Source organism: Euleptes europaea, chromosome 5 (genome assembly GCF_029931775.1).
Source record: "Euleptes europaea isolate rEulEur1 chromosome 5, rEulEur1.hap1, whole genome shotgun sequence".
Classification (NCBI taxonomy): Eukaryota; Metazoa; Chordata; class Lepidosauria; order Squamata; family Sphaerodactylidae; genus Euleptes; species Euleptes europaea.
In genome coordinates, this window is record NC_079316.1 from 112,877,541 (window position 1) to 112,948,465 (window position 70,925).

The following is a 70,925-nucleotide window of genomic DNA, read 5'->3' on the forward strand; positions in this document are numbered from 1 at the left end:
GCCTGGAGGTTGTCAACCCTAAGCTGGCCCTTTATGTGAACCCCAGCCTCTGTGCTGGAACTGAAGGCATTCTACAGTCACGCACAGAGCAGGTGCTCTTTCACCATTATGAATTCCGTATTTCACTTTGAAACTCACACATTTTGTTTCTGTGTTTATGTAGTGCTTGAAATAGAGAGCCGGCGTAAAGGGTGGAGTCGACTGGGTCCCTGGATTTTTAAAAGGGCTGGAAAAGGAAGAAGGCAAACGAGCAAATTCAGGGACAAACTCGCCTATAATAAACGCATGATAAGTGGGTGGACACACTTCTGGGGTCAAGATAAACCTTTCAGCGTCCATCTCTTTCTTTGGTTCCCAGACCAGTCCGTCCCACTGGAGAGGGTCTCGGTCTGACATTAATTCCAAAAGTTTAATTTCCCCAAAGGCTGTGATCTGTTGCTTTAATTACTCCCCTTTGTTCCCTAGGAAGGAAGTGTCCGGTAATTAGCCATATACTACCATACGTGGGTTCACCGACTCTTTCTGCTATGGGAACGGTGAGATCAGAGGTCTCCAATTTCACATACAACTTGTTATAAATGGGCAGGTGACAAATGCTGCCTGCTTGCTTCCTCACTGATGGAGGAAGGGCCAAGCGTGCCCAAGTCAGATGCCAGGAGAGTGGTCTCTGTGAAGGGTTTACACTCGGGAACTGGTTGTATAAATCTGGTGAGGGGCTGTGGCTCAGTGGTAGAGCACCTGCTTCGCATGCAAAATGTCCCAGGTTCAATCCCCGGCAATTCCAGTTACAGGGATTAGGCAAGTAGGTGATGTGAAAGACCCCTGACTGAGACCCTGGAGAGCCGCTGCCGGTCTGAGTAGACAATACTGACTTTATGGACCAAGGGGGGTCTGATTCAGTAGAAGGTAGCTTCATGGGTTCATGGGTTCAACCTCCAGGTGGTGGCTGGAAATCTCCCATTATTACATTTGATCTCCAGGCAACAGAGATCAGTTCACCTGGAGAAAATGGTCCCCTTGGAAGGTGGACTCTATGACTTCATAACCCATCGAAGTCCTTCCCCTCCCCAAACCCCGCCCTTCTCAGGTATTTCCCAACCCGGCACTAGTGACCCTATGTGTGTGCATATGTGCATGAGGTAGGGTTGCCATCTCTGGGTTGGGATACTCCTTGAGATTTGGGAAGGGTAGATCCTGTAAGGGGCAAGGTTTGGGGAGGGGAGAGACTTCAGCATGGTGCAATGCTATAGAGTCCACTCTCCAAAGCAGCCATATTCTCCAGGGGAACTGATCTCTGTGGTCTGGAGTTCAACTGTAATAGTGGGAGATCTCAGGCCCCCCACCCACTACGCCATGCTGGCAGAATCCTAGGGGTTTCCCACTGTCTCAGCGCCTCCTATGCCACCCAAAGGCATGGCGCCTCCTATGCCACCCGTCTCCTTGTTTTTCTTGGCTGGGCTCCTGCAGACACTTTCTCCAGACTGTTGCACCTTTAGCCTTCCTCCCTCGGTTAAACCCTGGACCGCTTCTTGTGCAGAGCAGAGCTGCTTATTCTGGGTGACGACGCACAGGTGCCCGGTTCCCCCTTCCCCTCCTAAATCATTTTTATCTCCTGCCTCTCCAGAATTATAGGTGGTGATTCCAGTGACTCTTGTGACGCTCTCGCAAGTCGAGTCCTGCAGCCCCCGCCCCCCCTTGCAAGATCCGATTTCACAGAAGGAGGGGAGCTGTCAATTAGCAAAATCCTGGAGGAGATTCTCCGATTCCTGCTTTTGAAAAGGGCAAAGCAGAACGACCCATAGTGTGAACTCCACTTTTCGTTTTTCATTCATGATGAATGTTTGGTGCGGTCTCTGTGTTATGGAGTCTAAAGGAAATTAAAATTAGAAATGTGGTTTCTCTGGGCGGCAGCCCCCTGGAAAATGCCATGGGGCCGTGTTACACAGGCCTTTTCTCTGTGCTCAGCCCTGGATTGACAACCTCCAGTTGGGGTCTGGAGATCTCCTGGAATTACAAACTGAGCTCCAGATGACAGAGATCCATTCCCCTGTGGAAAACAGATGTTTTGAAGGGGAGACTCTATGGTACAGTACCCAGGGTTGCCAGCTCTGGGTTGGGAAATACCTGGAGATTTGGGGGTGGAGCCTAGGGAGGGTGGCTTTGGGGAGGGAGGGACTTCAGTGGGGTGTGATGCCACCTTCCAAAGCAGCCATTTTCTTCAGGGGAACTGAACTCTGTCGCCTGGAGATCAGATGTAATAGCGAGGGATAGGGTTGCCAGTTCCAGGTTGGGTAATACCTGGAGATTTTTGGAGCAGAGCCTGAGGAGGGCAGGGTTTGGGGAGAGGAGGGACTTCAATGCCATAAGGACTTCAGTGCTTTCATTCGCCATCACCCCTCTGACAACTTCGGGTCTTTGTGTTGATCATGCATATTATTTCTGACTGTCAGTGGTCGCCTCGCTCTCCCCCTGCCTTTCCCCACGTTTTGCCTGCATTTTCAGTGACCAGTTTTATCTTGAACCTTCTATGAAGAAAAGCTAAGGATATGTGGTTTGTTTCTTTGTTTGCTTTTGTTTACACAAAATAGACCAAAGGTGGAAATGTTTATAAAATTATGCACGGGGTAGAGAGAGTGGACAGAGGTCGTTTATGCATGGGAGTTTTACCTGAGGTCTGTTGCCCACTGGCAACATTCCTGTTGGGAATCTATGCACCAGCAGAATTCAAGCTCAAATCAAGTCCCCACCCCTTTAAATGCTGCTTTGTAATTGGCTTACTTTGTAGCGCTTACTGTGAGAGAAACCCCCCCCCAAAAAAAACCCAACTGCTGCATAAAAAAGCATTTCAAGAACAAACATAAAAAAAGAGAAATCTGAAGGGGGGGGGGGAGAAATCCAACCCTGGGTTTTAAAAAGCCTTTCTTCTGCTCAGAAAGAGCTCTGAGGAAGCAGGAAGCATTTGAATCCCCGCCTCTTTACACGCGGCTTTGTAATTGGCTGTGAGAGAAACCAAGCTCGCATGTCCCACGCTTTGCCTTGTGCACAGGCATTTCACCCAGGCTGAGCTCAGGGGAAAGGGAAGAATCAGGTCAACAGAAGAACTGGAAGTCCTGGGATTTTCAAGGGCTGACCGTGAGGTCATCTCTAATGGACCAAAAACTTATGCATAACTCCAAGGAACAACAGAAACAGACCGGGGGCAATTGTGAGTGAAAGTACCCATGCATAAATGACCATAGAGAACTTTTTCCTCCTTCTTCCATAATACTAGAACTAGAGTTGGTTTTTATACCCCAATTTTCTCTACCTTTAAGGAGTCTCAAACTGGTTTACAATTGCCTTCCCTTCCCCTCCCCACAACAGACACTCTGTGAGGTAGGTGGGTCTGAGAGAGTTCAGAAAGAACTGTGACTATCCCAAGGTCACCCAGCAGGCTTCATGTGTAGGAGTGGGGAAACCAACCCAGTTCTCCAGATCAGATTCCGCCGCTCATGTGAAGGTGTGGGGAGTCAAACCTGGTTCTCCAGATTAGAATCTGCTGCTCATGTGGAGGAGTGGGGAATTGAACCCGGTTCTCCAGATTAGAGTCTGCCGCTCTTAACCACTATATCACGTTGAGGAAAAGACAAATTCATGGAGAATAGGTCTAACAGTGACTGACCATAATCAATCACGACATTGAGCCTCCATGTTCAGAGGTAGAAATTGTCTGAATACCAGAGATGGGGACCCCAGAGGTCAGATCCAACACAACTCCTTTCACATGGACCCGAGGAAGTATTGAAAGGACAGGGAGGACAACATATAATTGTGCACCGTGGAAAAAATGCTGATCAGGAAAAATTGGAAGGGGGATAGCAAAAGGGAGATTTTAAAGGATGTGACTGGCTGGTTTTGTTTTTTTAATTTAAAAAGACCTTTATTGAGGGATTAAAACAAATCAGTTCCTAGTTAGCTAGAAAAACTAGCTCAGATACTTTAAAAAAATCCAACCAGGGGATGTACTACATTCTTTGATACCACATGAACACATGGAGCTGCCTTATACTGAACCAGACCCCCATCGGTCCATCAAAGTCAGTATTGTCTGCTCAGACTGGCAGTGGCTCTCCAGGGTCTCAGGCAGGGGTCTTTCACATCACCTTTAACTGGAGATGCCGGGGATTGAACCTGGGGCCTTCTGCATGACAAGCAGATGCTCTCCCACTGAGCCACGGCCCAACAATTTCTATCTACGTAAGCAATAAACATCATTTCTAACAGAATAGAATAGAATAGAATAGAATAGAATAGAATAGAATCATAGAGTTGGAAGGGACCACCAGGGCCATCAAGTCCAACCCCCTGCACAATGCAGGAAATTCACAACTACCTCCCCCACACACACACCCAGTGACCAGAAGATGGCCAAAATGCCCTCCCTCTCATCATCTGCCTAAGGTCACAGAATCAGCATTGCTGACAGATGGCCATCTAACCTCTTCTTAAAAACCTCCAGGGAAGGAGTGCTTACCACCTCCCGAGGAAGTCTTGAAACTTGTGACATTTTTCTGACTTTGCCTGCAAAAACGATGTCTTAGGAAAGGTTCTAAACAAAAGCTCATTAAATTCTTTGGGTTCCTGCATGTTTGTCAGCTAAGCTGAGGCTCCCGAAAACCTTCCACAGCCCACGCTGGTCTAACCATAGGTGGTTTAACTAATGCAGGTGAGCCACTAGTTATTATCAAGTGATTCTCTGATTTCTGACCATTGTGAAATGAACGAGTGTGGGTTCCCCCCCTTCACAAACGCAATTTCCCCCTCTTTGCTTTTTTACTTAATTGCAGAGCCGTAGGATCTGATGAACACGCCGTGTCTGCTGAAGACATTTCATAGACATACTTTCCATTTGTCATTAAAGATGGGCCAAAAGGAAGCCCAAAATAGACACAAGGAGACCGATGTGGGGCCCTGCGGAGCGTCTGCTAACAGAGCAGGTAAGAAGAATGTCTAGGAGGCTGCTTTACTAGTCTTTTTAAAGTGCCTGACTGGAATGATGGAGCAGGAAGAACCTTGTAGGTATTCAGCTGATAGGAGTAGGACTTCCTGCCTCTAAACAGATTTGACGGGTACTCATAAAAGTGGCCTGTTAAGCAAATGGAGATCCCACAAACATTTTGAGTCATTCTGAATCTGTCTGAGTCAACTGGCCAGCCCAAATAAATTACATTCTGCATGCTTACCAAGTGAGCCAGCATGGTGTAGTGGTTAAGAACATAAGAAAGGGCATGTTGGGTCAGACCAAGGCCCATCGAGTCCAGCAGTCCGTTCACGCAGTGGCCAACCAGGTGCCTCTAGGAAGCCCACAAGCAAGACAATTGCAGCAGCATTATCCTGCCTTTGTTCCTCAGCACCTAATATAATAGGCATGCTCCTCTGACACTAGACAGAATAGATATGCATCATGACTAGCATCTATTTTGACTACTAGCCATGAATACCCCTCTCCTCCATGAACCTGTCCACTCCCTTCTTCAAGCCTTCCATGTTGGCAGCCATCACCACATTCTGGGGCAGGGATTTCCACAATTCAACTATCCCAATCCATTTGCCAACATGGAAGGCTTTAAGAGGAGAGTGGATGTGTTCATGGAGGAGAGGGCTATCCAAGGCTACTAGTCAAAATGAATACTCGTCATGATGCGTACCTATTCTTTCCAGTGTCAGAGGAGCATGCCTATTACATTAGGTGCCGTGGAACACAGGCAGGATGCTGCTGCCGTGGCCGTCTTGCTTGTGGGCTTCCTGGAGGCACCTGGTGGGCCACTGTGTGAACAGACTGCTGGACTTGATGGGCCTGGGTCTGATCCAGCTGGGCCTTTCTCATGTTCTTATGTTCTCATGGAGTATAATGCCATAGAGTCCCCCTTCCAAAGCGGCCATTTTCTCCAGGGGAACTGATCTTGGTCGCCTGGAATCAGTTCTAATAGCGGGAGATCTCCAGCCACCACCTGGAGGTTGGCAATCCTGTTAAGCCACGATGCCACACACCAGCTCACAAACCGCCAGAATAATCTGTGGAAGGAACCCTACGAGAGCCGAGCTTTGGGTTTGAGGGGGCCCAGGAGGATACATGCAGCAATCTCCAGTATCTGGTAGCCCAGAGTTGTTGGGAGTCATGCTTTCCGATCTCCTGGGTTTTCGAGGAAAAAATGCATTCTTGAGATTTAGGAAGAAGAGAGAGGCTTGTTCAGTGCATGGAGTTACCCCTCCCCTCCCCCCACGTTCTCATCACATCCCCTCTTGGTGCTGCCAGGAGGACGTTCGCCTGCTGGATCCCGTTGCCTGACCATGACCTCGCGTCCTCTGTGCTCTCCTGCCGTCTGCTGGCAGTGATGAGCATCAGCAGCCAGAACTGCCAGTTCCTTGAACGAGCCCCATCTGCCCAGAGCTCATGGGGAACACGCAAAGGCTGAGTTGGTTCGCTGAATAGTAAAACGGTCTTACGGGGAATTATAGGGACCCCAAAATGTGTAGCTGGAGTAAGTTTAAGGTTGGAATTAGGCCAAGGTTCTATGGAAGCTAAAGTGTGGTTTCAAGCATTCAAACATTGAGGAAAGGTCATATTTTCAACTGAGAAGGGTGGCCTGATATACAAACTAAACAAGGTCCAATTTTGCTCCTATTGGATGCAAGAAATAGACAAGAAATTATTAATCCTAGGCCTATCTAAGGATACCTTATTAGGTATGGGGAAGAGTCAAACTATACTAACCATCAAGAACTATATTAAAAAAATTAGATCACCCCAGCTCTATAATGCATGTTAGGAGAGTATGTTCTACCCAGTTTTTGGGAATGCTTCCATCTTTGCAAACTCCAGCTTATTTTAGCAATTTAATAGTCCCTTGTTACCGCAGAGCATTCATGCTTGCTCACTTGAACGGTGCCTCTTCAGCGGTGTTAAATGAAAGATATGGCAACTTACCTTATTCAGATACTCTTTGTCCCTGTGATCTGAAGAGAGTGGATTCATTATCCCATATTATGTTGGAATGCCCCCAGTTCCTATCGCAATCAATGGATTGCCCCTATCTTAATCAAATTACCTGCCACCATAACAAAAGATAAAACACTGCCCTTTTTGCTGACAGATAGAGAGTCAAGAACAACATTGGCGGTACCCAAGTATTTCTCCACCATATTTTCCCGAAAGAAATAAAGGCTCCCCTTTTACTGCTCAATACCTTTTGGTCAAGGGAGCTAGAAAGAAAGAAGAAGTAAGAAGTAAAATGGTCTATCTGTGGCAATGCTGGAAGCGGCAGTTGTTGCCGCTTCATTTGATGGTTCTCCCAAAGTGGGTGACAATAGTCAGAGCACAGAAGAGGAAATACTTCAGAATCTAGTGCCACACCAAGTAATCTCCAGGGCTGATTTTTGCACTGGGAACAACAAGCTGGAGATCTCCCAGAATTACAACTGATCTCCAGATGACAGAGCTCAGTTCCCCTGGAGAAAATGGTTGCGTTGGAGGGCGAATACGAATAACGTATTTTGTATATGAACCGCTAGATTCCAGTCCACTAGTACCTTAAACACAAACAAGATTTTGGGAGGATAAGCTTTTAAGAGTCAAAGGTCCCTTCATCAGATATGAAGAGAGCTTTGACTCTCAAAAGCTTACACCCCAAAAATCTTGTCAGTCTCAAAGGTGCTCCTGGACTCAAATCTTTCTCTTCTCCTGCTGACCAACACGGCTACCCTCTGAAATTATTTTATATGTGATTATTTTGCAGGGCAGACGCCCCGTCTTGTGTTTGCATGTGATAAATGGATGTAAAACAGCCTGCTCTGGAGGAAACGTTCACCTAGAGACACTGAAAATGACCGAGAATCTGTAGCCCAGAGAATTGTCTCCCTATTTAACACGTGGAATCACCATTTTGAACCTTTTACTCATGACTCGCATGAACAATGCAAGGGAATAAGAAGCACACCGACGGACAAAGCGACTCCTCCAGTATTGGAAGCCTCTTGGACGAGACAGACCGAGAGGTCTGCAGCCTCACGGACCGGGCCTTCAAAAGTCTCTGCCTGGACGAGCTGGAAACATCTTACCCTGAGGCAGATCCAGCTGTTTCGCCCCGCATTCAGCATCCATTCTCCAACAAACACTTCCAAGGCCCCCGGAACCATGCCATCAAGAAAAACGCCGTCTCTAACAAGCTGCTGCCCAAAACCGAGGAGCATCCGACATTCCAGCAGTTACCAAAGGACACTCAAGAAGAGAAAAAGGCAGTTACAAACACCATCCCGAACATCAGGAGGAAGTTGGGCTTGCCGGTGCCCAATTTGCACCATTATAAACATACCTCAAAAGTGTCCTCTTTGATAAAGACCTTCAATAAGGCTGAAAACCAAGAGGCACCAGCCATAGCGGCCCAGCCAGTTAAAAACAATTTGTCGAAATTTCCATTGATCTGTGGAGCCAACATGGCCCTTTGGGGAAGCAAAACAATCCTGCACGTCCCAAAAGAACTTTCCCAATTTTCAGGGGTGGGAGATGCACAGGGCAGGCCCGAGATGCACAAAAGACTCCACAAACCAATGGATCTGCTCTGTCAAGGCCCGCCTCGTTTTTATTCTGTCCCGGCAGCCGCTTCCAACAAACCGCAGTCCGGCATCTCCACACTCTCTAATAAGATATTGAAAAACAGAATAGGGAAGGCAAAAGAGCTGGCTGGGAAGGGCAGTTTTCTGCACAGCGAGAACAGTGCTTTTGAATCCTGGAATGCGCATCATAAAAAGCTGACCAGAGTGGGGGGATCTACTGAATGTACACCTACAGAAGAGAATCTTGCATACTTGGAAGAAACGCCTTACTTTGAAGAGTCCTATATGTCTGATCGTAAGCCGTCTCCCCTAGAGACTGCCGATTCCGTAGTTCTAGAGCAGGATTTCTCGTCAGATGTGTTTCCACAGAACCCTCTGTCCCAAATCTCTCTCTCGCCGGTCTCTCTGGGCCAGAGCCCTTGTCTCCTGCTCTCTAAAGCCAGAGACCCTCTCATACCACCTTCCTCTGGTCTAGCAATGTCTGCGGATAGGATCCCCACACCACCGCCCCTCCCATCCAAACTCCCTTTCTCACGAGCGCTGGGCCCCCAGGTGGTTGCTTCCCCAGTACCAATTTCCAGGGTTCCTGTTCCACTCCCCTACCTGCCTCAGACCCCTCTTCCATGTGAAGCTGATTCCCCCAATGCCGACACACACGTGCCACTTGTCACTTCGCACCCAGAGAAGACAAAAGGTTTGGAACGTGATCCGGAACTGGGAAAGGTTTGCCCACCCTGGAGGAGACAGAAGATGGTCCTCAGGGGAATGGAGTTGGCAGTGGATGTGGCAAGAGAAGGGGGTGAAATGAAAGATTCCATACGAGGGTACCCTTCAGACGTCATTTCTTTAGCTGACGTGGCTGCTACGGATTCCCACATCACCTCATCCGATGCCTCCAGTCCGTCCTTCAACATCACGCAACTCCTAACACCCCTCATACCACCCAGGCAAGAGAAAGAGCCTTCCAACAGTCCATTGTTGACACCTCCCCTCTCTGAGGCTGAAGCAGCTACAGAACCTGAGGAGAGAACATTTCATCGTTCTCAAAACGATTATAAGTCTAAAGCATCAAGTTTGTTGTTCAACCTGAAGGATATCCGAAAACGTGTCAAAAGCACTTACAGCCCCGCTCCTCTCCTAAGGGCCTTTGAAGAGAAAAAGAAGATCAAAGAACCAGATGGCCTAAAAGGAAGTGGAAGGAACCTTTTGGAAGGAAACAGCTCGAAATCAGGAGAAAAGGACGAAACGAGCGAGAAACCTTTGGGCAACATGGGCAGCACCCGGGAAAAGGCAAGGACTGCCCAATTGAAGGAGCGTCTCCTGGGTGATTACCGGACTTTGAGTCCACCTTCACCAAAGGCAGACCGTTTGGGTTATCAACAGAGAAATAGTTTACCGCAGGAAAATTCAGTGGATTTTGAGGATGCTGAGATGGTCTCTGACACTGAGCTCCACCCAAAGGATAACAGCCGAACTCAATGTCCTCCTTCATCCCAAATGGAGCAGGACATGTACCGGCAAAATGTTGCCTTATGGGATCCTAAAACCAAAAGAGGGTCTCAAAGTCATCCTGTTGATGTGGGACCCCGTGAGTCCCCTACCCTATTTTTCACAGTGGAAGAAAATGTAAACGATAGTGCGAGTCAGGCTTGCCCGGAAAGTGGGAACGAGCAGAAGGACAAAAGAAGCACCAGCTCTTCTGAGCAATCATTTGTCTCCATCGTAGACCTGCCATCTCATGAGGAGTCCTTCTCTCTGATGCAGCTCTTTCAGAAAGCGTGTCTTCAAGAGAGCAAGAGGAATCAGGGCAAAGGGAGTGCAGAGGAGAAACCCAGCAACCAAGAAGGGGAAACGTCAGGCAGGCCGGAGGAGGCCTCGCATGACCACGGCATCAGCAACTACAACTCGAAGGTAGATGGAAAGAGCAACGGGAAAGTGGAGCAGAACAAAGAGGAGAATACGCCGCGAGAACGACTAGAGAGAGAGAAGAGAGAAGGCAGAGAGCACAGTCTGGATTTGGTCACAGAAGGCAAGTCGGAAGAGCCACCGACACCCACTTTGTCTATTTCCTTCAAGCCCAATTTGTTCAAGATAAAAGATAACACGTTCAAGTCGCCCCCTGTGATAAAAACAGTCAAGCTGCCTTTGTTCAGATCCTTATCCTGTGATGGTGCCATTGCGGGTGGTTACAGGGAGAGCGAGAGGCAGGCCTGCGGGCCATTTCGAACCACTCCAGTGATTCAAGAGACAGACTGGCCTTTATCGAGGAACCGAAGGCAACATAGGACATGGAAGGCGGCAGCTGCAAAAGGCAGGGAAGCAGATGAGTCAAGATACAGCCCAGCAAGGACAGAAGAAGACAACCTGGCAGCAGAATCTACCTTTCAAGAAGAGCTAGGGAGCTTTTATGAACAGCAGCCAGTGGAAGATGATGAAGGAATGGCTTTTATCCCAGGGATAGTACAAAACAAGGATAAAGACCACGAGGAACAACTGACCCGGGGCAAAGGAAATGTCAGGACCAGGAAACTGAGGCCAAGTTCCACCAGCCAGCTACATCTGGAAGTTGACCTAGTGCAAAACGAGATCCGGTCCCCTACGAGAGAAAAGACAAATTATTATAAGAATAATCCCTTGTCCAAACGCAGAAGTGGTTCTTGCATGAAAAAAGTGATAACTCGAGAGGCAAGATCTCCTGCAACATCAGAGACCCAGGCCTATTCTCCTGCTTTCAGCGACGCTTTTGGAGATACTCTGTGCACGGCTATCCTAACAAGTTCCAATGTCCCTAGTCCAAGGTCAGACTGCACAATGCACTCTGCCTTCACAAGTCTGTTGTCAGACACAACGGCAACCTGCAGCACAGCAGAGGCTGAGAAAACAGCAACTTCCTCTTCACTGCACAGGGGGTCACAAGGCAACGATAACCCTTCTACGGCAGAAACATCCGAGCCAATGCAGATGAGTCAGCTCTCTGGACACATGGATAGCTCTCCTGGGGCAAACGAGAGACCTCAGCTGATGAGACAAATGGTAAAGACGGCGGCCAAACCCCCGGCTGTACCACCCAAAACAGAAAAGGCATTACGGCGGGCAAAGAAACTGGCAAATAGAAGGAAAAAGATAGAGGCACAGCAGAAAAAGCCCCTGGTGGAATCACTACTGCCACGTGAAGATATCACACCCTTGCCATCCGCTCAGTCTCCACTCTTGCCAGCACACCTTAGCTCACCTGTGATGTCTTCCGAACCTAACCAGGTGACATTACCACCCATCCCCTCAAGTCCCACACCCTCTTCTCCTGCGACTCAGCGTAAACTCCTCCAGGATCCAGATTCTGGAGAGTATTTCATGGTAGATCTGCCCACCCAATTCAAGACTTTGTATGATCCAGAAAGTGGCAAATACATTCAAGTCTCACTTCCCTCTTCAAAAAGGAACTCGTCCCAAATGCCCTCTTCGGAGATTCTCGCTCCACCTTATGTCCTATACCCCAGTGCTCTCCCCCTCAGAGTTTCGTCTGTCCAGGGTCGAGCATCTCCTTCTCAGCTTTCTGAACCCGCTTCGCTCGTGCAAGGAGCCCTCTCAGAATCAGCTCCCGATTGGCAGCAAGATGGCCGCTATCTAGAATCACTGAACAGCCAACCCTACCTTGAGTCTGCTGTATCTGAGGATCATACCCGAGAAGCTGACGGGCCACTGTTTAACTTTGAAAGGGACATGGGCCTCTCTGACAAGACAGACATTATTTCACTCGGTGCCATCGAAGATTTTGCCGTCGAAGGGATATCGTGAGGGCGACTGCTGTTATTTTAGAAAGGTAGATATACCCATCAACACAACACACCCTCATTAATGTCAGAACATACTTAAGAGGCTGGATCCGAGTGTGATTTATGTTAGAAGGAAAACCCGAGCTGCTGTTTTTAGTGACATTTGCTGATGGGGCAAATGAAAAATCAAGGGAGAATATGGACAATATGAAATTCCCTTTGCTGATGCTTACCTGACTTTGTGATGTGTGATAGAGAGGCAAATCCCCTTTTGGGGGAAGAAACCATCATGTGGAGACTTTAGCATGGCACAGCATTTACAGGTGGAAGATGAGTGGCAAAGAGAATCAAGAATGTGAATCTCAAAACCCAGATTTGTTAGTAACCACAGATGGTGCCCTAGCCCAGGGGGGTCGAACTAAATTGTTACGAGGGCCGGATATGACATAAATGTCACTTGGTCGTGCCGGGCCAGGCCTCGCCAGCCCAGATCGAGAGTGTGGGGGGGTGGCTGCCTCGGTTGGCTTGCGGGCTGGATAAGAGCTCCCAAGGGGGGGTGGATCCAGCCCACGGCCCTTATGTTTCACACCCCTACCCTAGACGGTTCAATCCAGAAACACTCTGGCTTGGATATGCGAGAGCCCTTGTCTGTTTGCACGGTGTTTGGTGAAGGTGCTGCTGAGAAGTTTGGTTATGATGGATTTTTCAGTTCTGCAAGTCACACTTCCTGGCAGGACTCGTCATCCTCAGACTTATCACTTTGGGTGGTTTCAATTTTGTAACTGAAAGATTGAATAGAGTCTGATTGCTGTGTTTTCATTGCAGAATGGAAACATTTCACTATGCTGTTTGTTTGTTTTTCCCACCGCTGTTGTGGTGGCAGCACTCCGGTGAGGCAGAGAACTAGCCTTGGCTGCTTTCTTTTGGTAAAGTAAGAGTTCTGTGCCCATAAAACACAAGCAATAGACTGGTGTTAAGAAAGAGCAACTGGAAAGGTGTCCTTGGAAGCAAGAGACTCCGGACTTCATTCAACACTATTCAGAAACGGATGTCTTCTGTCTGGCCACCAAGCTATGAGGATACAGAGACTCAGTGAGTGTGGCAAAGTGGACAGATAGACTCCAGGAACTGTATACAAGTTTTTTTGGAGCCAATAGGCACTCCTGCGAAGACAGAGGGTGGGGTTTCCAAAGGGGTGTGGTTCTTTGGAAATGCTCCTCCACTGAGGGTCTGTCCCAAATTACTATCAGTCCACCACATTACTATCCCAACATCCCTCCAAGGTAGGATTGCCAGCCTCCAGGTACCAGCTGGAGATCTCCTGCTATTACAACTCATCTCCAGTCGATAGAGATCAGTTCCCCTGGAGACAATGGCCGCTTTGGCAATTGGACTCTATAGCATTGAAGTCCCTCCCTTCTCCAAACCTGCCCTCCTCAGGCTCCACCCCAAAAATCTCAAGGTATTTCCCAACCTGGAGCTGGCAACCCTACTCCAAGGAGCTCTTGGGGGGAGCATACAAGGTTCTTTCTTCTTCCGTTTTAGATCCACAACAACCCTTTGAGGTAGGCTAGGCTGAGAGAGAGTCACTGATCCTGCATGGCCCGGTGAAATTTATGGTGGTGGTGTGGTGAAGGTGTGTGTGTGGGGGGAATAGGTCTTCTCAGTCACAGGGCACTTCACACGGAAGTTCTGTTTGGCTGGGTACAAATATAATCTTGATACTTAAATCTCTTAGGGGAATACAACTGTTTTAGAAAAGAGTTCTAGAAGTATCCTTTCATGATACCTCAGATGCCTGTTTGCTTTCCACACACATACATCTGTCAAGGATTTCATACAGAATGTAGAATCTGTGACCAATTACCAAGACGTCTTCTCCTGTCACAAAAGCTGTCCTGCTCTTTTGAACTCTGTTCCTTACTCATTGTAGCACCTCTGTGGAAACCATCACTGTAATATCTTGGTAATTGCTTCGGCCAGCCCCAGTTTTCATTTTTAAATAAAGCAAATTTCTATCTGTCAAGGTAGCAGAGATACATTGGAGAACACAAAAGAAGCACCTGGGCAAAGGTCCAGAGTCACCACATTTCCCCGTGTGCATGCTCCAAGCATACTCGTCTCCCGCTGTCCACATTAATCCTAGTGTCCATTTACGGTTTGTAGCTTCCCTCCTGCCAATACTGTCAAAAAGGCTGAAACACGTCAACATTCCTCTGCAGCTTGAGATGTAAGTTTGGATTAAAGCATCAAAAAATTAGTGCCTTCTAAAGCACATAATCAGGATGGGGAAGACACACAAAAAAACCCAAAACACAGAATCCTCGCTATAGTTTCTCAATTCGAGTCCCGTAGTTCCTTAGACACCAACATGATTTTTTGGCTATAAACTTCAGAGGGCAAAAGCTTCCTTCGTCAGATACTCAAAGCGAAGCTTCGGCTCTCGAAAGCTCATACCCTGAAAATCTTGTTGGACTCAAATCTAGCTGTTCTACTAGAGGCCAATGTGGCAGCCCTCTGAAACTTATTATTGTTATAGTTATTGTTGTTGTTATTATCCAGTTTGTAATATTGTTGGCATTCTGCTTCACTGCCTGCCTCTCATCCTCAACACAGCAGTTTCTTCTCAGACGGCAGAGTAGTACACAGTTCATTCCAAGGTTGCCAGGATGTGCCTGGCACAATGTTGTGTGTGCTGCTATGCCACTTTCAGGGGAAACTTGGAAGTGACGTAGGGTAGCTCTAGGAATCACCAGAAACTCTATGGCAGGGGTCATGAAGATGTGTCACAGGATCGTGCCTGGCAACTGGCAGGAGGTTCGGGGCTAGGGACAGGAGGGGCACAATGTTGTGTGTGCTGCTATGTCATTTTCAGGGGAAACCTGGAAGTGACATAGGGTAGCTCTAGGAATTGCCGGAAACTCTATGGCAGGGGCCAGGAAGATGTGACACAGGATCATGCCTGGCAACAGGCAGAAAGTTTGGGGCTAGAGGCAGGAGGGGCACAGTGTTGTGTGTGCCACTGTGTCACTTTAGGGAAAAACCTGGAAGTGACGTAGGGTAGCTCTAGGAATCGCCAGAAACTCTATGGCAGGGGTCATGAAGATGTGACAGAGGATCGGGGACAGAATGGGGCAGAAAAACAGGACAGGAACTGCAGGGGTGCAGCATCACTGACCCCCGCCTCCAACAAGCAGGGAAACGGAGTGATCCGAGTGACTTTCGTCTCACCTTGTAAATGTCCTCAGGGCAAACTGTTGGTCTAGGTGACCAAACTGTTCCAACCTCACAACTGGAACAGAAGCCAGACTGCAACATATTTCCCATGATGGGGGTCATCTGGGAAGGGATGGGCTGCACCACAGCCAACTTTCGAGGAGCCTTGGATCCTATTGGATTGGACCAATCTAAACAGGCAGGTGGCCCTGTATAGGGAGAGGTGCCCCCTCCCCAAATATGCGGGTGAAGGACCTGTGAAGGAATTCTGAGGTCCATGAATAGTGGGACGTTCTGTCAAGTCACGACTGACTTATGGTAGGGCAGGGGTGTCAAACTCATTTGTTACGCGGGCCAGATATGACATAAATTTCTCTTGGTTGGGCTGGGCCATGCCTTGCCAGCCCAGATCAGGAGCAGGGGGAGGGTGGCTGCCTCGGCTGGCTCACGGGCCACATAAGAGCTGTCAAGGGGCCAGATACGGCCTGCGGGCCTTTTGTTCGACAGCCCTGTTGTAGGGTTTTCAAGACAAGAGAAGCACAGTTGGTTTGCCATTGCCTACCTCTGCATAGCAACCCTGGACTTTCTTGGTGGTCTCCCATCCAACCCTGCTTAGCTTCTGAGACCAGACAAGATTGGGCTAGCCTGGGCCATCCAAGTCAGGGCCCAAGAATGGTGCCCAGGAACAAATAGTGCCAATACTTTTCTTACTTTGATTGAAGATCTACCAATCTGTTCTCAAAAGCACCCTCAGAGGATTAAGCAATTATAATAAATTTATTTAATACAGTCCAAGACCAACAAAATAAAATCCATATAATAATTCAGACTTCCAGTATCAAATAACTTTTGAGAAAAGAAACATTTTAAAATGATAAATTCACAGAATTATGAGTTATCTTTATAAAAATCATAGTTAAAAAGCCTAAATATACAAGTTTTCCTAATCTCATAGGCTATCCATCCAAATTTAGTGACTTTTGAGAGTGATCTCTTGATTCTTATCTGCTAGCATAACTGAGAGACAAGTCGTTCTATTTTTACCGGAATGGCGGGAAATAATAGGGGTAATCAGAGTTTCCCTAATATGATATAGATCTTACAATCAAACAAGATATCCTCTAGGGTCTCGATATTCCCATCTCCACATAAGCATACACATTCTGTAGATGGTGATCCTCTATATCTACCCTCAAGAATAACTGAGGGCAGCATATCATACCTTAATAAGGTGAAAACCCTTCTATGATCAGGTTTATCTAAATGCTTAACATAAGGCATTAAAGCTACCTTATTTAACATATCTGGATCATAAAGTTCTTAACTCTGTTCAAATCATGCTGCCTGTCAATAACCAGAACACTCTGTTTAACCATAGCCTTTGCCTGAGCCTAGTCCCTCGTCAGGAGAAATTGATGTGATAGACCATAATATCTCAGTTTTTCCTCCATCATCCTTTGCCATGGAGAAACAAAGGAATCCAATAGTATGAGATGGACAAGACCCTTGGTAAAAAAGACCAACTTTAGCCCGTAAAATAAGGCAGCGATCCATAGTCCGGCCTTCATCGTGACCATACCGGCCTCCAGTCGAATAGCAGCATTTGAGACACCTATAGGTACCTGAAATATATTTCTTAACATTTTTGACTTTCATTCTAGCATAATCTTATTAGCAGAATGGATTAAGCATTTGCCACAGAATGAGCCTTTTCCTCAACAGAAACCCAGCATCTACTGCTATTATCAGTATGTGTGGGGGGCACTGGTTATGGCTCTGATTCCTACCCATTTTCCACATCAAAGGTAGTATTAACTTGGGGGGGGGGGGTCTTTCCCATCAGGAAAATGGCCCTGGAGCACCCTTCCTTTCCTAGTGCTGACACCCAAACTGTCCTCCCTCAGATGCTTTGGAGACATAAGAAAGAGGGGGGGGGGGTCCAGTCACGGATCTCCTCTAGAATGGCCCTAAGACTGGTTAGAATGGGATCCTAAAGTCTCCATGTATCTAAGATGTACCATGTTTACATCATACCCAATATTCAGTCGTTCATCATATATTTTAATTGGCGTCCTTACAATAATTTCTGACTGACATACCAAAGGTTTCTGAGCGTAGGGGTGCTTTAAAAAGAAGAATCATGCAATGCAATTCCTTCTCCAGGTTCAGTTTTAACGAGCCCCAGATAATGTTTCCAGACACTCTGTGAGGTAGGTGGGGCTGAGAGAGTTCTGAAAGAACTGTGACTGGCCCAAGGTCACCCAGCTGGCTTCATGTGGAGGAGTGGGGAAACATAAGAACATAAGAACGGCCCTGCTGGATCAGACCAAGGTCCATCACGTCCAGCAGTCTGTTCACACAGTGGTCAACCAGGTGCCTCTAGGAAGCCACCAACAAGTCGAGTGTTCTTGTGAACCCGGTTCACCAGATTAGAGTCCGCCACTCACGTGGAGGAGTGGGGAATCGAACCCAATTCTCCAGATTAGAGTCCCCACTCTTAACCACTACAACACTTTTCCATTTATTTATTTTTATTTAGAAAATTTATATGCTACCTCTCCAGAGACCTGTTCAAAGCAGTTTGCAGAGTAAAAAAAACAGTGACAGAAATGTATCATTGGACAGCAAAGAGACATAAACTGATTTTTACATTTGAAATTTCCAGGAGCCAAGAACATAATCTAATTTGCTGATACATCGTGCAAAATAATCAATAGACTGATATCAATGTGACACAGTCTGCTTAATCAAACCAGTAATGATTAAGAAGAAACCTAAGCGATTACAAAAAAGAAATATGTTCCTGTCAGATTTTTTGGGACACTGTTATCATATACGTTCGATCCATTCATGTCATTCAGGATATTTCTTATTGGTGAATTTAAGCTATTTAAGCTTAATATACGTAAGAGGAGTAGGAGTTGGTTTTTTTGTATGCTGATTTTCTCCCTGTGAGGGAGGTGAGGCTGAGAGATTTCGGAGAGAACTGTGAAAAAGAAGAAGAGTTGGTTTTTATATGCCGACTTTCTCTACCACTTAAGGGAGACTCAACCCGGTTTACAATCACCTTCCCTTCCCCTCCCCACAACAGACACCCTGTGAGGTAGGTGAGGCTGAGAGAGCTGTGACTGGCCCAAGGTCACCCAACTGGCTTCATATGTAGGAGTGGGGAAATAAATCCAGTTCACCAAATTAGCCTCCGCCGCTCATATGGAGGAGTAGGGAATCAAACCTGGTTCTCCTTATTAGCGTCCACCACTCCAAACCACCACTCTTAACCACTACACCATGCTGGCTGTCTAAAAGGTGTAGTATTTTTTTTTTTTAATCTAGAAAATGACTGGTGCAGAGTGGCTATGAAAGGCCCATTTCCCCTCACTCAAGGCAATGCTTGCTAGGGGGCCGCAATTCCTGGCCCCCAGTGCTCCAGATCCTGCCACCACCTTCAGCAGCCGCGCGTCACCACCACCTGGCCCTCGGCACCTTTGGCGACGCTGCGCTGGCCAGAGATGCTGAGCCACGGTGGCCAGGGGCAGGCACTGAAGCCCTTTGCCACAGCCGGAAGGCAACGGAAACTGAAGCTGGGCCCAAAGTCAAAGCCGGCTGGCTCCGGAGACTCCCCGAAGCAAGAGGAGGCCCTGTTGGGGCTGGTAGAGGGCCGCTGGAGACTCTCTTCCCACTCAAGGAGGCTGGGACATGTCAGTTCAAAGCAGGCACGGCTGGGCCTGCCCCATCACCTGTAGGGTTGCTAGCTTCAGACTGGGAAATACCTGGAGATTTGGGGGTGAAGCCTGGGGAGGGGAGGGACTCTAATCAGCTGTGGTGTCAAGGTTAAGAGTGGCAGACTCTAATCTGGAGAACCGGGATCGATTCCCCACTCCTCCACATGAGCGGCGGACTCGAATCTGGAGAAATGGGTTGGTTTCCCCGCTCCTCCACATGAAGCCAGCTGGGTGATCTGGGGCCAGTCACAGATCCCTTAGACCTCTCCGTAAACTGGTTTGATTCTCCTTAAAAGGTAGAGAAAACCGGCATTTAAAAACCAACTCTTCTTCTTCGAATCATAGAATTCATAGAATCACAGAATTGGAATTGGCCATAGAGGCCATCTAGTCCAACCCCTGCTAAATGCAGGATCAGCCTAGAGCATCCCTGACAAGTGCTTGTCCAGCCTCAGCTTACAGGCTGCCAGTGAGGGGGAGCTCACCACCTCCCTAGGGAGCCCATTCCACTGTTGAACAACTCTTACTGTAAAAAATGTTTTCCTAATATCCAGCCGGGGTCTTTCCATCCACAATTTAAACCCATTATTGGGAGTCCTTTCCTCTCCTCCAACAGGAACAGCTCCCTTCCCTCCTCTCAGTGACAGCCCTTCAGATACTTAAAAAGAGCAATCATGTCCCCCATCAACCTCCTCTCCTCCAGACTGAACATTCCCCACTCCCTCAGCCTTTCCTCGCAGGGCTGGGTCTCCAGGCCCCTGATCACCATCATCACTCTCCTCTGCACCGGCTCCATTCTGTCCACATCCTTTTTGAAGTGAGGCCCCCAGATCTGCACACAGTACTCCAGGTGTGGCCTGACCAATGCAGTGTACACTGGAACTATGACATCTTGCGATTTGGATGTTATGCCTCTGTTGATGCACCCCAAGATCGCATTAGCCATTTTTGTCACTATATCACACTGGCTGCTCATATTTAACTTACGGTCCATCCGTACCCCAAGATCTTGTTCACACACACTGCTGCCCAGAAGAAGAAGAAGAAGAAGAAGAAGAAGAAGAAGAAGAAGAAGAAGAAGAAGAAGAAGAAGAAGAAGAAGAAGAAGAAGAAGAAGAAGAAGAAGAAGAAGAGGAGTTGATTTTTATATGCCAACTTTCTCTACCACTCAAGGCAGACGCAAACCGGCTTACAATCGCCTTCCCTTCCCCTCCTCACAACAGACACCCAGTGAGGTGGGTGAGGCTGAGAGAGCTGTGACTCGCCCAAGGTCACCCAGCGTCGTGTGTAGGAGTGGGGAAACAAATCCAGTTCACCAGATTAGCCTCCGCCGCTCATGTGGAGGAGTGGGGAATCAAACCTGGTTCTCCAGGCTCCACCGCTCCAAACCACCACTCTGAACCACTGCACCACGCTGGCTCTCCCCGTCCAGAAGTGTAACCCGGTCCAGTATGCTTGTCCCTCATTTCTGTTACCCAGATGTAGAACTCGGTACTTATCCTTGTTGAACTGCATCCTGTTCACTTTGTCTAAGTCAAGTTTTATTTCGATACAATATCAGCTCTAAGTAAAAATTAAAGTTAGGTTAAAATAATAAAATAATAAAATGATTCTGGAAGGATGATTTGAAGAAGAGGAGGAAAGATCTTCTACTGGGAAACGTTTTCAATTAGCCGTTTACGAATCCCACTAGACCGGAGGCAGAATTTGGCTACTTGAATTATTCACTTTGTCTAATACCATAGAGTCCACCGTCCAAAGCAGCCATTTCCTCCAGGGGAACTGATTTCTATCGCCTGGAGATCAGCTGTAATAGTGGGAGATCTCCAGCCACCACCTGGAGGCTGGCAACCCTAATACTGCAAGACATGGATCTAAATCAAGTTCTACTGAAAAGTGGCTTCGGTTTATGGTGTAGAAAAGCCCTTACTACCAAAGAGAAGGAGAAAACTGAATGTGGCTGAGTGGATGAATGCTTGCCCCCGCCCCCCTCGGAAGGCAGGCGCTGCTTATTATGGGAGACCCGAAGCCCTGCTGTTTAATACACGCAACCTCACACAGCCCCGATCTTTAATGCAGGGCCTATAAAGAACTCAGGCCCCAGAGTGCCAATGGGAGAAGTAACCCATGTGCTGGGAGAAGCATTCCATGTGCTATAGCTGCAGATCATGGAGTCTCTGGGGGGAAGCGGGATGGCGAAATTTAATAAAGGGCAATTCTGAGGCAGAAGGACTGGAAGGGGGACCAGTTCAGATGACAAAGCAAATCCAACTTAATTAGAAAAGAAAGTGAGAAACATCGAACCGGAGCAGCACAGACTATTAAAACGGGCAATTCCCATTTGTACCTGTTGAGATCATAAACAAGCCGTTTGCAAAGTTGAATGCTCAACTTTTCTCAGAGCCCAGGCTTGAGCGCATATCGCTCAAACATAGGGTTACCAACCTCCAGATCCTAGCTGGAGATCTCCTGCTATTACAATTGATCTCCAGCCGATAGAGATCAGTTCCCCTGGAGAAAAGGGCCGCTTTGGCAATTGGACTGTATGGCATTGAAATCCCTCCCCAAACCCCATCCTCCTCAGGCTCCACCCCAAAAACTTCCCGCCAGTATCGAAGAGGGACTTGGCAACCCTACTCAAATACCACAATGGTCTGTGAACATCCCAAAATGCCATCGGGACTACTTGGGTGAGCTTGTGTCCCCCCAAGACCACTGTCTGGGAGACCAGAAGTGTGAAGGATATTCAAATGATGACAATGGATGAGTTCCCAGGGAACTTTATTCACAGGTAGATTTTTTGTGTGCATGTGCACTTCTTCTCACCTCCATTAAACGTAATTCATTTGGCAGCTTAGAGGTGGAGCCTGAGGAGGGCGGGGTTTGGGGAGGGGCTTCAACAAGGTATAATGCCACAGAGTCCACCCTCCAAAGCAGCCATTTTCTCTGGGGGAACTGTTCTGTGTCATCTGGAGATCAGTTGTAATTTGGGTTGCCAACCGGCAGGTGGTGGCTGGAGATCTCCCACTATTACAACTGATCTCCAAGTGACAGAGATCAGTTCCCCCAGAGAAAATGGCTGCTTTGGCAATTGGAGTCTATGGCAGTGAAGTCCCTCCCTTCTCCAAACCCCACCTTCTTCAGGCTCTGCCCCTGAAATCTCCAGGTATTTTCCAACCTGGAGCTGGCAACTCTAGTTGTAATGCCAAGAGAGCTCCAGGCCCCATCTGGAAGCTGGCAGCCCTAACAACACAACTATGTAGGTACTGCTTGGTTTCCCAAAAATATAAGACAGAAAAGGAAGGACAGAAACTGGGCACTGTGTCTTCTAGATGAGAGGAGAACCAGGTTGGAGTGGCTAAGCTAGTGTAAGAGTAAGATGGTATACCATCAAAAGTTGACCATCAAAGGAGAGATTCAAAACGGTTAAAAGGAAGTATTTCTTCACACAACACCTAATTAAATTGTGGAACTCCCTGCCCCAGGATGTGGTGATGGCTGCCAACTTGGAAGGCTTGAAGAGGGGAGTGGACATGTTCATGGAGGAGAGGGCTATCCATGGCTATTGGTCAAAATGGACACTAGCCATGATGCATATCCATTCTCTCCAGGATCAGAGGAGCATGCCAGTTATATTGGGTGCTATGGAGCACAGGCAGGAGAATGCTGCTGCAGTCATCTTGCTTGTGGGCTTCCTAGAGGCACCTGGTTGGCCACTGTGTGAACACACTGCTGGTCTTGATGGGTCTTGGTCTGATCCAACAGAGCTTTCCTTATGTTCTTATGGAGGATGGGGCTATCAATGTCTCTAGTCAAAATGGATAATAGTCATGCATACCTATTCTCTCCACTATCAAAGGAGCATGCCTATTATATCAGGTACTGTGGGACGCAGGCAGAATAATGCTGCTGCAGTCGTCTTGCTTGTGGGCTTCCTTGAGGCACCTAGTTGGCCAATGTGTGTACAGACAGCTGGACTTGATGGGCCTTGGTCTCATCCAGCAGGGCTTTTCATATGTTCTCATGATCAGACATCATTGCTATCATGGACTTATGGTATATTTTCCACTATGCCCTTTACTAATATTTTTGTGGCTTTAGTCACATTTTGAATGGTTTATTTTTGCTGCAGTGCTGGCCTATAGCAGTGGCAATGTATGATTCTGACATAGGAACAACTTGGGTTGCCAACCTCCAGGTGTGGCTGGAGACCTCCTGCTATTACATTTGATCTCCAGGCAACAGAGATCAGTTCCCCTGGAGAAAATGGCCCCTGTGGAAGGTGGACTTTATGGCATTATAGCCCATTGAAGTCCCCCCGCTCCCCAAACCCTGCCCTCCTTAGGCTCCACCCCCAAAATATCCAGGTATTTCCCAACCAGAAGCTGGCAACCCTAGTACTTTTAACCTGCTGTTGGTATTAACAAAGATGTTCTACTTGACGTTGGTGTGTTTTGATCTCTTGGAGATGCTGGCTGCACTTCTCTGCTGCTCTTTGTACTGTTTTCAGATGAAGAAACCATTTGGCCAGCTGCCTGGTTGCGGAGCAGGACTCCGGATCGATTGTGCCACTGTATCCTCCCTTTTAGAGTGGACGTTCCATGTCATCAAACGTCGACAGGATGTTTGGTCCCCACAGCGCAGTGCACTACGGCTCGACTCAGGATTTTCTCAGCCCGTACAGCGCTCACGCCTTTGGCACAGTTCTCAGCAAATTTACAGTGTAATTCAATGCAGAGTTATTCCAGTCTAAACTCATTTGTTTCAGTGGATTTCGACTGGAGTGACCCTACATAGGATTGTACTTTTAGGGTCTATTTATTTCAACAGGTGTGGTAGCCAGAGAGGGATCTGAAGAACCACGGAGATCAGAAGTGGTTATTCCAGCTCTGGAGGTACATTTGTTTCAAATAAATCCTGTTAAAAATGACATTATACTAAGCACAGCGTTCATTTATTCTGCCAACATCCCTCCTAAAGTTGGGAAATTGCAAGTTTTGCAAGAAGAAAAGACCAGTATAATTTTAAAATGGGGCATTGTCAATCTTCGTTAAAAGTTTGGAAAATTTAAAACAACCACCTCCACCAAATTGTTGGGGGTGTACTTTTGGGAGGAGGAGGAGGAGGAGCAGTTTGTTTTTATACCTGCTTTTCTTTATCTTTAAGGAGTCTCAAAGCGGTTTACAATTGCCTTCCCTTCCCCTCCTCACAGCAGACACCTTGTGAGGTAGGTAGGGCTGAGAGAGTTCTGAGAGAACTGTGTCTAGCCCAAGGTCACCCAACTAGCTTCATGTGGAGGACTGGGGAATCAACCCAGTTCTCCAGATCAGTCTGCCACTCAGGCAAAGGAGCGGAGAATCACACCTGGTTCTCCAAATTAGAGTCCACCGCTCTTAACCACTATACCATGCTGGCTCTCAGACCATCAAGACCATCAATCCATCAAGGCCAGTCGGTCTACTAGCAGTGGCTCTTCAGGGTCTCAAGCGGGGGCCTTTCACATCACCTACTTGCCTAGTCCCTTTAACTGGAGATGCTGAGGATTGAACCTGGGACCTCCTGCATGCCAAAAGCAGATGCTCTGCCACTGAGCCACGGCCGCTCCCCTAACATGCTTTGAAAGTTTCAGGCTAATTCCATGCACACAAAGGAACATATTCCTTTGCATAACATCCAGTTGGCTGATAAGAGCTGGCCATGGCTGTTGGCCAGAACAGAAATTAGATGCAGTTGCCTGTAACTTTCCCTCGGCTGTTCTGCAGTCAAAAGCACCTTTCCGAGTCGAACACTTGCTGACGTCAAAAATGCCTCGCAAACGGAAAGTCAGCACACCAGGGAGGAAGCGTCAGTATGCTCAAGCTGTGCCAGTTTTCCGTTTAGAGAAAGAGTTTCTAACATGGGGAATATGAGACGGTATATGAGAGCCATCTTCAAGTACTTGAAGGGCTGTCGTATAGAGGATGGTGCGGAGTAGTTTTCTATTGCTCCAGAAGGACTCAGACCAGAACCGACGGGTTGAAATCAAACCAAAAGAGGTTCTGGCTAAACACTAGAAAGAACTTCCTGAAAGAGCAGTTCCTCAGTGGAACAGGCTTCCAAGAGAGGGAGTGGGCCCTCCTTCTTTGGAGATTTTTAAGCAGAGGCTAAATGGCCATCTGTCAGCATTGCAGATCGTGAGAGGGGGGGCAGAAAGGGTTGCATCAGTGCTTGGCTCTCGTGGCCCCTTCTTACATGCCCAGTTGGGTTGCCAAGTCCCTCTTCACCACTGGTAGGAGGTTTTTGGGGTGGAGTCTGAGGAGGGTGGGGTTTGGGGAAGGGAGGGACTTCAGTGCCATAGAGTCCAATTGCCAAAGCAGCCATTTTCTCCAGGGGAACTAATATCAGCTGGAGATCAGTTTTAATAGCAGGAGATCTCCAGCTAGTACCTGGAGGTTGGCAACCCTAATGCCCAGGGTAATGCTGATTCCCACTAATAGTGCTGAGGAAATGGTTCATCCTTGCCTGATAGCTTGCCCACATCCAGTTAAACATTCCTGCCTTCTCCCCTGAAGTGGCAGATCACTTGCTTTGCATTCAGAAGGGTCCAGGAAATTAGGATTGCCCCCTGTGGGTTGAGAAATTCCTGGAGATTTGGGGATAGAGCCTGGGAAAGGCAGAGTTTGGGGAGGGGAAAGAGAGAGGTCAGGTGGGATGGGATGCCTAGGGCTGCCAGCTCCAGGTTGGGAAATACCTAGAGATTTTGGGGGCGGAGCCTGAGGAGGGCAGGATTTGGGGAGGGGAGGAACTTCAATGCCATAGAGTCCGATTGCCAAAGCAGCCATTTTCTCCAGGGGAACTGATCTCTATCGGCTGGAGATGGGATGAAATAGCAGATCTCCAGCTAGGACCTGGAGGTTGGCAACCCTAGTGATGCCAGAGAGTCTACCCTCCATTTTCTCCAGGGGAGCTGATTCCTTTCGTCTGGAGACCAGTTGTCTTTCTAGAAGAATGCCAGGCCCCGCCTGGAGGTTGGCAACCCCCCCAGGAGTGATCCCTCATTCTTCTGGTTGATGCGGGCTTCCTGGGAAAAGCTCTTTCTGCCCCAGACTGTGCCAGTCAGAGCGGGCAGAGCGGGGCAGAGCTGAGCCCGTCTTTGCCCCCAGGAAAGAGCAGCTGCACCTTACAGGCTGAGGCCAACTTCCTAATTTGCCACCGGGATCAGCCGTTTCTCACGAAAATTAAAACCACAAGTGTTTTTGCCCCTGTGTTTCGTTCAGTGTTTTCTCTCCAAGTGGCCAAGCTCGGATTCCTGTGATCGATGAGTTCCTCTTGCAGGCGCAATAACTCAAAAGTGCTTTCCCAGACCGGAAATCTTTGGTGTACGATTCACCCGCACTGTCACCCATTCAAGTCTTTCCGGCATGAAAGGTTGTGGCGACAAAAATCTGTTCGAGGGGGAGGGGCTGTGGCACACCCCCCTAGTATATATTGCATTTCTGCAAAACAAGACAGGAGCAAGAATCAAGCCAAGAGACAAATAGGCTAAAAAAACCCAAAAGCTCCTTTTTCTTTGGGGTGTTTCTTTCCCTTCTTCTCTACATGTATTGTTTATTAAACCCACAGAAAATACAACATGCAGCAGGTATTTCTCCTGATTCTACACAAAACTGCCGGCCACCAATTCCAGCTCCATCCGGCGGGCAGGGAGGCCGGCTTTCCGCTGGTCTCCGGTTCTGCACAGTCACTGGAGCGTCGCGCCATGAATTATTAAGTCCGTGCTTCGTGGTAATACATAATTCCTTATCAATTATTCATGCTAATGTGTGTGTAGTTTACTTAATTGTGTTATTGACGATCAAAAGTAATTTCCTGAAAATCCTCAAGGACAGAAAATTTAATCAGCATAACTACTTTTCAGATGCAATGCTGTTAAGTATTCTTAATTTGCTCAACAGTTCACTTATTTATGTACCTTTCTGGAGGAAAAATGAGTTTAATCAAACCATTAGGAGAAAGAGTTAGTGTGTGCCAGGGCCAAGATCACCTGAATGGTCGGTAATTATGCTGAAATGAAACCGAGAGTGCCAGCGCCCAGGAGTGGTGGCGCTCTCGGAGTCAGAGGGAGGAAGGGCCCAATGGTGCGTGGCATGGTTAGGCGAGGGAGAGAGAGAGAGGCGTGCTTTTCCTTCCCGGGGTGGCTTTGTTGGCCAGGAGCATTCTTCTTGTTGATAAATGCTTGAGAGTGCAAGGGGGAACAGGAGCCTGGTTGGACCCCCAACTCCACAGGGGCCCCATCACGCTCGCCCACGTCTGCTCATTCTAGGGTTGCCAACCTCTGGATACTAGCTGGCAACCTCCTGCTATGACAACTGATCTGCAGCCGATGGCGATCAGCTCCCCTGGAGAAAATGGCCACTTTGGCCATTGGACTCTATGGCATTGAAGTCCCTCCCCTCCCCAAACCCTGCCCTCCTCAGGCTCCGCCCCAAAAACCTCCCGCTGGTGGTGAAGAGGGACCGCTTTCCTCTCTGCTGGCGACAAATGTTCAGAATGGGTCTAAATGAAAGGAAGTCCCCTTCGCTGGGTTGAAAAACAGGGTGCCTCCCCTCACCAGAACGCCTGTTCCTGTGGACAACTCAGAGCCAAAGAGAAGCTCTGCAAATGTCTGATACGTAGGGTTGCCGCCAGCTCTGGGTTGGGAAATACCTAGAGCTTTGTGGGGTGGAGCCTGAGGAGGGTGGGGATTGGAGAGGGGAGGAGCTTCAATGCCATTGAATCCACCTTCCAAAGCGGCCATTTGCTCCAGGGGAACTGATCTCTGTCGCCTGGAGGTCAGTTGTAATAGTGGGAGATCTCCAGCCACCACCTGGAGGTTGGCAACCCTACTAACATGGCTTTCTTAATAATAACAACAAGGGGTTGCTTGGCAGCTGAGAGGCTGTGGGTCTATGAGGCTGTGGGTCTTAGGAGCAGAGACTGGGGCACTGTCCTGCCTTCCCGATCAGGGCAATGCCAAGAGCAACTTCCAGCACCTCTAAAAAGCCACCAAAACATTTCAGGTAAACCTGAAATCGAGGACAGTTGCTCCAACTGTAACAGTAGGCGATAGGGATGCCAGGTGGTGGCTGGAGATCTCCCGCTATTACAACTGATCTCCAGCCGATGGAGATCAGTTTGCCTGGAGAAAATGGCAGCTTTGGCCATTGGACTCTATGGCATCGAAGTCCCTCCCCAAACCCCGCCCTCCTCAGGCTCCACCCCAAAAACCTCCCACCGGTGGCCAAGAGAGACCTGGCAACGTTTGTAGGAGAAGGACCCCAGGCCTTTATACCAATGGGGGGTTCCTCTGGATGGGGTGGGTAGGCTTGCCAGCTCCAAGTTGGGAAACACCTGGAGATTTTGGGGGTGGAGCCTGAGGAGGGCGGGGCTTGTAGAGGTCAAGGGACTTCAGTGGGGCATCATGCCATAGAATCGGCATTCCAAAGTGGCCACTTTCTCCAGGGGAACTCATCTCTTATCGCCTGGAGATCAGTTGAAAAGAGCCAGAGTCCAGTAGCGCCTTAAAGACTAACAAACCTTCTGGCAGGGTAGGTGCTTTCCTGAGCCACAGCTCACTCTATCGCCTGGAGATCAGTTGTAATCCCAGCTGCTACCTGGAGGTTGGCCACCCTAGGGATGGGACGTAAACACACCTGGGTTCAGCAAGAACTGAGTGGACTTGGGGGAAAGGCTGTGATGTCTGCGGTTCTGGTGAGCTGCGATCGCAAACCAAGCCCCTGCGCGTGCCCGGCAGCTGCTGGGAGTTGCGCGGATATTCTTCCTTTTGCTCCGCAGCGGAGAGGGATGGGATCGCGTCAGCAGCACCCACAGCTGACCGGCAGCCGGCTCCTCATGGGCACATTCGGCGTTCTGGTTTTGTGGCGATGAGGAAGGAGAGGGGAGATGGGAAAGGTTCTCTGAAAGGTGGGCAGAGCAGATCAAGGGGGCGGCACAGTTCCACTTGCAAAGAGTAATGCCGAGTAATCTCATTAATGGCCCCAAACTATTCATTGTCTAGGTCAGGGGTCTCCAAAGTGGTGCTTGTGGGCACCAGAGTGCCACCAACACCTTTCCTGGCGACCCTCAAGTGCCTTTAGAAAGTGGCCGGGGCCAGGTGAGGCCTTTGCCCAGCAAGTCTTCTGACCGGCCACTGGGCAGGTTTTCTAAACTGTTGCTTTGGCAGCAGCTGCCACCACAGCACAAGCATCTTCACTGTGTGAACGAAGGTAAGCCGCAGCAGCCGTTCTGTGACTGGCTCCGCCTCCTGTGGCCGCCATTCTGCGGCTGCACCCACCACCCTGTGTCCGAATCCTGAAGGTGCCTGCAGGCCCCCAAAGGTTGGGGAGGCCGGCCTACGTTCTGTCCTGGTGTGATTATTAAACCCATGTGGGCTCTCTGGAAGATGTTCAGGGTCCCAGCAATTCAGCTGAAAGAGAAACATGGCCTGGGATCAGCACCCAAATGGCAGCATTCCCACTAGAAATGTGTTGAGTGGCACCGGGGATCTCAGTCTTCTCTTTAGCCCCAGATCAGATGGAGGGAACACAAAGGAATTGTGAGGCCACAAAACAAGACACCATGTAGGCTTGCCAGGCCCCATAGCTCCAGGCGGGAGCTTTCTGGGACTGTGGCGTGGGATGTGTGCGCGCACCTGGTGTGATGCGCATGCGCAACACGCCTACGTCACTTCCAGGTTTACTCGGAAGCAATGCGGACTCTCTAGCAATATTGGCTAAAACTCTATGGTTTCTACTCTATGGTTTCCATAGAGTTTTATCCAAGATTGCCAGAGTGTCTGCGTCACTTTTGGGCTTACCCAAAAGTGACATATGTGCACGGAGTACCCGCCGGCCATCAGCTGGCCAGCGGGCAACCCGTTGGATCTGTGGGATTTTACCCGCCACTACCGGGCATTTGGCAATCCTAATACCATGGTAAAGACAGAGGTGTCCCGGATTCCTAGACATTCTGCCCCAACGTTTTGGAGAAACTGGCCAAGGTCATGTGATGAGCCCCAAGAAGAAAGTGCCACTGACCAGTTGAAGACAAAGCCATCTTGGGCTTCGAGGGTCACTCTATGTAATAGCTTGGGAAATGGGGGTAGGATGAGCTATGAGCCCTTAACAGGGAGGATCCGGGACAATGGGTCACCCCCCTGTATAGGACTTCCTAAACTTTGGCAAGAGTGACTTCTCTCTGAGGCTCAGAAACTCCCTCCTGGAATCTCAGCCTCCAACCTGAAAGATAGGGTTGCCAGCTCCAAGTTGGGAAACACCTGGAGATTTTGGGGGTGGAGCCTGAGGAGGGCGGGGTTTGGAGAGGGGAGGGACTTCAATGCCATAGAGTCCAGTTGCCCATGCAGCCGCTTTCTCCAGGGGAACTGATCTCTGTCGGCTGGAGATCAGTTGTAATAGCAGGAGATCTCCAGCCACCACCTGGAGTTTGGCAACCCTACTGAAAGTGTGTGCTTCTGTGCGCAGAGGTAACCTCACTTGGAGGAGCCCTCCGCCTGCCCTCTTGTATGGGTTCTCTGAATGGAGGGGAACGTGAAAGGTGGGGCCCCAGGGGCGCTCCGTATTTAACAGAAGCGCCAGGCAAAGTTTCTTTTGTATTCAATGACAGTTTCCAGCAGGACTCCTTGCTTCCGACGCACTTTCAATAAAGAGAACGTCTGACGGGTCCGGGGGACTCGGTGGGACTCGAGTGAGACGGTAAAAGAGGGAACGAAAGAATGCCAGCACTTGTCACTTGGTGGGAGAAGAGCAGGAGCGCCACCACGTCTTCTCCCAGCTGTCTGCTGAGATGCTCCGGGGGGGGGGGGGGTCCGTGGGAACGTTGGAGAGGCCTCAAACGCTCTTCTCACTTTCGTCCTGGTCCACGGCGGAGGGAGGTTTGTTGTCCAAGGTGGTCTCCATGCCAGGCTTCGCCCCCGGGGTGGGGCTGGGGCTGCCGGAGGCCAGAAGGTTAGCGGACTGCAGCACCGCCTCTGAATGCTCCCGGGCTTTCATGCGCAGGGCGGCCACACTGGCCGTGCGGTTGCTCTGGCAGCCGTACGTGGGGAGGAAGGAGAGGCCCATGTGGTCGGGGACACAGCAGGAACAGAGCGGGCTGCCTGGAGGATGGAAACAGAACAAAGACACCGCCTGCCACTGGTAACGTCAGCGCAGTTGGGGTTAGGGTTGCCAACCTCCAGGTAAGAGCTGGAGATCTCCTGGAATTACAACTCATCTCTAGGTGATAGAAATCAGCTCCTCTGGAGAAAATGGCCACTTTGGTAATTGGACTCTATGGCATTGAAGTCCCTCCCTTCTCCAAACCCTACCCTCCTTAGGCTCCACCCCAAAAACCTGCTGGTGGCAAAGAGGGACTTGGCAACCCTAATTGGGGTGGATAGATGCTGCTACCTTCAACTCCAAAAGGGTGCTGATTAGGGTTGTCAACCTCCAGGTACTAGCTGGAGATCTCCCGCTATTACAACTGATCTCCAGCCGATAGAGATCAGTTCACCTGGAGAAAATTGCTGCTTTGGCCATTGGACTCTATGGAATTGAAGTCCCTCTCCCCAAACTCCACCCTCCTCAGGCTCTGCCCACCCAAATCTCCATGTATTTCCCAACCCAGAGCTGGCAACCCCAGTGCTGATATTCCAGGGTCCTGCCCTCTGACAGACACTTCTAAGTGTGGATGAGAGAGATTCCCATGCCACTAGCATCCAAACAGATGCACATAGAATTACAGAATCATAGAGTTGGAAGGGATCACCAGGGTCATCTAGTCCAACCCCCTGCACAATGCAGGAAATTAACAACTACGTCCCCCCACATCCCCAGTGACCCCAATCCTCCCCTTGCCATGCAGGATCCTACAGTCAAAGCACTCCTGACAGATGGCCATCTAGCCTCTGCTTAAAGACCTCCAAAGACGGGGACTCCACCATCCTCTGAGGCAGCGTATTCCATTTCCACCATCGAACAGCCCTCACCGTCAGAAAGTTCTTCCTAATGTTTAGGTGGAATCGCTTTTCTATTAGTTTAATATGATGATGCCTTATACCCATTCAGACCCTTGGTCCATCAAGGTCAATATTGGCCATTTATGCAGGGCTGTTTCCCTCGCAGTCGCCCCTCGGGTTTTCGTTGTGATTATGCATGCTGTTTCCGACCGTCAGAGGTTGCCTCACTCTCCCCCTGCATGTTTTGCCTGCATTTTGTTTTAGACAGAATCCGGATAACATGGGCAAAACGCATGGGGAGAGCGAGGCAACCTCTGATGGCCAAGAGAGGCACACATAATCAAAAGGAAGCCCCAAAGTGGTAAGCAGGGGTGACCGTGGGGAAACGTCCCTTCATAAATGGTCGTTGTCTACTCAGACTGGAGGGGGCTCTCCAGGGTCTCCGGTAGAGGTCTTTCACATCATTTTCTGCCAGATCCTTTAACTGGAGATGCCGGGGATTGAACCAGGGACCTTCTGCATGCCAAGCAGATGCATTGCCACTGAACCACAGCCATTCCTCTAAAGCAGTGATTCAACACACATGAAGCTGCCTTAAATTGAATCAGACCCTTAGTGCATCAAGGTCAGTACTACTGGCAACAGCTCTCCAGGGTCTCAGGCAGAGGTCTTTCACATTCTCTACCTACTGCGGGGGGTGGGGGGACAGACTGTTCCATTGCAATGTATACTATAAATACACCAACAGGGAAGATTCTGCCCTCTCCTCCCGCTCCAGTCCTGGCAAAAGGCACACAGTGTGTCATGTGTTTCTCATTGGCGAGAATGTGCATGCGATTTACCAGCACTGCCCTTCCATTTCCTCCCCCCCCCCCATTAGCTCGCCTTGAACCATGATGAAAAGTTGGGTATAAAAGTTTGAATAATTCATTCATTCATTAAAACAGCATTCACAAATGCACAAAGCGACAGCATACGGCATGCGTGCATGCATGTGTTGTGCTGGGGAAGAGAGGCTCAAATGTGCTTTTGGTATTTTGTGCAAAGATACTTCAAGGGAACATAAGAAAAGTCCTGCTGGATCAGACCCATCCAGTCCAGCAGCCTGTTCACACAGTGGTCAACCAGCCTCTAGGAAGCCCACAAGCAAGACCACTGCAGCAGCACCATCCTGCCTGTCTTCCACAGCACCTAATGTAATAGGCATGCTCCTCTGATACTGGAGAGCATAGGTATGCATCATGACTAGTAGCCATTTTGACTAGTAGCCATGGAAAGCCCTCTCCTCCATGAACATATCCACTCTCCTCTTCAAGCCTTCCATGTTGGCAGCCATCATCACGACACCCTGGGGCAGGGAGTTCCACAATTTAACTATGCACCACAAAAAAACCCAAACAGACCATCACAGCAGGGACCTCCCCTTGGCATGCTTCTATGACCACTGTCCCAAGGAGCTGACTCCAAAGTAGGCTTGCCAGGCCCCATAGCTCCACCGCGGGAGCTTTCTGGGGCCGTGGCTGCAGCGCAGGATGCGCCTACTTCACTTCTGGGTTTACCCGGAAGCGATGAGGATGCTTTAGCGATCTTGGCTAAAACTCTATGGTTTCCATAGAGTTTTATCCAAGATTGCTAGAGCGTCCACATGTGTGCGTGCATGCACGGAGGGCCCGCCAGCCATCAGCTGGCCGGCGGGCAGCCTGGTGGATCGGAGGGATTTTACCCGCCACCACTGGGCACTTGGCAACCCTACTCCAAAGGACTCGGAATAGGATCATCAACCTCCAGGTGGGGCCTGAAGATCTTCCAGCATTACAACTAGGGTTGCCAGCTCTGGGTTGGGAAATACCTGGAGATTTTGGGGGTGGAGCCTGAGGAGGGTGGGGCTTGGGGAGGGACTTCAATGCCATAGAGTCCAATTGTCTAAGCGGCCATTTTCTCCAGGGGAACTTATTTCTATCACCCAGAGATCAATTTAATAACAGGAAATCTCCAGCTACTACCTGAAGAAGAATAGAAACGATCGTCTCCCTTGCTACTTTGTTATGAAGATTTCACTTGCAACTACCTGGAGGTTGGCAACACTAATTACAACTGATCTCCAGACAACAGAGATCGGTTTCTTTGGAGGAAATGGCTGCTTTGGAGGGTTGACTCAATGGCCATTATTACCTGTTGAGGTCCCTCCATTCCCCAAACCTGCCCTCCCCAGGTTCCACTGTCAAATGTTCCAAGGTGGAGTTGGCGTCTCGAACTCTGAATGCGGCTGCAAAGGAAAAGCTTCCTTAGTTCCTCAGGCTTTGGTATTCCCCCCCACTTGGCCGCTGACATGGGCATTTGCAGCACCAGATGCTCCCTCCCCGCATCCCCCCCCCCCGGCTGTCTTGTATTCTAAATTAAAACACACAATTAGGTCTCCATTAGGTTACAGCAGATTCTGCAGAATTGATCTGAAGCACCTTCCCCTGCCGTATGACATCATCCTTGAAAGGCTGGGCCGGGACATAAATACTTAATGTAATAAATACAGTCTGAAATATTTGATCCACTTGGCAGTTTAATTGATCTGCTCGGGAGAGACTGACAGGAAAAATTAAATTAGTCCTGCCTCAACTCTGCCAAGAGTACATTTCGATCGCAAGTACCACCCTAGGCCATGCTCTGCTTCGCAAAGGGATTCCTTCCGCACGGACCCCATGACAATGGGGAAAATTAGTAGGGTTGCCGAGTTCCTCTTCGCCACTAGCGGGAGGTTTTTGGGGTGGCGCCTGAGGAGGGCGGGGTTTGGAGAGGGGAGGGACTTCAATGCCATAGAGTCCAATTGCCAAAGTGGCCATTTTCCTACAGGGGAACTGATTTCTGTCGCCTGGAGATCAGTTGTAATAGCAGGAAATCTCCTGCCACCACCTTGAGGTTGGCAACCCTATAAATTAGGGATGGAGCGGCAATTAGATTAGGATCGCCAACTCCAGGTTGTGAAATTCCTGGATAGTTGGGGGTGGAGCCAACATCCAGATGCCACCTCTAGATTAGTGTGTGTTTCGCCAAAGAGACTGCTTCATCAGTAAGCTGGCCTCGGTATAATTTCCCGGCAAATTGCCAACATGCAATGCAGTTTTCACAGCGAATTGCCAGTATTCAACCACTTCAAAGGGTGAGAAGCACCTCTACAAAAAATAACATTTTTTACTATAAGTCCCTCTTAAATTATTATTATTAAAGGAGCATCAGAAAAGCAAATCATCATGCTTACCATAAGATTCAGACCACCAAAACCTCAATGGGTTCCCTTTCTTTGTCCTAAGGTTCAGTGGTCTCATTGCTATGGATCCAATTTAATGCTGTTGGTGGCAAACCACCGTCAGCTGCAGAGTCACACACCTAATGCATGAGTCAGGTTATTTCATCTAAAGGAACAGTCATTCAGCATGCCAATATTATCTTCATTCTATTTTGATTAATTTGGAAAGTTATTGTTTACAAAATTATTATTTACAATCTTCTCAACGGGGATGAGGATACTCTTAAGGAGTTTTAAGGAAATTCTTAAGGAGTTTAAAGAAATTTAAGGGAAACCAGAAGGAAGTTAAAGGAAAGTTAGAGAAAACATGACAAGTCAAAATCAGTGTTCAGATCAGCGGGCACTAAAGTTTTAAAAAGGAAGATATATTTCATTTCCTGTCTCAGAAGGATCTTCCATAAGTCCTGCCGACAGAACGGACGTGGTCTGTATTGCTAAATTACGAAAAAAATGCATGTCATTTTCAATATGCCCCTTCTCAAGATAGTGTGCTGTGAGGGGCGCATCCATGACTTTAGCGCGAATACATGCCCTATGTTCACCAATGCATAATTTCACAGGTCTACTGTGAAATTCCCGGCATACTATAGGGAATTGCCTCAGATTCTACCATTGTCTGCAGACCAGCCGGTAAGGGTCTGCTTTGGTCATTTTGGACAGTACACAGTATGATGAGGAAAACCGGAGACAGCTTGATGATGTAAATTACTATAAAGCCATTTCACATGACCCCACAGTTAAAGTCACAGGGATCATAAAAACAGTGGTATTTAATCATTTCACTTATGACATAAAAAGAATAGTGCACCGACACTGGCATATTTTACATAACATACCAGGTTGCGAACAACCCCCACTTATTGGTCTTAGAAAAACTGAATCCTTCAGGAACCACTTAGGGGATTAATGAATGGGCAGAATGTTCCTCTTTGCTACTCTCTCATCTCACAATATTTTAATCTGAGACTGGATAATCAAACGCATGATGCTAGTCCATCCCACTATAAGTCTGAAACAAGTAGCTGCTAGAGGCTCCCCGTGCATTTGAGCCACCCATATAATGTGGGATAGTCCACAATGTGGGATAGCAGGGGAGTGACATCGCCCAAGGATTGGCTGAGGGGTTATCCAATCAAAGGGCGATTCTCCCCCCTTTTTTTTTCTTGGAACACCAGCGTTCTGGTATACCATTGTCTCAAAAAATAGTCAAATAAATCCCCACAAATAAAGCCCTCACACGACCAATACAGTGACGGAATGAGGAATGACGGGAAATGGCGGGGAAAGCGGCAATTGCTCGCGCAGGAAAGGGGGCGGGACGGGGGAGACTGGTAAGGGGCATTAGTAGCGAGCTTGTGGAGTCATTACACGCACGCCAGCGTTCCGGTAATGTGGCGAACTAAAAAAAAGTAGCGGTTTAGCACCGAAAAGATCGCTAGAAAACAGGGGGCGAAAACGCACGGTCCCTTTATCCTCCTTTAATCCCTGTTTTAGCCAGGATCGAACGCACATTAGGCGAAACGCATGCATGGAATCCTGGCTGAAACAGGGATTAAAGGAGGATAAAGGGACCGTGCGTTTTCACCCAGGGATTGCTTAACCCGTTTTTTTTTCCTTAATTCGTTCCTAAGGTGGGTCCGATGAGCAGCCCTTGGATGGTCGTGCATGTGGACCACGGGGATTCGCTACTTTTAAGGCACAAAGGCGAGACAAATTGGCCATGCGTTAAACCCCTTAGTTATAACTGATTTTTTGAAAGGGAGACAAGGGGTCAACATACCCGGTCACCACAAATGTGGCGCATGCTCAGTCTGTGCATTGAGTCTTCCCATGAAACAAGTGAGCTCCACCTCATCCTGTTTCAAATTTACACTTACACAATTTAGCAATTGTACATTTACACCATTTTATGCCCCTGTTCACGGATGTACATAGGTTCCACAGTTAGACCTGTGAAATTACGCATTGGCGAGCATAGGGCACTAAAGTCATGGATACGCCCCTCACAGCACACTATCTTGAAAAGGGGCATGCTAAAAATGACATGCATTTTTTCATAATTTGGCAATACAGACCACATCCGTTCCGTCGGCAGGATTGTGCATGCTTCCTTGAGGGGATTCTTTGAGGCGGCTTCACAATCACTTCCTGAATGATGGTTCAGCGTGAAAAACCTTTTAAAAGATATGCGGGGCACTTCAGCCTGGAACGCGCTGCTAATTACCAATCATAAATGGCCTTAGAGAGTGTGTTACCACTGCAAATCCTACTGTTGTGTTTTGGACTTTGAAAAATCAACATGTTTGGAGGGAAGCTCCCTGGGTAATCCCCTGAATCCCCCAGTGTGACGTGTGTTTTTCCTTGACAGGCAAAGCAGCAACTATTCGTGCTTTTCATGGCCGGCTCCCACAAAAGACACTGAACTTCCAGTTCAGAGGCAGCCAGTGGGAATTCAGCGGCAGCCTTTAGGGAGAGGGACCCTTCAGGAGTTCTCGCCCCCATCCAGTAGCACTGAGCTCTTTTGTGATTCTCACAAACTGCATTTTAAAAGAACCCTGAAAATCAAATGATGGAGGAGGAGGAAGAGGAGGAGGAAGAGGAAGAAGAAGGAGAGTTGGTTTTTACACCCCAATTTTCTCTGCTTTTAAGGAGTCTCAAACCGGTTTACAATCTCCTCCCCTTCCTCTCCCCACAACAGACACCCTGTGAGGTAGGTGGGGCTGAGAGCAGAGCAAGCTGTGACTAGCCCAAGGTCACCCAGCAGGCTTCATGTGGGAAAGTGTGGAATTAAACCCAGTTCTCCAGATTGGAGCCCGTGCTCCTAACCACTGTGCCATGCTGGCTCTTCAACAGAGTCTGAAGAGATGGGCCCTGGAGGAGAGAGTGAGAGAGGGCAGTGGGCATGCTTGAAAAGGGATGTCTCTGGCAACCAGCATCAAAGAGCCTCTAAACCTCCCCTCAACTCAGCAAGGTGAGCTAGGGCTGCCAGCGAGGGGTCTGGAGATCTCCCCAAATTACAACACCTCACTAGACTACAGAGAAAACGGCTGCTTTGGAGGGTGGACTCCAGGCAGGCATCCCAACCCTACTGAGGTCCGTCCCCTCTGCCAACCCTGCCCTCCTCAGTCTCCACTCCCAAGTCTCCAGGTATTTTCCTACCTGGAGTTGGAACCCTACGGGATCTCGCAGCCAACCAATAGCAAAGTGGCTCTGAACCTCCCCTGATAGGGTTGCCAGTCTCTAGGTAATGGCTGGAGATCTCTGGTTATTGCAACAGATCTCCAGGTGGCAGAGATCAGTTCCCCTGGAGAAAATGAATGCTTTGGAGGGTGGATTCTGGGGCCTCGCATCCCACTGAGGTCCCTGCTCTCTCCAGCCCCAAATCTCCAGGAGTTTCCAAACCTGGATCTGGCAACTCTCTCTCCCCCCCGCCCCAATCTCTTGCTGGTGGCCAGGGAGGGAACTGGCAACTCTAGGGGACAGCGGTGTTTGGGGAGAGACCTCAGCTGGGTATAATGCTAGAGTCCACCCTCTGAAGCAGCCATTTTCTCCAGGTGAACTGATCTCTGTTGCATGGAGATCAGTTGTAGTTCTCATATTATCCGGTATCAATACACACTCGGATGAGGACAAAATTATATTTCTGTTATCCAATACTGATGCATCTACATCATATAGAGTCTCTTTGTTTGCTCTTGCAGCAAAGAAAATTAGGTTTAACGTGGTATTGGAAGGAGCTACTTTTAAGTCTTTTAGTATATCCCATTATCTAGTTTATATTTTACTTGCTACTTTATTGTATTTGCATTTTGTTTGTTTGTTTTAGCAAACTGTGATGGCCAATGGCTATATAAAATAACATTTCATTCACTCATTCATTCAGTTGTACTTCTGGGAGATCTAGAACTTGGTAGCCCTGTCAGTAGGGTTGCCAGCTCCGGGCTGGGAAGCACCTGGAGATTTTTGGGGTGGAGCCTGAGGAGGGCGGGGTTTGGGGAGGGGAGGGACTTCAGCAAGGTATAATGCCAAAGAGTCCACCCTCCAAAATGGCCATTATCTCCACATGAGCTGATCTCTGTTGAATGGAGATCAGTTGTACTTCTGGGAGATCTGGCACTTAGTAGTCCTATCCTCAACCATCTTCCTGCCCCTGGCTGCCCCTGGCTGCCAGGAGCTCCTTACTCTCCCAAAGGGCCACGGTGGCCCCAGCGCTCGCCTGGTGGAGGCCCCGGTTAGGTCTCCATAAAACACTCCTTTCTGCAGCCCCATCAGCAAACAGGCCCTGAATGATCCTGATCGATCCTCTTCAGTACCTTGATGTATAATGCAAGCGCTGCTTTCCCATCAATGGCGCAGGACACTCTGCCAGCAGAGCACGCATCAGTGCACGGGAGCCTGGGGGGAGGGGGATCTGGGGATGAATTATGCTGGTCATCCCATGATGAGCGCATTTATTCTCCTCCTCACAAGGTGTTCTGGGGCAGGAAGGGTCTCGAGGAAGCTCTGAAGGAGTTGAGTGGATGCCCCGCGGCCCCCTCCTTGCAGCGACAGATAATCCCGCAGAAAAGTGGAGATTCTTGTTTACCTCATTAATAATCTCCTCCCCATTAATGAATTGCACTCCTGCCTTTGTCCATTAAGAAGCCGCTCTGAGGCTCCGGCTTTTAAGCGGGCAGGTTTTGTCCGGCGCATAAATAAATCAAAGGTGTTTTCCCTTTGTAATTCCACATTCGATCAAAGGCTCCACAATGCAACAACATGAATAGCCTAGATATTCTGGGCAAGGTGAGGAAGATTCACCAGCAAACATCTTCCAGAGGGGTACATGAGTCATAAGAATGTAAGACAAGCCCTGCTTGATCAGACCAAGGCCCATCAATTCCAGTAGTCTGTTCACACAATGGCCAGCCAGGTGCCTCTAGGAAGCCCACAAACAAGACAACTGCAGCAGCAGCATCCTGCCTGTGTTCCACAGCACCTCATATAATAGGCCTGCTCCTCTGATCCTGGAGAGAATAGGTGTGCATCATGACTAGTATCCATTTTGACTAGTAGTCATGGATAGCCCTCTCCTCCTCAAACATGTCCACTCCCCTCTTCAAGCCTTCCAAGTTGGCAGCCATCACCACATCCTGGGGCGGAGAGTTCCACAATTTAACTACGCGTTGTGTGAAGAAATAATTCCTTTTATCTGTTTTGAATCGGTCACCCTCCAGCAGATGACCCCACATTCTAGTATTATGAGGGAGAAAAGCTTCTCCCTGTCCACTCTCTCCACACCATGCATAATTTTATAGACTTCTATCATGTCTTCTTCCCAAGCTAAACAGCCCTAAGCGTTTCAACCGCTCCCCACAGAGCAGTTGCTCTCGCCCCCTGATTATTTTGATTGCTCTTTTCTGCACCTTCTCAAGCTCTGCAAAATCCTTTTTTAGGTGTGGTGACCAGACCTGTACACAGTATTCCAAGTGTGGTCTCACCATAGACTTGTACAAGGGCAGCATGATAACAGCAGTTTTATTCTTTCAGGACATGTGGTCCTGAAAGGGATACGGCAACTGGAATGACTGCAAAGACCTTACAAACTCACTTCCCTCCCCCAGCTGTCTATCCTCAAACCTGGCACGGCAGTCCTCACCCAGACAAACCTGCACCATTCAGGTGAGAGCCGCTCAGCAGAGAGAAGAGAAAGCCTCCCTGTTCCCTTGAATCGACCTTCCTCAGTGGCGCAAGCACATGAACCAAGCCACAAACTCGGGGAGAATGCACCGACGTTCCCAAGGGCTGCTTACCAGCCTGACCGAGGAGGAAATCCTCACTCAACCACCTAAGCAGCCATCACCAGGAATCCGAGCAAGAAGGGAAATCTACGCACAGGGCCTTCCGGGAAACCTTTCCTCTCCTAGCGCAGCGCATGAAATGACCTCAAGTGATGGGGGGGGGTGTTTACAAGCTCTTTGGTGGCTAAGAAAAAATCCCCCCTGGTCTCAGGGAGCCCCCAACCGAAGCATGAGATGGAGGACATGAAACAACCGCCCCTGTTTAATATTTCATGGGTTATAAATTAACTCAGAAGCCAGTGAAACAAGCTTGTTCCGGGGGGAAGGGGGCTGAGGTTTGCCTCTCCCCAATCCCAAATGCCTGTATTACTCCAGTATATTCCTTGGGCCAAAAACTGGCATTTGCATTCCAGCAGCATCATGAGTAGCCAGGAGTTCTGGAGGCCCCACTTCAAAAAGGATGTGGACAGAATGGAGAGGGTGCAGAGGAGAGTGACAAGGATGGTCAGGGGCCTGGAGACCCAGCCCTGCGAGGAAAGGCGAGGGAGTTGGGAAAGTTCTGTCTGGAGGAGAGGAGGTTGTGGGGGGGGGGGAGAGAGACATTATTGCTCTCTTGAAGTATTTGAAGGGCTGTCACTAGGCTTGCCCACTGCCAGGTAGTAGCAGGAGATCTCCTGCTAATTCAATCTCCAGCCGATAGAAATCAGATCACCTGGAGAAAAAAGGCCGCTTTGGCAATTGAACTCTATGGCATTGAAGTCCCTCCCCTCTCCAAACCCCACCTTCTTCAGGTTCTGCCCCCAAAATCTCCCACCAGTTGAGAAGAGGGACCTGGCAACCCTAACTGTCACTTAGAGGAGGGCAGGGAGCTGTTCCTGTTGGCAGCAGAGGATAGGACCTGCAATAATAAGTTTAAATTACAGGTGGAAAGGTACCGCCTGGATATTAAGAAAATGTTTTTTTTACATTTAATGTTGTTTGGCAGTGGAATCATCTACCTAGGGAGGTGGTGAGCTCCCCCTCACTGGTAGTCTTTAAGCAGAGGCTGGACAAGCACTTGTCAGGGATGCTTTAGGCTGATCCTGCAGTGAGCAGGGGGTTGGACTAGATGGTCTCTATGACCACTTCCAACTCTATGATTCTATGACTCTATGAGTTGGAGGCTGTCTCTTTCGTCCTGCAACCTGGCTGTAATAAAATCCTTCCCCATCCAGGCAACACTGCAATGGCAGATATTCCTTCATGGGGCCATATGCAGATTGAAAGGAGCCTGTCTTTCAAAGTAATTTTGATCCAGTTTTTAGCAGACCAACATTGGGGGCGGGAAGCATCCGGTTTTTGCTTTTCTTTTTTGCTAATTATTTCAATAGCATTTTTTTCATAAGAAGTTGCCTCAAGGGAAAGCCATTTTGAAGGGGCCACTTTTCACCCCCTTTCAGAACTCCAAATGTGCCCACAGGTTCAACACATTTGGGGACACCCCCCCTGCTCTAACCACTACACAATATTGGCTCTGCCCAAGTGCTGAAGAGATCCAAGAGGGAGAAGGAAGATGAAATGCCCCCAAGACAAGTCAAGTCATAGGCAGAACAGCCGAAGGGGACTCCGGAATTACTGCACATCTATTTAAGGGAGGTGGGAATCGGCATTTTCCTATCCTTCGAAGGGAACTTTGAAGGTTGCTTCAAAAAAGCAACCATTTACTATATCCACTGAGACGAGGCCAAGAAATGATACTTCTGCAGAACTGCCCGGCATATTTAGGTCAAATGCTGAGGGGGTGGGACCGTGGGGACAGGAAGAGCTCTTGATCACTGGAACAACCTAACTCCTGAAAATGAGGATCAGTTAAAACACTTAGGGCTGTTCGGCTTGGAAAGAAGCGGTAAAGGGGAGACCTGATAGAGGTCTATAAAATTATGCACTGTGTGAAAAGAGACAAGGAGAAGCTTTTCTCCCTCTCTCATAATACCTGATCGCGGGGTCATCTGCTGAAGCTGGAAAGTGATTCAAAACAGACAAAAGGAAGTATTTCTTCACACAATGCATAGTTAAATTGTGGAACTCCCTCCCTGATGTGGTGATGGCTGCCAACGTGGAAGGTTTGAAGAGGGGAATGGACAGGTTCATGGAGGAGAGGGCTATCCGGGGTTCCTAGTCAAAGTGAATACTAGTCATGATGCACACCTATTTCTCCAGGATCAGAGGAGCAGGCCTATTCTATTAGGTGCTGTGGAACGCAGGCAGGATAAATGTTGCTGCAGTCGTCTTGTTTGGGGGCTTCCTAGAGGCATCTGGTTGGCCGAGACTGCTGGATGTGATGGGCCTTGGTCTGATCCAGCAGGGCTTTTCTTATGTTCTTATGAAACTCCCCCTCTGGGGCTTCAGTGAAAACATGGGAAGCCCAAGAATATCCTTCCTCTGGCCCCAAACAGGGAGAAGCAGCACTCAGCAACCACAGCCACCGTGACTGATTTACCAGGCCTCCAAGTGCAAAACACAGAGACAGCATGGCGCAGTGGTTAAGGTGTCAGTCTAGGACCTGGGAAACCCAGGTTCAAATTGCCACTCTGCCATGGAAGCTTGCTGGGTGACCTGGGGCCAGTCACACACTTTCAGCCTCGACCCTGGCAAGTAATTGGACGGGAGACCACCAAGGAAATCCAGGGTCATGAGGCGGAGGCAGGCAATGGCAAACCACCTTGACATAATGACTGATGTTTTATTGATGATTGATTCCTTTATGTGTTTTAAAGATTGTTACCCGCCCTGAGCCTGGCTGGCTGGGAATGAGGGGGGGCTATAAATTTGGGAAATAAAATAATAAAATAAATAAACCTATCTTGCCTTGAAAACCCTACAGGGTCACCATAAGTCGGCTGCAACTTGACAGCGCTTCACACACACCAAGTGCAAAATACACACACCTCCTGCCAGGAAACGCTTCTGTGTGTCACACCATAAGGGACAAGATTCCGGCTTTGGAGTATCAAGGCTGTTGCTCTAAAAAGGCAAGCCTGCCCGGGCAGAAGGGGACGCCCCTTTACTGAGTCTCCTCCCTCTCCAATGCCTCTGTCCTCAATGCCAAAGCCCTGTTCACAAGTGACGGTGAACGTGCATACAATCAGTGTGCAGCGCACACTTGATTTTTCTTTTTATGTGGGCCAGTCAACTAATTCTCGAGTTGCATTCAATGCATGTACAGCTCACCATGGGATTGATCCAGGAACTGGTTCCTGGTTTCATTTGTAAAGTGACTGTGTTGACACTTCCACAGAAACGGATATAATAAGACTGCAACATGCGAACAGGGAATGCAGGATTTTTCTCTATATTTGCATGAAGTGATTATCATGTTACCGTAGAATCATAGAGTTGGAAGGGACCATACTGGCCATCTAGTACAACCCCCTGCTTAATGCAGGATCAGCCTTGAACAGGGGTATCGAACTCAATTGTTACGAGGGCCAGATTGGACATAAATGTCACTTGGTCAGGCTGGGCCAGGCCTCGCCAGCCCAGATCGAGAGTTGGGGTGGCTGCCTCGGCTGGCTCACAGGCCAGGTAAGAGCTCTCCAGGGGCTGGATTCGGCGCATGGGGCTTATGTTTGATACCCCTGCTGTAGAGCATCCCTGATGCAAGTGTTTGTCCAGTGTCTGCTTAAAGACTGCCAGTGAGGGGGAGCTCACCACCTCCCTAGGCAGCCGTTCCACTGTCCAACAACTCTTACTGTAAACAAAAATAAATAAATCCTAATATCCTTTCCGCCCATAATTTAAATCCATTATTGTGAGTCCCATGATCCTCTGCTGCCAACAGAAACAGCTCCCTTGCCCTCCTTCAGTGCACATGTATACAAACATGTTATTTCAACCCTACATTTAGCCAGGTAATGATCTTTGGTTTCCTTTGTAAAGCAAATGCACGTTGGCCCTTTTTGACAAGTAGGTGGAATGCACAATGCACGCAGGTTGCACACATGGTGCACATGAACAAGATATACACAGGGTTAACACATGAACAGGGCAACCCCTGGAATATGTTTCGGGAATTGCCAGCTAACAGCCCAATCCTGAAGCATCACTACTTCAGGCCAGCCAAATACTCACTCTAACTAGGGTTGCCAACCTCCAGGTGGACCCTGGAGATTTCCCGTTATTACAGTTCATCCCCAGACTGCAGAGATCAGCTCCCCTGGAGAAAACAGATGCTTTGGAGGATGGACTGTGTTGCATTATACCCTGTTGAGGTCTGTCCCCAAACCCCAGGCTCCCCAGGCTCCACCCCCAAACTTCCCGGATTTTCCTGACCTAGCGTTGGCAAACCCCTAGGGCTAGCTGGATGTCAGATTGAGGATTTGTCTCAAAAAAACTCACAATAGAACAACAAAAAATGGGATGGGGGACTCAACCAAATATGTGGATTTGAGCCACAAACTATATACTATAACAAAACAATTACACTTATTGCAAGGTGTACACTATAAAATTGTTAAAAACGCAGGGCCTGGAATACAGGCTATATATAAAAATATCAGTTATGAAATTATTGTACCCAGGCCAATCAGGTTTATCACAGGTTGATGTTCACACATCCAGAAGAATAGTTAATTCCGTACCAGACTGTGTGATCCACTGTCCATGTGGTAATCTGTCATTAAAATACAGTATTTAAATGGTAAAATATCATTAAAATAGTTAAAATCTGTAAGTGTTACAGTATATAGTTTGTAGCTCAACCTTGGAAGCTGTATTTAAAAAATCACTTCTCTTCAGGGTCACCATTCGCAATGATAACTCTACAACAAATACAGCATTTGTGACAATAAATTGAATGACACAAAACCAGCATTTAGCCAGAAGGGGAAAGCAAAAAAGTCACATCAGAATGAACTCGGCAGTCATTAAACCAAACAGATCCCACCCCCCAATCGCTCTGAAATGAGAGGGTTGTGCCTTAGCCAGTTGGGAGAGATTTCTGCCCCCCCCCTTTGTCTCCAGGGGAGATCAGACGAGACTCTCGAATATGAACCCTCCCTCTGAATGTATCATGATTCGAGAAAGCTGCTCCTTACCTTTGAGGGACGCAACATGGGATAAGGCCTGGGCGTATGTGGCCGTGTTGAGGAGGGTCCCCGGCAGGCATGAGGGGAAGAAAGGCCCAGAAGGGCCGACGGCTCTGCTGAGGCTGTGAGGAGGAGGAAGAGGAAAACGAAGAGGGTTAGAAGGCTGTCACCTTGCTGAGCCTGCCCTTCCGCCCCTCAGGGAAGAGCGGTTCACAGAATAATAGAATCATAGAGTTGGAAGGGACCACCAGGGTCATCTAGTCCAACCCCCTGCACAATACATGAAATTCACAACTACTTCTCACCCACCCCCAGTGACCCCCGCTCCATGCCCAGAAGATGGCCAAGATGCCCTCCCTCTCATGATCCGCCTAAGGTCATAGAATCGGCACTGCTGTCAGATGGCCATCTAGCCTCTGCTTAAAAACCTCCAGGGAAGGAGAGCTTACCACCTCCCAAGGAAGGCTGTTCCACTGAGGAACGACTCTAACTGTTAGAAAATTCTTCCTAATGTTTAGACAGAAACTCTTTTGATTTAATTTCAACCCACTGGTTCTGGTCCAACCTTCTGGGGCAACAGAAAACAACTCAGCACCATCCTCTATGTGACAGCCCTTTAAGTACCTGAAGATGGTTATCACATCACCTCTCAGTCTTCTCCTCTCCAGGCTAAGCATACCCGGCCTACAACTTCAACCTTTCCTCATAGGACTTGGTGTCCAGATTAAAACGATTAAAGGCTCCTTGGCTCAGGGTGTCCAGCCTCACCACAATTGCATAAGGAAGATGTTGGTTTGTCCTGCCTCAAAAATGGCACCTTCTTCATGGAGCTGCCCTCGAGGAGGGCCAAAGAGGTTTCAATTTCTTTTGGGGAGGGGCAGTGGCTCAATTTGTAGAGCATCTGCTTGGCATGCAGAAGGTCCCAGGTTCAATCCGCGGCATCTCCAGTTAGAGGGACTAGGCAAGTAGGTGATGTGAAAGTCCCCTGCCTGAGACCTTGGAGAGCTGCTGCCTGTCTGAGTAGACAATACTGACTTTGACGGACCAAGGGTCTGATTTGTGTTCATGTGTGTTCAACTGGGTCAGAAGGTGGATATCTGCTTGTGGATGGGGGTGTCGTGGATGGGGGTGTCGTGAGACAGCCATGCTGGTTACCAGCTCCTTTCCATTTCCAGTTTATGGAGTTCCCCTTCGACGCCCTCCGTGGAATAGCTACTGGTTCCCCACTCAGCTTCAGTGATCAGCTGGAGATCAGTTTTTAGAGGCCATCCTGTCCTGCCCTAGGAGCAGGGCCTTTTCTGCCGTGGGCCCTACACGGTGGAAGTCCCACCCCTGAGAGATGCCAGTGGCACCACTCTTTATCTCCCTTCAGAGGCACTTGGAAACGGATTTACTGGCCCTTTTGTTTTCATGGCTGCCACAAACTCATTTTAGCAGATGCTGTTAATTGCTTGATTGATGGTTCTGAATGTTCAGGCAGAACAACTGTAAAGTGCAATTTTATTTATTTTTTTTGCAGTAAGCAATCTTGACAGCATTTTTTACATCAATTGCAAACCAACAAACAAGCCTGCTCGCCAGAGGCTGGGAGACGTCTGCTTGCCCAAGGAGGCCAGAGGTCATAGAATCATAAAGTTGGAAGGGACCACCAGGGTCATCTAGTCCAACCCTCTGCACAATACAGGAAATTCACAACTACCTCCACCCAACAGCCTCAGTGACCCCTGCTCCATGCCCAGAAGATGGCAAAACCAAAACCCAACCCTCCAGGATCCCTGGCCAATACGGCCTGAAGGAAAATTGATTCATGACCCAAAAGTAGCCAGGAACTATCTTAACCCTAGACTTTAACTCCTGGTATCCTGGAACATCCCTTCCTGGGACACTGAATGCAATTCACTCACTCAAGGACCGATTGGCCATTTCACTTACAAGGAAGTTTCCTGGGGTGGAGCAGTGGGGGCCAGGACTGAGCGCTGGTGAGCCCCAATGACTCTGCCCGAGTCTCAGGGGCTGCTTGGCCCAGATCCCTCCTCGGCCCTGGCAGTCTGTGTCTGCCCCCCCAACCGCCTCCTCCTGCTTTCAATTTGAAGGGTGATGCAGTGGGTGAACAAATGTCCATTGTTGGCTCCACTGAGCTGTCCTACAGTGGAAACATATGAAATTGCCTTATACTGAATCAGACCCTTGGTCCGATGAAGTCAGCCTTGTCTACTCAGACCGGCAGCAGCTCTCCAGGGTCTCAGGCTGAGGTCTTGCACATCACCTATGTGCCTGGTCCCTTTAACTGGAGCTGCCAGGGATTGAACCTGGGACCTTCTGCATGCCAAGCAGATGCTCTACCATTGAGCTACGGCGCCTCCCCAACACATGAACACATGAAGCTACCTTATACTGAATAAGACACTTGGTCCATCAAAGTCAGTATTGTCCGCTCAGACCGGCAGTGGCTCTCCCGGGTCTCAGGCTGGGGTCTTCTTGCACATCACCTACCTGCCTGGCCCCTTCAACTGGAGATGCCAGGGATTGAACCTGGGACCTTCTGCATGCCAGGCAGATGCTCTACCACTGAGCCACGGCCCCTCCCCTGCTGAGGCCAAACAGAAGTTCTTGCTGCTAAAGAAGGCAGCCTTACCTCTGCTGAATCTCCAGAGTTTCCTTTTTATTCCTGGCTTGGTCCACCGGGGAGGGGGAGTTCAGATTCCTTCCAGGGGGAGTCACTTCAGCGATGGCCTCCTTCGGCCCTTCCTGGTCAGAAGCTCCTCGCTCTGTTTTTCTCCACTTCGCCCTCCGGTTCTGGAACCAGACCTGAATTGAGAAGGAGACCGACGATGGTTGGCCTGGTGGAGAAAACCGAGGGGTCTGCCACAGGGGGGCTTCGTTTGCACTTCAGCCCCCTGCCTCCTGACACAGGACTGAGAGAAGCGGAGAGCAGCTCCCCCGAACCAGGCAGACATCGACTGCTGGCTGGAGTAGGCAGTCCTGGGCTGAGTGGAAGGAATTATCTGCTTTGAAAGAGAAGAGCTGGTTTTTATATGCCGACTTTCTCTACCACTTAAGGAAGAATCAAACCTTTCTCTTCCCCTTCCCACAACAGACCCCCTGTGAGGTCGGTGGGGCTGAGAGAGGTCAGAGAGAACTGTGACTATCCCAACAGCACCCATCTGGCTCCATGTGGAGAAGTGGGGAAACCAATCCGGTTCCCCAGATTGGTGTCCGCAGCTCACGTGGAGGAGTGGGGGATCAAACCCAGTTCTCCAGATTAGAGTCCACCGCTCTTAACCACTACACCATGCTGGCTCTTTGGTAGAGAACATCCTGCAATGAGACACCAAAGGTCCTGAGTCCTGACTCACAGCTGCCGGAGGGCAGGGCCATCAATCAGGTACCACCCCCCACCCCACTCTCATTTTAACCCCCAGCCTAATCTGCTGAATTGGGCAGGAACAGACAGATCACCTTGTGTTTGTTCTTGCAATGGTAGTTCTGGCAAAGAGGGTGGTCATGGCAATGGTAAACTACCCTTGGTTCGGCTGGAACCACCTTCCTCCCAGAACTGACCTCTGCAGCTTTATTAACACTCCTGGCCAGGTTGGTGGTGCCCTTAATATGCTCACGGACTTCTTTGTCCCATTTGTATCATGCCGGAAAGTGCTGTCAAATCACAACTGACCTACGGTTTCAAGGAAAGGGATGTTCAGAGGTTCGTTGCCATAGCCTGCCTCTGCTTAGCAACCCTGGACTTCTTGGTGGTCTCCCAGGGATGCCAGGGATTGAACCTGGGACCGTCTGCATGCCAAGCAGATGCTCTACCACTGATCCACGGCCCCTCCCCAGGCTGTAAGACTGAACTTCCCCAAAGCATTGGTGCAGGAACTGCAGGCACAAGCCCACAAAATTCTTCAGTGCAAACAAAGACAATAAACCATTTAGTATTCTACCAATGCAACTATTGGCCTCCACCCACTGACTGTGGGATGTCACCTCAGCTAGATAGTCCTGGATATAATTAACACAGGGAATGCTTAAATACCTGGGCCGACCCTGCTTAGCATCCGAGTTCTGATGAGATCAGGCTAGTCAAGGTCATCCAGGTCCAGGCTAGAGACAGACAGAGGTGGTTTGCCGTTGCCTACCTCTGTGTAGCAACCCTGGGCTTCTTTGGTGGTCTCCCACCCAAGTACTAGCCAGGGCCCACCCTGCTTAGCTCCCAAAATCCAATGAGATCGGGCTAGCCTGGGCCATCCAGGTCAGGGCTTTGTATCACAGCCATTATTTTTTTAAAAAAATCTAATAAAAACCTATATATTCGTTTAAAATCTCTATATTAAAAATTATAAAAATAAATAGATGATTATCAGATAGTTTCTCTGACTAGTTGGTGTGGTTGATGGATAGATTTGGCAACCATCCCTCTCAAGATCTGCCTAAGTTCACAGAATCAGCATTGCTGACCGATGGCCATCTAGCCTCTGCTTAGAAACCTCCGAGGAAGGAGAGCCCCACCACTTCTCGAGGAATGAACCCAAATACTTTGGCTTAACTAGGCTGCAGAACTGGATGTTATTACATGCACAGAAAAGCTGCCTGCCTGAGCGACGGTGGAGAAAATGCTCAATTTAAAAAGAGGATTACAATGTTGCTGGGCATTGTTGGGCTTGCAATTTACAGTTCCCTTTTTAAAAAAATTATTATTTAGCGTGCATTTAATTGCACGTATCAGCAAAGGCTGAATAACGATTTTTATCCGCATGCTAAATTTAGGAGAGGGAAACGCAAAGCCAATTGCAGAGACTTCCTTGTGTCTTAATTGAATGAAGGTCACAGCTATAACAACATTTAATTGAGCTATTTTTCATTATCATATTTTAATGACTTCGTCATGACAGTTTGCCGGCTTCTGAGGAAGCCGCCTGATGAAGTCGTTTATTTCCCTATTTAGTTTTTGTTTGACAACATCATCTTCGATTAAGACGTGGCTTCCCAGCACATTAATCATATTTGAATGAGCAGGGGCCAGAAATGTAAACACGGCCCCCCCCTGCCCCCCCCCCCACATCCCTGTCCCAGCATGAAAGCTGCCTAAACAAACCCCTGGCATCCATTGTCTGCCTGCATAATACCCGAAAACAAGGCCGAACGCTCTGATTCTCCCCACCCATATCTCGCCCTTGCACCTTTCAGGGAGAAGTTATGATCTTCCACTTCTGAATGCCCCATAATTGTCCCATTTATCTCAATTTGCAGCTCAGTCTTTAGGCACCAATTGCTAAAATGGCATTTTAAGGCAGGCGAGGGTGGGGGGAAGACCCCCAAGCCGTCACCTTCCCTGTACGGGCAGAAAGGAGATTTGAATGTCCAAATAACAATAATAATCAGTTTAATTTCCCCGCACATGACCAATGATTCATGTTCAGATTTAATAATCAGGGGCGCATAATCTGATTAGAGAAGAAATAATTTGTTTACAATCCCCAATTTACTGCGGTGAATTCCATTATCTCTCTTTAGCCATTGGGTTTTAAGAGATACTAACATGACCCTGGGGAAGAAAAGGCAGGCTATTATATTCCCTACAATTAGATCTTTGCATAGTCTTAACCCCAAGCACCTACATAAAAAGGAGAGGGAAACAGCAGGCTAGAAAAGGCCCATAAATAACCGAGGCCAGCCGAGAGAATCACCTCTGCTAAGGGGGCCTCTGTGTGTGTGGAGCTATTCAGCAGGCCCTGTTTCCCACTGCTGAGGGCCCTTCTCACCACCTGGAAGGATTCATGGAATAGATCCATGGAACCATAGACTCGGAAGTGTCCATAGAGGCCATCTAGTCCAACCTCCTGCTCAATGCAGGATCAGCCTAGAGCATCCCTGACAAGTATTTGTCCAGCCGCTGCTTAAAGACTGCCAGCGAGGGGAGCTCACCACCTCCTTAGGAAGCTGATTCCAATGTCGAACAACTCTCACTGTAAAAAAAATATATTCCTAATATCCAGCCGGTACCTTTCCGCCTGCAATTTTAACCCATTATTGCAAGTCCTTTCCTCTGCTGCCAACAGGAACAGCTCCCTGTCCTCCTCTAAGTGACAGCCCTTCAAATACTTAGCAATCCTGCCCCCCTCAACCTCCTCTTCACCAAACATTCCCAACTCTCTCAGTCTTTCCTCATAGGGCTTGGTCTCCAGGCCCCCGATCATCCTCCTCGCTCTCCTCTGCAACGGCTCTCTCTGCATCCACCCTCAACACATTCTGTTCTCCCTGAGAGGGGATCCGGAGCTAGGACAATGGGCTCCCAGATACGAAACTGCTTGTTCCTGCAGAACTCACCATTCCAAGAGATCCACTAATGTGCAAATGGTGATTTCATCCCCAGGAGAGTCATGAGAATGTAAGAACATAAGAAAACCCCTGCTGGATCAGACCAAGGCCCATCAAGTCCAGCAGTCTGTTCACACAGTAGCCAACCAGGTGCCTCCAGGAGGCCCACAAGCAAGATGGCTGCAGCAGCATTCTCCTGCCTGTGTTCCCCAACACCTAATATAATAGGGCATTCTCCTCTGATACCAGAGAGAATAGGTATGCATCATGCCAAGTATGCATTTTGACTAGTAGCCATGGATAGTCCTGTCCTCCATAAGAAAAGCCCTGCTGGACCAGGACCAGGCCCATCAAATCTAGCAGTCTGTTCACACAGTGGCCAACCAGGTGCCTCTAGGAAGCCCACGTACAAGATGGCTGCAGCAGCATTATCCTGCCTGTGTTCCTCGGCACCTCATATGATAGGCCTGCTCCTCTGATCCTGGAGTGAATAGCCATGCATCATGACTTGTATCCATTTTGATTAGCAGTTCCTACACAGCTTTCATCCTTGCGGCGAAACAAGGGATGCTCTTCCCCTGTCTGTAGCAGGATACACCGGCCCTGCAGAAGCCGCTCCACCCTTCCTGTACACGGTCACCTCCTGGCTAAGGAACGCAGCCCAAGAGAAGGTCTCTTGGCTTCTTACTGGGGCTAAAATATGAATGTAGCAGGACATTGCTTCCTTCTACTGTGTCGCCTTTCCGTTTCTCTCTGCCTACAGAATCCTCTTTTCTGATCCATTTCTGCTCCGGAAAGGATTGGTGCAACCAGTTGGCTTTGGGGGGCAGGTGCGTCACCGGTGTGCGCCCCCTCCGCTGCTCCCCTCAGTGCTCTTGGTAGGGGCCGTTGAAGGAGAAAGGTCTCCTATCCAGGGAATGAACCAGCTGCTGCAGGGGAGGGCAGAATATACTGCCTGGCCATCAAATACCAGCAAGGAGAACTGTGAAACTGGAGGGGGGGGCTTCCTTAGAAGTCAACTCCACTCCCCCCACCCCAATGAAACTTACAAGCAGAATGGTCGTCTTGAACACATGTTGCTGCTGTATGCTGAATCAGACCCTTGGTCTGTCAAAGCCAGTATTGTCTGCTCAGACCGGCAGCAGCTCTCCAGGGTCTCAGGCAGAGGTCTTTCACGTCACCTACTTGCCTAGTCCCTTTAACTAGAGATGCCCGGGATTGAACCTTGGACCTTCTGCATGCCAAGCAGATGCTCTACTGCTGAGCCACCGCCCCTCCTCTTATCCCCCCCCCCCCAGTATCTGCTGTCTTCTTTTCCAAGGAAGCTCCCGTCACAAGGGAACCGGATCCCCCTTCCCCCAAGAGGATGAGATGCAAGCAAGGAAGGAAATTTGGTGGAGGGGAAGGGCTTTCTAACACGGGTATTCAGGCAGAAGGGGGGGGGCGGCAGAGAGCCGGGCTTAACAGCAGTGCCGCCTAAGGCAACTCAAATCCACGACCCCCCCCCCTTAGGAGTTGTCAGAAGTCCTGCATTCGAAATTTTATTGCATTATGTTTGAATTGCGGGGGGAGTAGTCCGTGGGTCAATTATGTCACCGTAGGAGGTAGGAGGAGAAGAAGACCATCCGGCCGGAGGCTGGGAAGGGGCTGCCCTGGCACCGAGCTTGGGGGAGGAGGGGGTTTCCCTTCCTGGCAGCGGGGCTTGCCCCTGTCCGCCCCACCGCTGTCTTGCCGGCGGCCGGAGCCCTTGGCGGGGAGAGCCGCAGCCCTTCCCAGCAGCCCCCCCCCCGGTCGTCCCCCCTCCCGGGCCGGCCTGGCTCTCTCTCTCGCCAATGCGAGGAAATGGATGCGCATCGATGTAATTTAGTACCTTAGAGACGCGGACAAATTAGTGTAGAACATTATCACTGGTTAATTATGAATGACCGATTAATCAACCTAATCTAATATTCCACATTATGTTGATGTTATTAAAGTGCATCATGAAAATGACAGATCGGCTTCATTTGCTGCCTGGGGGTGGGGGCAAGGGTGCAAAAAGCCTCTCCCCCCCCCCCGCAGCCCAGTCCCCGGGAGCCGAGAACCCGGGGGCGCGTCCTCACCTGCACGCGGGCCTCGGTCAGGTTGATCTTCATGGCCAGCTCCTCGCGGGTGAAGACGTCCGGGTAGTGCGTCTGGGCGAAGACGGCCTCCAGGGCTTCCAGCTGGGGAGGGGGGGAAAGGCAAGGGAGAATCAGACGGAGGGGGTCGCCAACTCCAGGATGAGTAGTTCCTGGAGTTTGGGGGGGGGGGCGAGGCCGAGTTTGGGGAGGGGAGAGACCAGCGAGGTATAAATCCAGGGAAGCCACCCTCCCAAGCGGCAATTTCCTGCAGGGGGACTGATTTCTGTAGCCCGGAGATCAGTTGTAATTCAGGAGATCTCCAGGCCCCAACTGAAGGTTGGCAACCCTAGCCGCCTTCCGGCTTTCTTGTCGGTGATCCAGGTTGATCCTCCCCACGCCCCACCCCACCCCCAGGAAACAGAAATCCCCAAAGTGGTTCCAACCAGACCATTCTCCCTGTGGGCTGCCCCGTCTAAGCCTCCTCTCTGAAGTTGGGGGGGGGGGAGGAGGCAGGAAGAAGCCGGTGGGGACCGGGGGAAGGGGGCGCGGGTACCTGCTGCAGGGTGAAGGTGGTCCGGTTCCGCCGCTGCTTCCTTCGCAAGAAGCCGTCGTCGAAGTCGGCCGTCGAGGGGCCGCCGAAGGGCGTGGCACCTGCAGCGAGGCGGAGAAGCGGCGGCCGTCAGCCCAGGCCCGGGCCCCACCGACCCGGCCCGACGCTCCCCCGGCGCGCTCCGGCGGTCAGGCCCGAGGGAAGCGCGCCCCCGGAGATCGGAGAACCATTTGGGGTGAGAGGGGCGGGAGGAAAGGGGGACCCGAGCCCCTGCTACGCCCCCAGCCTCCCTGCGCGTCGAGGTTTGGGCACCGGCGTCTGGCTCCGGTTCGCACCAGCCAAGGACACGCGTTTGCCCTCTGGGCCCCGCCGGGCTGTCCATGGCCCCGCGACGGAGCGCTTCCCTCGGCCCAGATCCCGCGGATCTTCCCCCGTGCCCGCCCCGTCTGGAAATGTAAAGCCACCACACCACACGCCCCCAGCAAGCAAGCAAGAAAGGACAATGATGGGAAACCCGCGTTTTAAAGACAGCTGGAGGTGCGGCAGGAGGTCAAGGGCAGAGCTTTCCGACGCCGCGGCCAGCCGAGAGGCGCTCCCGCCCAGGCCCGCGGCGGGTCGGCCGCGGAGGGAAAAGGCGGCCCCCGACCCTGCCTGGCCCCTGAGACCCCCCCCCCCCGCTCCGTGGGTTCCGTCGAGCCTGGGTCTTTGGAAGGCCCTCGGAAGGAAAGGGAAGGCCGGCTGCGGAGCGCGGAGGCGCCCGCAGTCCCGGACGGAGACCGCCGTTTTCGGCTCAAGCCCTTTGGAAAACGGGCTTCGTGGATGGACCCGGCGGGTCCTTTCGCTCGCTGAAGCCGAAGCCGAAACACACACACACACACCCGGTCTAGATTCACTTTTCCCAGATCTCTCCCCCCCCCCCCCCCATCACCACCACCACCTCCAGATAAATGCAATTTTCCATCTTCGAGCCCTTTGGAGAGACGGCCGCGGCCAGAGACGAATGTCCCGGGTGGGGAGCCCGGCCAGTCCCGGGAGGAGCCTGCGGCGCCCGAGGGCGGGGAGCCCGGCTCTCTAGGTCCAGCGCCCCAACCCTCAGACCCATCCACGAAGCCCTCTCGAGCCAAGATCCGGCGGGTTTGTTCCGGGGGCCGCCAGGGCTCCTCCGTCGGCTTGGATTCCGTTTGTAGAAGTGTCCCATTGAAGCGCCCGTCCTAACGAGGGCGAAGCCGAAGGATTTCGACGGGCGGAAAGGAGGAAAATGTTGATTTTTGCCAGCCCACCAACAGCAATTTTTAGGGCCTCGGGGCCCGCTGGGCCTCCATCCTCTTCCGCGCCTGCGGGAAGCGGTCCTTTTCTCGCGTTTTGGGGTTCGCCCAGGCTGGGTTTCAGTTCGAGCTGCTCCAGAAGGTTCCCTGGGAACTGCCTTTGATGGTCGCTGCAAGGCCCGGTCGTTTACTCCAGAGTAGCCCCGTGCAAAGTGCGGCATAGCCCCGCGCTAAGAACCCGCCGGGCTGGATTGGTACCCAGAGCGCATTTCGACCAGACGCTTGCCCGGGGAAGGGGCGCGATCCTGTCCCCAGAAAGCCGACCGCCGCGCCTCCCCCGTTCTCAGTCCAGTTGATCTGGGGGTTCAACAACGAATCGACCGGCTCCCGCATCCCGATCCACACCGGCTACTTGGAAGTAAGCCCCGCCGAGCCGGCCAGGCGCTGAGTGGTTCAGTCCTTTCGGGTCTTCCCCTTTCGGGGAGCGGCTGCTTGCTCGGCAGGAAACGGCACTCAGGTCAGCGGGGTTTACTTCCAAGTAACGGTGTGCCATTTTTGACCTTTGGGGTCGGTTGTCCGCCTCGGGGAACGACGCCGGAGGCCGGCGCTCGTCGGGTCCCGGCGTCAGACTCTTGGTCATCCAGGGATGGTGCCAGAGAAGAATCGGCCCGCAAGACTGCGCGCGGCCGGGTGGGGGTGTCCCGAGGACCCAGAGAGACCGGCCGGTTCTCTCTGCCTCTTCGGAAACCACCAAGCCGGGGCCAAGACCCCCCCCCCCAAAAAAAGCTCTTCCCGTCAGCCGCCAAACTCCACGCGTCTCTCCTGGGTGCAGCGCCGAAACAAGCTTACTCGGAGGTAAGCCCCTCTCAGTCCCACAGGCCTTTCTCCCGAGCAAGATCCGCCGGCAGCCGGTTAAGACTCGGATTTTGTCCGCCTCTCTTTCTCCCTTCCCGATCCGGCCTCTGGCCTTGCCTTTGGAAACGGACCAGAACTTGGAAATGGACACGAACCTTTTGGTCGAAACGGACCCGCTCGAACCGACGCGGCGGACGCCCCGCCGGCTCCGGCTCCGCCGCTCGCCTCCCCCCAGCCCCATTTCGACGCCTGTTGGGAAAAGGGCGCGGAAGATGGATGCTGCCCCCGGGCGAGAGGGGGGAGGGCCTGCCCTACCTTCGGAAAGCCCCCCGATTAGAGGCGGAACAGGAACATCTGCTCTCCCCCCCGCCAGCCGCAGAGGAGAGGCAGGTGGCGAAATGGCACTGGGAGGAGCGCGGCGACCCCCGGGCCCAGCACCCACCCCCCCCCCAAAGCAGCCTCGGGAGCGGAGAATCGCAGGACCCCACTGGCCGGGAGTTTCTAGTTGCCGGTTGCCCGGCGCCGGCCTCGACGGCTCGGCCTTGCGCTCCCCCGGCCCAGCCCGTCCGCCAGGCCCCGATCCAGCGCCACACTCACCCTCGAGCTGCGGGGGGCAGTGGAAGTAGAACATGGTGGTGGCGGCGGGCGGCGGGCAGCCAGTCCCGGCGGCGCCTCGGATCTGCGGGAGAAAGAGCCGAGAAGGGCCCGGGTCAGCGCCAGGCGAGCGCCCAGCTGGGCCGGAGGGTCTCCGGGGCGGGTTCGGGGCCAGCGGGAGGCTGACTCCAGCTCCTTCTCCTTCTGCAGGAAGGGCGTGACACTGCTAGACACGTGTCAGGGAGAAAGTTTCCCGCCCCGGCTGGACCGCCCAGGCGGGCATGGCTTCTCCCGTCGGCCCGGCCTTGCCCGTGCCGGCTCCGGGCGGCGACCGGGCGGCCAGCTACCTCCTGCGTCCTCCTCGCCCGCCCGCCCGCCCTTCCTCTGCCCCTCCCGGCTCAGACACCCCAGGCCAGCCGAGCGCCCTACCCCGAGCGGCGGGGAGGCGCGGCTGGCGTCGGGGCGCGCGGCTCTCCCGCTCGGCGTGTGCCCCAGCCGCGCCGGTGCCAACGGGCAGCTGCCTGGGCCAGGCCGTCTGCCGCCCGCCCCGCCGCTCGGCGCCGCCTTTTATAATCTCACGCGTAATTGGCCTTAATCGGATTATTTCCAGCGCTGCCGACGGGGAGGAACTATTGGAGAGGTCTGCTGGGCCGGTCCCCGTGGGGCGCGGAGGGGGACCAGGAGCCCGCCTCGTTCCGCAGGCGAGAGCGGCCGGGGAGGGGAGGGGAGGGGAGGAAGCCCCGCCCCGCCCCACCCCACCCAGCCCGCCCGCTGCTGCGACCCAGGCCCCCACGGCCTTCGCCCCTGTCCGCGGAGGGGGAGGCGCTGGCGCGGGGGCCCGGCTGGCGCGCTGCCTGTCCCCCCTCCCTCCCCGCCTCCCCGCCTCCCCGCCCGCTAATGGGCCTCCTCGCCTTGCCGAGGCGAAGTTTGATTTTGTTCGCGGCGGGGGGTCTCCGGCTGCCGCTCGCTTCCCGTCTGCAAATGAGCTGCGCTGGGACCGGCGCAATTACTTTTAAAGCGCATCCGAGACGGGCGGGCCGGCCCCGCCGCCGGGGGGCGAGCGCGCCTGGCAGGCCCCCGCGGCGGCTCTGGGGGCGGCGGCCGGGGGGGCCGCGGGAACGGCGCGTAATTGGCGGGCTAATAGCATTACGCGGGAGCTAATCGCCGCCGACGGCGCCCCCCCCCTCCCCGGCGGAAAGCCTTTACGAGATTAAAGGGGGAATAGAACGATATTTGGGTTATTAAATGCGCGTAATTAATTTATGCGCCTCTGAAAATAAAGTTGGGATGAGGACCGCTGCAGAGGCGGCGGCGGAGGCCAGGAGGCAACTGTTGCTCCGCCGGCCCGGCTGCCGGGGCTCGAGAGGGTCGCCCCGAGTGGGGCACCGACGCTGCCCGAACCGGCTGCCCCAGGGAAGGCTGTGGGCGCGGGGAGGTAGTTGTTAAATTCCTGCATTGTGCAGGGGGTTGGACTAGATGACCATGGCGGCCCCTTCCAAGTCTATGATTCTATGACCGCAGGATCGGTCTGCCCGCGAGGGAGCTCGCAAGGACCGGCCAGGGGCAGGCAGAGAGCGCGAGCGGCAGGCCCGGTGCAGAACGGAAGACTTCCCTTGGGGGGGGGGGGGTGTCTCTACAGAGATGGGGGTGCGACCACCGAGGACCCCCGCCCTGATCGCGTCCCCATTTTGCCCTTCCCCAAATACTTGGGGGGGGGGGAGACTGGGCCACAGGCGAAAGGGTCCCCGGTTCCATGAACACACGAAGCTTCCGTATACTGAATCAGATCCTTGCTCCATCAAGGTCAGCATTGTCTACCCAGACCGGCAGCGGCTTTCCAGGGTCTCAGGCGGAGGTCTTTCACGTCACCTCCTTGCTGGGTTCCTTTAACTGGAGATGCCGGGGTTGAACCTGGGACCTTCTGCATGCCAAGCAGGTGCTCTGCCACTGGGCCGGATCGCCGGTCCCTGCCCCGCGCCCTTCCTACCAACTCCCCAAAGGTCGCTCTGCCTTCCCTGGCCAGGCACGTCCCTCGGGGACGCAGCGGGAAGGCGATTGCCAGGATCAGGGCCTCCAGGACGCCAAGGGGCCGCCGCTGAACCCAAGGGAGCCCGAAAGGATACCAGTAAGGGCAGTCAGAGCAATGAGCCGAAGCGTCCACCCCAAACTCAGCGCCCCCGACCCCAAAACTCCCCGGGCAGGCCTGGCACCAGCCGCCCCCTCGTCTGGCGGCAGATGCGGGGCTCCCGGCCGGCCGGCTGGCTGGCTGGCTGACGTCTGGCGGAGAGACGGGTTGGTCCTCCGCAGCCTAATGAAAGAACCATCGCTTCCCCCTGGCAGAAGGCGCTTCTGGCCCCCCGCTCGCTCCGGCCCTTCGCCCGCCGCTGCCGCGCATCCCGGGCCGGGAAGGCCGCCTTGGCTACCGCGCCAAGGCACCCGGGGTCCCCTCCTGGGTCGCGCTCCGGTGGAGGAGCTCTCGGCTCCGAGGCAGCCCGAGTGAGCGCGGGAGGCCGAGAGAGGAGCGTTCAGCACCGGGGACAGCGACCCGGGCCGCCCCAGCGCCATCCGAGGAAGAGGAAGAGGAGGAAGAAAGAGGAGTTGGTCTTTATATGCCGACTTTCTCTACCACTTAAGGAAGAATCAAACCGGCTTACAATCACCTTCCCTTCTGCTCCCCGCAACAGACACCCTGTGAGGTAGGTGGGGCTGAGAGAGCTCTAAAAGAGCTGCGACTAGCCCAAGGTCACCCAGCTGACTTCATGTGTAGGAGTGGGGAAACCAACCCGGTTCACCAGATTAGCGTCCACCGCTGGTGTGGAGGAGTGGGGAATCCAACCCGGTTCTCCAGATCAGAGTCCGCCGTTCCCAACCACCGCTCTTAACCACTACACCACGCTGGCTCTCTTGGGGGTAAGCGCCACGCCGACTCGGGAGTAAGCGCCAGGCCAAGCAATCGGGTTGACTTGCGAGTAGGTTCGAGCTGCCCCTTTGGGGTGCTTCGTGGTTTTCCAGCCCGCCGGGAGTCAGCCGGGAGATGCGCTCCCCTTTTCTCGTTCCTTGAGGCGGTCGCTGGCTGGTATGGCGGGGGGAGGCGGACTCGCCCGCGGAACTGTGGCCAAGTGCCTGCATCGCAGGCAGGCCGCCTTACTTCCAAGGAAGCGGGCAGAGAATTGGGAAGGGAAAGAAGCTGGTCGAGTCGCTGTCCCAGAGGGAAACTCACGGGAAGCATCCTCTGTTTGGAGCGTCTTCCTGATCCTCCGGAACATTGGAAGGGTCCCTTTCAGAGCCCCGAAGTCACGGGGGCAAGTACTAACACGTGTTCGTCTGTACTGCCTCCCGCCGGAATCCCAGAGGCGAGGAAGGAAAAGTTTCCTCGAGAGCGCTGGAGAGCGGACAATCTGGGGCGAGGTACCTGGAAGCGACTGGGCGCTCCTTAAATTTGGATCGAGGACTTCAATGATAATTCGTCTGGGGTCATTTAAACAGTTTTTTTTGGGGGGGGGCTCCGTGTGTCCCACTCTAAGACACTAAAGTTTCTTTCTTTTTTCCCCCTGCTGTGACCCGGCTGGTTCTCTCTCTCGCCCGCGCTTACTCTCCTTTTCCGCCCCCACAAACAGCCCGGTTGCCGCGTCCGGGAGTTCGCATTCGAACCCAGACCCGGAGAAAAATCCGACCGTAATCCGAGAGCCAGAAACGAGTCTGGCCATTTATGCACGGGAGGTTTTGCCTTGGATTTGCTGCTCTGTAGATGCACACTTCCCCCCATCCGAATTCTGAAAAACTCAAAAACCCATGCAGATCCGAGGCAAAACCTCCCGTGCGTAAATGGCCCCAGGCCCCTGGCTGGCCCGCTCCAAGCGGCCGGGTCTTTCCCGACTGACACTCGGCGGCCGGTTCTATTTCACCTTAATCCGTATTGCAGTAAAATGCATTTTCCCAATTAGCCAAACTTGCCGGTTCCGTCCCGCTTGGACACTCCTATAATTTATCCCGGCCGGCGTGTTCTTTCTTTCCGGAGCTGGAGGCCAAGGTGACTCTGCGCGCCGCTTCCTCGAACCTCTTTCCCACTTCCATGTTCGCCGGCCTCATAACGTTAATTGGCTGCAGGTACGGATCATCAGTTTAATGAAGGAATAAATCCTCGGTTTTGTTTTTTATGTCCCTCCGTTTTAACAGTCGTTGCTTTCGTGAAGAATGGGGGGGAGGGGGGGGCGCCGGTCTCGATCCCGAGAACCCAGAACCTGCTCCTCTGGCGCGCGCTCCTGGGGAGAAAGCCGGCCCAAATCTGCGGGCAACTTTCTCCTTCCTGCGGCACTGGACGCCCGCGGACTTTGCTTCAATGGTCCTCTCCAGAACCACCCGGGGGATTATTCCCCTGCTCCTGCAAGCAGCCCTCCCCAGGGTCTTCCTGTGACAATTGTGGGGGGGGGGATCCCTGCCCCACCCGACTCTTTCGAGCCGCCCCCACCTTGACAACTTTGCAGTCCACGTGTGGTGCGTTGCAAATGTGCCTTCGATCCTGTTGTTGCTGAGTCGTTTGTTGCTATTGAAAACCCGGGGGGGGGGGGAGGAATGAAACATCGATTATTGAATCAGTGGCCATTTATGCAGGGGAGGTTTTGCCTTGGATTTTCCGCTCTCTAGATGCACATTTCCCCGTCTGAATCCTCAAAACTCAAAAATAAGCCCCCATGCAGAGTTCTAAGAATCTGGATGGGGAAAATGCGCATCTAGACAGCAGCAAATCCAAGGCAAACACCCCCCCCCCCAATGCATAAATGGCCACTGTATCAATTTGCACATTGGGTGCGGGTTTCAAGGCACAGTTAAAACTCCAGTTTTAACCTGAGCAGAAACCGGGAGGGGGAAGCACTGTTAAGGAAAAACGCGGGTCAGGGATAGGGCGCAGAGAAGATAAACCACAAGAGAATCCCCATCCTGTCTAATTTGGCCAATCCAGACATGGAAAGGGCTACCAGAAATGAAACTCAGGAGTTGTAGGACGAAGCGCCCTGCGGAGAGGTTGCTGGGGATGCCCTGGGGACCCCCGCCGGATGGATCCGATGTTTGGGAGCAAGAAGCGCATCTTTCCAAACACCACCGACGGACGCGGTAGAGAACCCTGGGCAGTCCTGGCTGGGGGGGGGGGCAGGCGCCCCCAGGGCTGCGGATTTGCTAGGCGCGCATTTGGAAACACGGCGAGGGGCTTAAAAACACGAACGGGCGAGGTAGTCCTTGCGTCCAGGAGGCGCAAGGGCGGCGACAAAGGGCCACGCCTTTTGGGGGAGACCCTGTCGTGGGAAAGCGGTCATTCGCGTGTTTAAGCCCCGGGAAAGCATCGCCTGCCCTAAACCGTCCCAGACTAGGAGGGATACGACGGAGCTTCCTACTGGCCTACTTCCAAAGGCCCCCGAGACGGCGCTTCCCCTCCTCCGTGGGTCAAACAGGGAAGCAAAGCCCGGTGCGATTCGTTGGACTTCCTTCGGATAAGCAGGGCCAGGGTGGGGTTGGGGGTTGCCCATTTATCGAGTGCCCCCCCGGGATATTTTAGAGCACCCGACTGGGACCGGGAGTCGGGACCTGCCCAAAAGACTCCGCGGTTGCAGCTCCAGAAAACGCGTTTGCGAGTCCGTCGAATAAAGGAGCCCATTTCTTTGGCCGGCCTTGGAGACTTTCCGGTCTTGAGGTGGGGGTAGATGCGGGCGGCGAGGAGGGAGAAATATGGCGGCCCCCCTTCAGAAAAGAAGTAGCGGTCAAGAATTTACCCCAAGGATCACGCGATCGGGAAAAGAAGGGAGGGGGTCTGAGCTACAGACCTCTGGCACACGCACCCCCCTCCCCAATTGGGCAAGAGGGCTGAGAAGCGCAAGTGGGGCTGGCTGGGAGGGGGGCAAATGTGGAAAAGGAAAGGGGTAGAGAGTGAGGAGTAAGGAGAGTGAGCCGGAGCCAGCAGGGGCAAGGGGGTGGGAAGACGGGGTGGGGGGTGGCCAGCCCGGGCAGGATCAGGGCCGCCTTTGCTCCAGGGCCGGCTTCCTTCAGTCCCTTCCGGCCTATCTGCAGTCAAGCCGGGTTGCCCTGGACAGATGCCCAGGGTAATGCCCCGGGAAACGGTCTCCACTTTGGGGTCAGGAAGCAATTTTCCTCCAGGCCAGATTAGCCAGGGATCCTGGAGGGTTCCCCCCCCCCCGCATCTTCTGGGCATGGAGTAGGAGTCATTGGGGTGTGTGTGTGTGGGGGGGGGGAGTTGTGAATTTCCTACATTGGGTAGGGGGTTGGGTTCCATGACCCTGGTGGTCCCTTCCAACTCTATAATTCTATGATGATGACCCCAGCAAGGGGCTTTCAAGTCAAGTAAGAAGAAGAAGAGTTGGCTTTTATATGCCGACTTTCTCTACCACTTAAAGATGAATGAAATCAGTTTATAATCACCTTCCCTTCCTTTTCCCAAAACAGACACCCTGTGAGGTAGGTGAGGCTGAGAGAGTGTGACTAGCCCAAGGTCACCCAGCTGGCTTCATGGGTAGGAGTGGAGAAACCAACCCAGTTCACCAGATTAGAGTCCACCGCTCATGTGGAGGAGCGGGGAATCAAACCCGGTTCTCCAGATTAGAGGCCATTGCTCCAAACCACCACTCTTGACCACTGCACCATGCTGGCTCCCAGAGAAGCAGAGGCGGTTTGCCCTGGCCTTCCGTTGTTGAGTCATCATCCTCCCTCAATGGTCTCTCTTCCAAGGACCAATCCTGCCCAAATCTAAGGAGTCAGGGCTAGCCTGGGCCATCCAGGTCAGGCCAAAAGACCTACAGAGGTGGTTCACCATGACCTTCCTCTACGGAGTCTTCCTCGATGGTCTCCCTTCCGAGTCCCCACCCTGCTAAGCTTCCGAGGTCTGATGAGACGGGGCTCACAGACCCACAAAAGAAGGGGGCTTCAGCATGTCCATCTTTCCCCTCTTTGGAAAGTGGGGATGGGTTTCCTCTCTGTCGTTTCTTCCGCGAGCTCAACAAATACCAGTCCTTCAGCCCTGCCAGTTTTAATTAATAGGTCTACAAACATCTTTGGCCTTTGGCATTCAAGCATCCTGGTGGGGACTTTTTCTACAGTGTTTTGCCTACTGGGGGGAGGAGATGATGATGAAGAAGAAGAGTTGGTTTTTATATGTGGACTTTCTCTACCACTTAAGGAAGGATCAAACCGGCTTACAATCACCTTCCCCTCCCCTTGTGAGGGGAACACCTAGTGAGGAAGGTGTGGCTGAGAGAGGTCTAAGAGAGCTGTGACTGGCCCAGAGTCACCCAGCTGGCTTCATGTAGAGGAGTGGGGAATCAAACCTGGCTCTCCATATTAGAGTCTGCCGTTCCAAACCAGCACTCTTAACCACACCACCACACTGGCTCCGGAAGGTGGTCTTCCTGGTATTGCCCACCAATTTTAGAAGAGGGGTTTGCAGAGGAGCTGTAACTGCAAGTGAATTGAAGAGGGTTCTTTCTTTCTTTCTTTCTTTCTTTCTTTCTTTCTTTCTTTCTTTCTTTCTTTCTTTCTTTCTTTCACAAAACATTAGCATACCTCTCTATTAAATTCTGATTCTCAAAGACCCTTTGGGGAGGGGGCTCGCACCTGCATGTGCCTCTGTTTCCTTCCATGAGAGAATGTGACAATGGAGGCCGCAGAGTCAAAAAGAAGGGGCCCCCTAAGACAAATCTCGATCCAAGTCCTCAAAAGCTCCTCTGTCGTTCCTGCCTGCCCACCATTCCAGGCTAGGGAACTTCTGTTGGATGCTTAGCCTAGCATACTTAAATTGGGGAACTCCCTGCCCCAGGATGTGGTGATGGCTGCAAACTTGAAAGGCTTTAAGAGGGAAGTGGACATGTTCACAGAGGAGAGGGCTATCCATGGCTACTAGTAAAAATGAGTACTAGTCATGATGCATACCTGTTCTCTACAGTATCCAAGGAGCAGGCCTATTATCTTAGGTGCCGTGGAACACAGACAGGGTGGTGCTGCTGCAGTCGTCTTGCTTGTGGGCTTCCTGGAGGCACCTGGCTGGCCACTGTGTGAACAGACTGCCGGACTTGATGGGCCTGGGTCTGACCCAGCAGGGCTTTTCTTGTGTTCTTAGCATTTCATGAGTTTTGAATCAGCCACTAGGTCAAAAGCACACCGCCCATTTTTTTCCCATTAGAAGTGATTTTAAAAGGGGCTTGGTTGGCCATGGTGGTAGAGCATCTGCTTTTGGCATGCAGAAGGTCCCAGGGTTCAACCCCTGGCATTTCCAGTTAAAAAGATCAGGTCATAGAGTTGTGAAAACTCTCTGCCTGAGACCTGGGAGAGCCGCTGCCAGTCTGAGTAGACAATGCTGACTTTGATGGAGCAAGAGCTTGTGATTCAGTATAAGGCAGCTTCTCGTGTTCATGTATCCAAGTCCAACATAGCTTTGAGGCAGCATGTATGGTGTGTTGCTCTTACATTTCATCCTCACAACAACCCTATGAGGTAGGTTAGGCAGAGAGAGAATGACTGGCCCAGGGTCACCTGGTGAGTCCATTCTAAGCTGATGCAAATCTATATGCAAATGACCTTCTTGATGCTTCCAGCGTGGTGTAGTGGTTAAGAGCGGTGGACTCTATTCTGTAGTGCTCGCCTCTTCTTCCCTTTCTGCCACATAGTTATAAAGTGTGGCAGGCAGCTGCCAACAGTACCAACCGGGGCACTGCCTCAAGAAAATGCGCGGGGGTGGCAGGTGGGGTCTTTGCACAGGAGACCTGGATGGGAGCCCACATCCTTCCTAAAGCACTCCCAGGCTGGCCAGCAGGGCAGTTTGTGGTGAGGCTGCATGATGTGCAGCCAAAGCCAATCTGTAACGCCACCTCCTATGGCAGGTTGATGTGGTTATCTCCTTCTGAGGGAGAGAGGAAGCCAGCGGTTGGCCACAGGCGGCCCCTCAGTGAACCCACAGCAGAGGCCAGACCGGAACCGACCGTGTTCAGCGCATAGCACATGGGCCGGTCGCTTCAACCTTACAGCTTCCTTTGCTCCGGCAAGATTCTGAACTGCCAGGTGAATTGACATTTGTGTATTCTCACACCTGTTTTTTCCTCTCTGGACAGGCCTTGTTGGATTATTTGGTGGTGGTGGTGGGGGGAACTGGATCTCACAGCCCCTTTGCTGGGAACATGTTAGTTTTAATAGGTGGAGGCCACTTATAGCATGACCCACACCCCTTGTGGCCATGCCTTCCCCCCACATGTGCTAGAAATCCTGCTCTCCAGAGATTCCTCCCCATCATGTAAACAGGAACACTTCTTCCCTGATCTGGAGAACCGGGTTCGATTCCCCACTCCTCCACATGAGCGGCGGACACTAATCTGGTGAACTGGATTTGTTTCCCCACTCCTCCACATAAAGCCAGCTGGGTGACCTTGGGCTAGTCACAGTTCTCTCCGAACTCTCTCAGCACCACCTACCTCACAGGGTGTCTGTTGTGGGGAGGAGAAGGGAAGGTGACTGTAAGCTGGTTTGAGTCTCCCTTAAGTGGCAGAGAAAGTTGGCCTATAAAAACCAGCTCTTCTTCTTTGTTTCTTGTTTAAATGGCCTTGTGGACCACCCAAGACCCCCAAACTTTGTTCTGGAATGCAACCTGCTAGACATACAGCCCATTTGGTCCCTGTATATACCCAAAACCCGACAATGGCTCCTTTTTAGCCTTTGTGTATCAGGTGACTCATTACCAACCCTTTCTCTGTCTTTCTCCATCTCTCCCCTCCCCAAAGCTGACTTTTGCTTAATTGTTATTCTAATTACAAGTCCTGGCGTCATTTCCCCCCCTCCCTTCAGCATTATTATGGACCTCATTTCCTTACAAAATCCAGGATAAACAATTCCAATATATTTTGTTTTAATTATCGGTGTTTAATGGGCCATAATAAGACAGTGTGGAGCGGCGCAGAAAAAAAGATAATTTAAAGAGCGGAGCTGAGTCTTGGAACTTGGCTGGGCATATTTCACCTATGGCGGGCAAGCTAAGGATTGCCTCTTCTTTGGCAGGGGCATCTATAACTTCTTTAATGAACCCTGCAATCTCCCCTCTTGCCAATATGCAGATGCCCTGCAAAAGACGGCCTACAGAAAAAGAACAACAGGGGAGCCGCTGCGTCTCCCGAGAGAGCTCTTCCCGCTACAACGGTGGCTGTTTTGGCAGATTTTAGCGTGTGCACCTTTCAAAACATGTATTTGTCCCTGGACACTTTTGGGCTTCTGTGCATTAAAAACATACCAAATGGCGCAGTCCAAGGAACTGACTGGTTCTGGGCCATCCCTAAACACACATGAACCCGCCTTATACTGAATCAGACCATCCGTCCATAGAGGTCGGCACTGTCTACACAGACTGGCGGCGTTCCCCAAGGTCTTTCACACTATAGCCTGGTAATTTAAGAAGAAAATATTTAGGTCACCGATCTGGTCAGATCTCAGAAGCTAAGCAGGGTTGGCCCAGGTTAGGACTTGGAGGGAGACTGCCAAGGAAGTCCAGGGTTGCTACGCAGAGGCAATGGCAAAACCACCTCTCGCCTTGACAACCCTGCAGAGTCACCATAAGTTGGCTGCAACTTGATGGCCCTTTACACCATCAGTAAAAGTTGTATATTTTGAAGGAGAAAGAGAAGAAGAAGAGTTGGTTTTCATATGCTGACTTTCTCTACCACTTAAGGAAGAATCAACCCGGCTTACAATCACCTTCCCGTCCCCACCCCACAACAGAAACCCTGAGAAGTAGGTGGGGCTGAGAGAGCTGTGACTAGCCCAAGGTCACCCAGCTGGCTTCATGTGGAGGAGTGGGGAAACAAACTTGGTTCACCAGATTAGCATCCACCCCCACCAGTGGAAGAACTTTTTAATCCTCCAGTGCATTCCATTGCTGACCAGAGTAGCAAGTTCTCCTGCGGAGTAGCTTCAAAAGGAGATTACATGAGATTGCTGAACTAGAATCTATTAACAAGTCTGACATGCTAAACGTTCGCATGGAGTAGTTTCAAACAAAAAGAACACTCCTACAGAGAAAGAGAAGTTTGGACATGAGGACAAACTTCCCTTTCCATTTTGGAGGCTGCCTTCTGTTTGAAACTACTCCATGTGAATGTTTAACACAAGGGTCCCCAATGTGGTGCCCCATGGGTGCCATGGCACCTGCCGATACCTTTCCTGGTGTCTGCCAAGTGCTTTTAGAAAGTGGGGTTAGGTGTGGCTTCTCCCCAGCAGGGCTTCTGATCGGTTGTGCAGGTAACCAGCAAGGTAAACCTTACCTGGGGGCTTCCAGCACATGTCTTCTTGATAAAACCTGGGGGAAACCTGGGGAAGGATGTATGGTGTAGTTAGACCCTCAGCTGCTATTTAAAAATATATCTTTCCTGTAAAAAAAGGGTGGGGGAGAACAAGAAGGGGGGCTCAAAATCAAGCAACTAATTAAAAAAGGGGGGAAGTATACATAAAGTAGGAACAAAAACATAACCACATAAACTGCTATAATTTTTCCCCCATAGATCTACAAATCAGTCCATTTGCAATAGTTGTCTAGACGCCATGTGTTCAAATACTGAGAAAGCTGTAAGGACCTAGGCCCACTGATTTACCAGGGATGGGCATTTTTCTCTCCAGTGCTGTAATACAAGCCTTTCCGCTGCCATAAGGGCACGGAGGGTCCATTTTTGTTGACCACCAGTTAGCCTCCAGGAGATGGGCAGATAGTTTAAAAGTGCATAAGAATCCTCCAAAATCAATGAACATTCTAATACAAAATTGATACAAGTAATTACTTTCTCCCGGGAAAGTCGAATGACTGGACACGACCAAAGCACATGTTTAAGGGATGTATCCTGTGGATACAGCACCAACAATGAGACACTTTACTCAGTCCTTTACCAAAGAGTTGCTGTGCTTTCCAATATATCCTAAACATAATTTTTTTTTGCTGAATAAGCAGCAACTTAAGATCGAGAGAGAGATAGAGCAGGTATAAACTTTAAGGCCATATCCCGTTGCTTTGGCAAAACAGGGCGATCTAGGTAGCCGATTCCACTGTTGAACAACTCTTACTGTAAAAAACTTTTTCCTAATATCCAGCCGGTACCACTCTGCCTGTAAATTAAACCCATTATTGCAAGTCCTATGATCCTCTGCTGCCAACAGGAACAGCTCCCTGCCCTCTTCTAAGTGACAGCCCTTCACATACTTAAAGAGAGCAATCACGTTTCCCCTCAACCTCCAAACCAGGGCTGTCGAGCTCATTTGTTACGAGGGCCGGATATGACATAAATGTCACTTGGTCAGGCCGGGCCAGGCCTTGCAGGCCAGATCAAGACTGAGTGGTGGTGGTTGGCTTGCGGGCTGAATAAGAGCTCTCTAGGGGCTGGACCCATTCCCCGGGCTGTATGTTTGATACCCCTGCTCTAGGCCCTCAGCCACTACAGTGAAGCCAGATATAATTTGCTTTATTTTCCTGAAGCCGACGGATTTGAATGGTACTTGGGTTTCTCGTCAGTGCTTACGTTCTGCAGTGTTGAGTTTCCTTGAGCAATCTCTGAGGGGCACCCTAATGCAGGGCTCGCTACTCATTACAAAGAATTCTGCTTCAGGGAAGAAATCTCAAGTTGTGTGATGTTACAGGGGTCGTGAGAGTGTCGCCAATGGAGTTCTGTAAAATTATGCATGACATGGAGAGAGTGGACAGGGAGAAGCTTTTCTCCCTCTCGTAATACCAGAATGTGGGGTCGTCTCCTGAAGCTGGAAGTAATTCTTCACACAACACATAGTTAAATTGTGGAACTCCC

The 70,925-nt window shown here is 51.0% G+C and overlaps 2 protein-coding genes across 2 annotated transcripts; one reads left to right on the forward strand and one right to left on the reverse strand.

Moving 5' to 3' along the window:
- The first annotated feature begins 7,953 nt into the window (after nucleotides 1-7,953).
- Nucleotides 7,954-12,387, forward strand: C5H10orf71 (chromosome 5 C10orf71 homolog). The gene has a single exon (XM_056850544.1). The coding sequence runs from the start codon at nucleotides 7,954-7,956 to the stop codon at nucleotides 12,385-12,387; it is 4,434 nt and encodes a 1,477-aa protein (XP_056706522.1).
- Nucleotides 12,388-31,167: 18,780 nt separating this feature from the next.
- Nucleotides 31,168-58,140, reverse strand: DRGX (dorsal root ganglia homeobox). Its single transcript, XM_056850271.1, has 6 exons — nucleotides 58,105-58,140; nucleotides 55,391-55,488; nucleotides 54,838-54,939; nucleotides 49,056-49,228; nucleotides 46,430-46,542; nucleotides 31,168-31,433 (listed from the first exon to the last, which is right to left on the reverse strand). Exons 1-6 carry the CDS (start codon nucleotides 58,136-58,138, stop codon nucleotides 31,168-31,170), a joined length of 786 nt encoding a protein of 261 aa, XP_056706249.1. The 5' UTR covers nucleotides 58,139-58,140.
- Between the last annotated feature and the right edge of the window lie 12,785 nt (nucleotides 58,141-70,925).

Bases quoted from the DNA above. Each gene is read 5' to 3' on its own strand.
- C5H10orf71 (XM_056850544.1), top strand. From the start codon at position 7,954: ATGCAAGGGAATAAGAAGCACACCGACGGACAAAGCGACTCCTCCAGT.
- DRGX (XM_056850271.1), bottom strand. From the start codon at position 58,138: ATGTTCTACTTCCACTGCCCCCCGCAGCTCGAGG. The intron at 46,543-49,055 runs GTAAGGCTGCCT...TCCTCCTCACAG, and splicing joins ACTCTGGAGATTCAGCAGAG to CCTCAGCAGAGCCGTCGGCC. The intron at 31,434-46,429 runs GTAAGGAGCAGC...TCCATCCTCCAG, and splicing joins CCATGTTGCGTCCCTCAAAG to GCAGCCCGCTCTGTTCCTGC.